We start from the raw sequence: 72,089 nt of genomic DNA on the forward strand, positions 1-72,089 counted from the left end.
GACAGGAATGAACGACGACTGCAGAGGTGTATACGGTCGAATAGATGTGCAGCTCCGGATTATCTGACCTGACCGGTCACATAAACCAAGGAGCTGCCAATAGTGTCTTCTCAAAAACAGTTTAGCGAATGTTGCTGTGTATGGGTCTCTACATCAGACATCTGGATCATGCACCCATGCTGACTGCTGTTCATCGGCGTCGAAGGATGGAATTTGCATGCCAGTACTGCCACACGACATCCAGTGGTTGGCGACAGGTTGCCTTTTCAGATGACTCACTTATAGTACTTCACGGGACAGGTGGCCATTGGCGTGTATGGCTTGAAACGTCTGAAAACAAAGAGTCCAGGATGGAGCACTATGATCTGGGGACTGCATTGGTGGCATTCGTTGGGTGGTCCCATCATTCAAGATGGCACAAAGGATCACTAAAAGTTTGCATCTATCTTTGGGGACCATATCCATTCCTACATGCTGTTCGTTTTTTCCGTGAGATGATTGCATCTAGCCAGCCATTGTGGCCGAGCGGTTCTAGGTGCTTCAGTCCAGAAGCGCGCTGCTGCTACGGTCGCAGGTACGACCTCTGCCTCAGGCATGGATGTGTTGTGATGTCCTTAGGTTAGTTAGGTTTAAGTAGTTCTAAGTGTAGGGGAATGATGACCTCAGATTTTAAGTCCCATAGTGCTCAGAGCCATTTGAACCGTTTGATCGCGTCTCCTAGCACAACAATGCATCATGTCACAGAGATTGCAGTGTAGGTACACGGTTCGAAGAGCATCAGGATGAGTTTACCGTACTCAGCAACGCTCTGCAACATAGTGCCTTTAAATGAATTTCCATTTCGTTGTAAACAGACTGTTACCGTGGTTTACCATACTAGCCCATGGGAAACAGCAGTTCACTAGGAAATATTACTGAAAACAAAACAAAAGCCGAATCCTGAAACAAATGTGTAGCTTTTTATTTCCAACAAGTAAGGTTGAAAACGCTGAGTAAAACATCACGATATCGCAATATGGTTTGAGCGAACTTAGAACGCATTGTCAAATGAATATAGATGGCATCTGGAAACTACGCGTGGAGGGAAACGGAAGACATCAGAAGATCGAACACGAATAAATAGGCAGCACTTGAAATACAGGACACTAAAGATAAAGGATGAGATGAACAGGTACCCAGAAGAACAGCTGAAAAAAGTAAATGTCTATGAAGTCCTTATGAAAAGAACGAGCCCTGGAATGATCAGCTCTAAACTGATGTGGTTACACAGATCGTAACATTTACCACAACTACTAAGAAGAGTGCGTGAAACAATTATGCAGGGTTGGAAGTATTGTAACAAGACATGACGGGATGGATGACAGCTTCGACAGGGTAACTAGATCATGATTATTAAATAATAATAAAAAAGATTATCATGTTAGCTTTATCAGGGCAGTTGAGTAACACAGTAACGTATTGTGAACTGAGTGTTTCAGCCACTGTAAGGTGTCCTGTCGTGTGAAGGAGAGGGTCAGTTACTAAAAGGCCAGATCAGAAGTTTGATATTAAGTCTACGACTGGCCCAACGGAGTCGCTTTTTTGACGCTTCTTCACTGTGAAGTCGACTGCCGCGTCGAGTTGGATACGCTGGTACTCGTCAGATCACCGAAGTTAAGCGCAGTCGGGCGTGGCCAGTAGTTGGCTGGATGACGGTCCGAGTAGGCCGCCTGCTGTTGTCAATCTTCCATTTGACTCTTCGTCGGAGGGGACAGGAGAGGTGGTGGTGTAAAGTCCGTGAATACCAGTCTTTGTGCCAATGTCGTGGATTAAATTCCAAACCCCTCCGCAGCGTCTCGTTAAATGGGGGCATGCAACGCTATTGATGGTCATCCGCATGTCGGATGGGGGCCTTAAGCTCGGCGGCCCCTATGGTGCTTTAGAGTAGGGTATGTGACGGCACTGTGTTTCATGCTCTCCTTACTTTCATCATCTCCAACACGAAGACATTACATTAAACAAGCATAAATAAAGTCATCTACACTTAATAAATACAGATCCACGCGAAGCTCTCATACTTCGCGAAGGAAAGGTGCTTGCGGACGCAGACGATAGGAATACCTTTCCAACCGTGCGACAGAACCTGCCCTACAGCATGCCGTACGACTTTTCTTAACTTTCATTGAGAAAGTTTTGATTGCAAGAAACACAAGGACGAATGCATGCCACGGTATACGTAGCGAGACCTCCGCTATGTAACCAGAAATGGCTTGAAGCGTACAGGAATACAGTGTTTATGGCTCAGGTACGTTAACGCAGTTACAACAGAAAATCTCGAGAACTCACGATAGGACGTTCTGTGTAGTTCATGGACTTACCATGGCCACGTGTCTCGCTACTACCGTTATTCCACAGTCGTACCTACCCTTCCGAATATACCCAGATGAAAGTTCCGAGAGACCTCCGATATTCGAGCATCAGAAAATTGTTCTGATGTGTCAACAATTTTCCACCTACATTCCCGCAAATTATTCAACGACTTCTCTACATTGACAGTTGTAACAATCACCAACAGGACCATATGAAGTAAAGCACTTCGATGTTCAAATCAGTCTTCGGGTTGATGACTGCTTTAATTTATCAATCACGATGGATGTTCCGGGCATATTGAATCCACAACCCAAGATCCAGTCGCGTGCTACAAAGTGTGACATATTGAACGACCATACGCAGTCGCGGATAAACTTGAAAATTGCCGCGTGATCTTCTTTCCTTCTCGGCGTATTACTTCAGACGAGTTTGCAGAAAAGCTTCTGTAAAGTTCAGTACGTGAGAGATATGTACCGGCAGAATTGCAACTGTGAGAGAGGGTCATTAGTCGTCGCTGGATGGCTCAGTCGATAAAAGCATTGCCTGCGGCAGACGAAGTTCTGTGTTTGTTTTCCGATACGGCAGATCTACCAGCACGTTTCGTGAGTACACATGTATGTCATTTAGGTCTAAGAGCAATAGTCGATTTTAGGGTTTGGAAAACTTCTGATGAGCAGTAAACATCGGCCTGCCAAGTGGCTACAATCAAATCTGAAATGCGAAGTTTAAAGCACGGTCGATCACTTGCTACTGTAAATGGCAATCTGTCGGCTGTGGTTTATAAGAATATTCCGGCAACACATTTCTCCATTGTCTGGCGCAAAAGTGTTAACTACATACTGATCCGTTCATAATCTTTATTTATCGTTTACAGTATAGACAAACAATGCAGTGGACAACGTCAGAATCTCTCACTCTCCACTTAGACATAAAGTATTGACTGCGCAAAAGAGAGCAATGAGAATAATTAGTGGTGTTCACCCCAAGGACATCATGTAGGCACCTTTTTCAAGGAGTTAGGTATTTTAACTGTACCATCAGAGTACATATATTCGCTAATGAAATTCGTTACAAATAACCCATCTCAATTCGCGAAGAACAGTGATGTTCATACGTACAACACTAAAGGGAAAAAAGACCTTTCCTATCCGTTATGGAAGCTGTCAGTTGCTCAAAAAGGAGTACATCATTCAGCAACAAAAATCTTTGATCACTTGTCCAACAACATAAAGTGTCTGGTAGGTAGCAGATCAAGTTTTAAATCTAGCTTAAAATCATTTCTTTTGGACAACTCCCTCTACTCCATGGACGAGTTTCTGTCTCAGAAATGGTAAAACAAATGTACCTCTGATTGTAGTTGTAAGTGTAGGACTAAAAATTTCAATAATATTAATATTAGCACTATTCATGTGTGTATATATATATCTTGTAATCTGACTTGTTCCACATCATATCGATAAAATAATCGGGAAAATTATCTACGGAACGTAACTAACTAACTAATAGGCTTTTTCAGACGAAGCTGTTCTCTATAGGAAAGTAATAACGCCAGAAGACTAACGATACGTAGACCAGCTGAGGATCGATGATTACTGCACGGACTGACAGATGACCTCGAACGTAAATAAGTGTAAGATATTGTACGTGAATACGCCAAGGGAACCATTACTGTTCGGTTTCGCAATTGTTGAAGAATCGCTGAGAACAGTAACAACCGTAAAATATCTAGGAGCAACGGTCTTGAGCGACCTAAGATAGAGTGACCACATAAAGCGAACTGTAGCAGAAAGCAGATGCCAGGGTGAGATTCACAGGAAGAATGTTAAGGAAGTATAATTCTTCCACAAAGTAACTGGCTTGCAAAACATTTGATAGACAGCCGGCCGTTGTGGCTGAGCGGTTCTAGGCACTTCAGTCCGGAACCGTGCTGCTGCTACGGTCGCAGGTTCGAATCCTGCGTCGGGCATGAATGTGTGTGATGTCCTTAGGTTAGTGAGGTTTAAGTAGTTCTAAGTCTACGGGACTGATGACCTCAGATGTTAAGTCCCATAGTGCTTAGAGCCATTTGAACCACTAGATAGACAGATTCTAGAGTATTGTTCATCAGTATGGAATCCTCACTCAGTAGGATTAACAGAAGAGATAGAGAAGATCCCACAGGAGCCGCTCGTTTCGTCAGGGCGTCTCTTAGTAAACGCTAGAATAGCGATAGTAAAGGCCCAGTACCGACATTGTGGGGCGGCAGCTCTGGTCGAATACGTCTCAATCTTATCATTAATTAGAAAACTTCGCAAACTAGTATGTTACGAGCCCCCCAAAAGACTATCTTCAATAAGCGCACGATAAGACCCCAAGTACTGAGAAATTAGAGCTCACACGGAAGTTTATCGACAGTCTTCTCCCTCTGTATCATTCGCAAATGGAACGGAGATGGGGGTAATGACAGCCTTACCAGAAATACGCTCCGCCACACACCGCTAGGTGACTTCCAGAGTATAGATGTATATGTACATAAAGGTAAGCTGAGTTCAATAATTACTCACTGTTCCAGTGTACTGCCATGCAACGAAGAAGTGTATTGATACCTGCACATTTTAGTAAAAGTGTTTGTATTTTTACATTAATACATTTAAAAATTTCTCAATTTTCAGAGCCTAAAGCTGCATACAAGCTACGAGCCTAGAAAATGCCAAGGAATTCTAAAAGCTATAAGGTAAGTTCAACACAGGACACTTTTCAATTGCTTGCATGATGGCTAGCCTACATATGTGGCTAGTGGCCTGACAGTTTGTGTAGACTATTCCAGACAGTAAAATCAACACGTTTCGCAGAGTCCACAGCTGGAACAGGCAAACCGCAGGAAGTTGAGGGATGACACGACAGAAGGACGAAGACCCTTGTAAGATGGTTATTTTTTATTATGTTGCTGGATCTGTTAATATTTGCAAAGAAAAATGATATATTTGAAGAATTGTAGTCAGAGTAACAGTCGTTAGGCAACAGTTTCGGTGTCTGCGATGGCAGCACCGTCGAACCGTAGAATCTTTGACTGTCAGTAATAGGTAGCTGCGGTGGGCAGCAGGCGCTGATTCGCTGAATGTACAGTGTAATGTATGGACGCACCTTTGGAACTGTGTGAGTTGCAGTTTTATTACGAGGAGGAATGATGACTCAGAACAATGGTTGGACAGCATACGGACATAAAAAGAAGAAGGTATTATTTTTATTTAGACTTATATTGTTGGTCCACTTCACCTTCGTCACAGTCGAGTTTTTGATAATTGTTCTATTGATTGATTTTCTGAGTTAATCTACTGCACCACGAATGTTATTAGTTTAAATGAATTTTCGTATTAGAGCCTATAATTATTTTCTTTGATAGGTTCCTTCCTAACTGACATTTCTGAACTTAAAAGTTGAGTCATATGTTTCATTGCCATTCTGTGTCAAGATTATGAACCCAATTTCCCTGGACCAACTGTAGTTAGCTTTTAGCAGTAATTTTTGGTTTTGCGGAGTCTTGCTGTGTTGCTGTTTCTACTAGTACTTTATTTTGCAAGTGAGTTTCACAATACGTGATAGTTTCGTTTTCTTTGCGCAATGTAAGGTCTGTGTTTTACCAGACCGTACGTCAGTGCAGAAATTTTCGTGTGTTTCAGGTTACATGCTTATACAGGTCGACATTACAGCTTTTAATACAGTTACTTTTTTTCCAAGCAGTTCTCAGTGACTGAGTCTACTGAACGTGAAATCATTGATTTGTTTATTTATTTGCTTATGAACAGAACAGTTTTCACACACAGGATTCTTTTCAGTTTTATGTAAGTGATGTGGCTTTGAGCTCAGTAGCATATTTAGGTTGTCAGTTCACATTCCCAGCTTTGTATTTATGGTAACACACACACACACGAGTAAATGTTACTAACTCGCACTCTCCACCAAGAAAAACTTTTTATTTATTTAGGCTTGCAGGAACATTGACCACAAAGGCAGCAACAGTTATAATTGTACAGAGCTCCTATAAAACTTCGAGTTAAGCTGAAACGACGGAGTAAACTTAGCTTTGTGCGTAGTAAAATAAACTAAGGAGATCGCATTAGGCTCAAGTCCATTCTTACGATGGTTTCACATGTTGTATCTTATTGAAGATAGTTTGAGTCTGTAGAAACACATAAACAAACATACACCGTCTGAAAAGGCCTCGAAGGACCAACGATACTGACTGATCGCCGTGTCATCCTCATGCTTTACGCATCAGCTGATGCGGATATGGTGGTTCCCGTGGTCAGCACACCGCTCTCTTGGCCGCTGTCATTATTGATGACTGGTGCCGCTAATTCTCAATCAAGTAGCTCCTCAGTTTCCCTCGCAAGGGCTGGGTGCACCGACAGCGCTTAGCTTAGTGAGCTGACGGGAATCGGTGTTACCACTGCGGCAAGACCGTTGGCCTACAGGTTCTTAATTTAAAAAATATGCAAACAAACAGTAACCTCAGTTTTCATGTACCAATTTTAAGTTCATCGTTCAAAAGCCATGTTTATATCTTTATATCACTTTTTAAAGTATTCTGCTATTTTATTTTATTTATTTATTTATTTATTTTTTACACTGAATCTTTAGGGTAAGGATGCAACCCATGAAGGTGGGGAAAAATTCCTTACAACCAGTTTCCTGCACAGTACTTCTTCTAGTAGCTTGTACTTCGTGTATGCCAGTATTACATGATTCAGATCGGCAAAGTCAGTTTCATCCAGGTCACAAAGTCCAGAAACCACAAATTTTATTCGGTGTAAATACTTGGGTAACATCTGTGTCCCAGCCTCATATGAATTATGGTCTCCACACGGCATTTACATACCTTCACGTAGTTGAACCACGGTCGAGGAGACACAATTGAGGGATTGAGGGGATGGCCGCTACGTGTTACGTTGCTGAGGTACATGCTATTTGCGATTTCAGTGATGGCAAGCAGAGTTCTTTATCACAGGTTTAAAAACAGTATGAGCAACTTGTGTTAGATGAAATTGTCCTTCAGTAGTGCTCCTCTTCGCGAGATTGCCGACTATTTCGTAAATTTGTAATGTTTCGGTAAGGTGAAGTTCAACATCCGTAAAATATTTTATAAAATGCATTTTAACCATCATCTGTTTATTTGTTCCATTAGTCATCTACCGGTTTCGGTTATTACCAATCATCCAGGATGTCTATCAACATCAACATTAAAAATTTAAGAAACTACAATGGATACAAAAATAGCAAAATTCAACAATTATATGGTGATTGTTCGTCTTGCTTTTCCTGTGATGTCTTGACATGAGATATACCGTCAGAAATTGAAGACAAATTATGTCAGGTGTTTCTACATATTTACTGGATAGTTTCGTTATTGTTCACATTCAAAGGAGTACTGGATGCTTTTAACTAATTTATTGTTATCCTGTAAGTATACAAATGGTATTTTAGACCCATTTAATTATTGAGTTTTGTTATTTTTGTATGCACTGTACTTTCATTTTTTTTAAATGTTGATGTTGATAAACGTCCTGGATGATGGTTAATAATCGAAACCAGTAGATGACTAATGTGAGAAATAAGCAACTCATGGTTGAAATGTGTTTTATAAAATGTTTCGTAAATTTCCATGATGTCCTTATGTCCATAGGTAGTGGATGTCTATGTAATTCTTCCTTACTACCACAGTCTGCAGACCCATATTCACGATTGGATGCTTTGTGAAAAACATATGATGATGAGTACACGATTTTATATTGTGTAAATTATGCCATTGTAAAAGCTGTGGGAGTTTGTTAATATTACGACCTGTTACATATATAAAACATAGTTTATGTGTTTATTCTGTAATCTCCTCCTGAACCTTGGATTTATTTCTGCCACATTTGACACAGAAACAGCAGGCCTCATGGATATCAGCAATATAAGAGTAGAAATATGGGCAAAAACGTGTTTGACCAGCCCCTGACGAATAGGCTGCCCTGCACAAGAGGCATGTGTGTGGGAACAGTGTGGGTCTGCCAAATCAACCTGCTTTCCAGGGCAGCTCATATGTCATATTGCCTGGAAAGCGGTGTGCTGACCACATGACTCTCCATATCATCGTCCAGTGACGCCTGTGGTCTGAAGATGACACGGCAGCCAGCCTTTGGGCCTTCAAGGCCTGTTCGGGAGGAGTTGAGTTTTTTAGTTCATATGTCAAGGCCAAGATGGTGTGTTGTGTTAGAGTAGTATTGGCCAGCTTTATCTACCTGCATTGCACTTGGTCTGTATATCAAGGGCAAGTAAATGGTTTTTGAGCCACTAACATGTAGCCTGCTCTGCATGACAGACATGTTTTTGGGGTAGTATTGGCCTGATTTATTGAACTGTATTAACAGTATTGCAAGGTTTGCATGTGACAGTGAGCATGGGAGGGGACAGGTTGAGATGGACAGAGGTAGGGATGGACAGGGAGAGGGAAGGGAGGAAATGAACAGAAAGAGGTGAGGAGAAGGAGATGCACTGGGCAGGTGGAAGGTGTAGAGGGTAGTGGGCAGATGAAAAAGGAAGAGGTTGAGATGGGAGTAGAGAGGAAGGAAACTGTGGTCAGATGGAGGTGGCAGAAGATACGGTCAACGAGAGGGGTGGAGGATATGGACAAAAGGAGGGGGAGGAGGAGATAAAGAGATAGAGAGTCTGGGGAGGGGGAGAGAGGCAGGTAGAGGGGGAGGAACAGGCGGACACAGAGAGGGGGACAGGTAGTATGTTCAATATATGTATCGAATGCATATGTGGGCAAAGCCAAGGGAAAAAGATTAGTTATTAAATAAATTACATAACATATTTGCCGGCCGCGTTGGTCTCGCGGTTCTAGGCGCTCAGTCCGGAACCGTGCGACTGCTACGGTCGCAGGTTCGAATCCTGCCTCGGGCATGGATGTGTGTGATGTCCTTAGGTTAGTTAGGTTTAAGTAGTTCTAAGTTCTAGGGGACTGATGACCTAAGATGTTAAGTCCCATTGTGCTCAGAACCATTTGAACCATAACATATTTACTTTTCAGATCTCCAGACGAATGGAGTGCAGAGATCTTGGATTTTGGTTCCGCCTTATTCTTATTAAATCCTATCCGACATATTCACCGACAATGACTGCAACACCCTGCATTCTTATCTTGTGGACGAGTACTTTTTGAATGCTATGTTTCTCTGCATTGTAATTTCTTGGAAGATATGCTAAAGTGATGTACCAAGAACTAATGAAAAAATCTTTTTAGCATAATATTGACCATCTGCAATCATCTGACAACTTCAGTTACTCTTTTTTTTCGTTATTTCCTATTTGTTACTTTCTTCTATTCACGCTGTTCTCAATTTCCTAGCCGGCCGTAGTGGCCGAGCGGTTCTAGGTGCTACAGTCTGGAACCGCGCGACCGCTACGGTCGCAGGTTCGAATCCTGCCTCGGGCATGGATGTAAGTGATGTCCTTAGGTTAGTTAGGTTTAAGTAATTCTATGTTCTACGGGACTGACGACCTCAGATGTTAAGTCCCATAGTGCTCAGAGCCATTTGAACCATTTTATTGCAATTTCCTATATTTCTGCCTTGAAAAGTGAAATTATGCCTTCAGTATGTAAACACGAGAAGTACAGAGCAGGCAATCCAGGGTCATCTCTGAATTCCAAAATAACACTACGAAAATGTGGAATGTGACTGATTCTGCTGCTACTAACTTGGGACAAGCACTGACAGGGAACCGTCTCCAATATGTGTATCGGTCGTGCTCTCTGTCCGTTTTAACCTTGGGCAACAGGCTGCCTCTTTCACAGGTTTCGCCGTTTTAAAGTCAATCTTTTGCTCCTTCGCTGCCGTTTAGGTCTTCAACCTGACCCAGGCAAACGGGCCTGCTGAAACAAGTTGTTTTTATGAGGTATTACCCCACTATCACTCCTTCTTTGTCGTGGCTTGTGACAGACAATCATGGAGACTTTAGGACCCAGGTTGGTGGAATTTAAACAAATGTATTACGATCTGTTAATGTATTAAAATGTTTTATGTATTTTGTTCTAATCAAACAAATTATTATTACTATTATACTAATTTATTTAATAAGTTTTATTGTTCTCTTCATCTTCATCAATCTTAAAATTTGTTGGCAGCTATGCACATGGATCTATTAGAAGCAGGTTTCTTCAGTCTGCATAATTAGAAACTATTGTATATATGTAACTTGTTTTAAAAATGCCAGTCGTGGACTTCCTAAAAAAAAATGGCTCTGAGCACTATGGGACTTAACATCTGAGGTCATCAGTCCCCTAATATATTTACAAGAACAGTTGCGTAGCATTACTTGAGCAGTCTACTCGAGTCTTCTTCGCTACGTAGTTCTCCTAAATGGCCTTCCTCACTAGTTCTTTGCAGGGCTTCCGGGTTGGTGGTTTTATCTGCCCAGGTTATCTTTAACAGCCGTCTCGACGCTATACCTTAACAGTTTCAAGATATCTCATTTGATTTTTGCGTCTTGTCCATGTTTCATAACCGTAATGGGGTACGCTCCAAATGCAACCCTTAACCACCTTTTTCTCCAGTCCAGCGTTCGTGTTTTTTGAGTAAAGCATTTTTCTTTTATTCCTGAACATTTCTTTTGTTCTTTCATTGTTTGTTTTATGTCTCCTGTGCTTTTTCTGTCTTCAGTTATTCTACTTTTCTAATTTTTGTATGATTTTGGTTGTTTTATTTCATTTACTCTAATTTTTATGCTTATTTCTTATGGTTTCTAGTCATACACGAATATTTCTTTTTTTGTTAACGTCCGTTTTGTACGCATTCCTTAGTATTATAGCCATAACATTTAAAGCTCTTTCGAGACTTCTTGCATCTGGAGTTGTCACAGCTACGTCGTTCGCAAACTTGAACATATGAATTGTTTCTCCATTTATTCTGATGCCGGTACAGTATTGTTTGCACTCGTTTATTGAATGGTCTATGAAGATGTTGAACAGGCGTTCGGACAGATTAAATATTTGTCTGGCCACCCCAATATTACTAAAATCGAAGGCTTCTATGGTACTTGAAGCTATAGTTGACAGGGAGGGGGAGGGGGAGACACTAACAAGCTACGGAACTAAATGTCACTCCCTACCAGAAGCGAGCCTTGGATCTGCACCTGGGTCACTGCAGGTATTTGCGAGCAATTGCCAAGAAAGGTTTGTTCACAAAATCAGTATTATAGTTGAAACATTAGGAGCTGTATAAACGGAAGTTGCAAGGGTGAAATACAGGGAGCAAACGTTATTTACAATTTATACAAAATCCAGGTGGCAGTTACAAGACTCGAATGGCATGAAAGGGAAGCAGGAGTTCAGATGGGAATGAGGCAGGGTTGTAGCCTATTCCAGGTGTTATTCAATTTATACGGTGAGCAAGCAGTAAAGGAAACAAAAAATGTGAAGCAGGAATCGAAGTTCAGGGAGAAAAAATAAAAGCAGAAATTTGGCGATGACATTGTAATTCTGTCAGAGAGAACATAGGACTTGGAAGAACAGTTGAACGAAATGGACAGTGTCTTGAAAGAAGGATAAAAGAGAAACAGAAACGACAGCAAAACAAGGGTAATGTAATACAGTCGAATTAGAGCAGGCCGTTCAGAGAAACCAGATTAGGAACCGAGATATTAAAACCAGTACATAAATTTTGGTATTTGGGCAGCAAAATAACTGAAGGTTGCCGAATTACAGAGGATATGCAGACTGCAGACTGGCAACAGCAAGAAAAGCAGAAAAAGAGAAATTTTTGTACATCTAGAGACATAAATTTAAAATACATGAATTTACGTATCTTTTCTGAAGATACGTGTCTGAAGTGTAGGCTTGTACAGAAGTGAAATGTAACCAATGAGCGGTTGAGGCAAAGAAGGGAGGGAGGAAGATTTATTTTATCGTCCCGTCAACGTCGAGGTCATTAGAGATGAAGCACAAGCTCGTATTGCGTCAAGAACGAGGAAGGAAATCGGCCGTGCCCTTTGAATGGAAACGTCTGTTCATTTGCCAGGAGCGATTTCGGGAAATCACGGAAAACCAAACTCTGGATGCCCACATGCGGGTTTGAACCGTCGTCCTCCAAATGCGAGCCCAGTGTGCGAACCCCTGCGCCACCTCGCTCGGTGGTTGACATGATAAGCGAATAGAAGCTTTTGAAACGTGGTGCCACACAATAATGCTGAAGATTAGATGGGTAGTTCTTGTAAGCGATGAGGAGGTAGTGAACTGGGGAGAACAGAAATTGTGTCGCAATTAGACAACAAGAAGTGAACAGAAATAATTCAGAAGCCAAGATCGCTTAAATGCTGTTTACTGGATAACCAGTTTCAACACACTGAAGGTGCCATCATCGGATCTGAATGTAGCTTAACATTTATAAACCATTTGGATATACCGATACATGAGGCAGACCAGCTGATATAAAATCATTGTCACAAAAAGTAAAAAACAACTGCTGTCATGGTCATTCTTTTCCATCAGATATGTAAAACCGAAGTCACAAGATAAAACTATTTGGTACATGACCAAATAGTTTTATCTAGTGCGTTGAAACCTGTTATTGAGTAAACAGCATTCAAGCGATCTTGGCTTTTGAATTATTTCTACAACAGAGCGATCACCCCACTACACACTATGTGTTCACTGCAGTAGAAGTGAACAGTTGACAGGAACATTCTGAGCCATCAAAGGATCACCAGTGTTGTACTGGATGGAAGTAAAATTGTAGAGATGAATACAGTAAAAAGGTTCAAAAGGGTGTAGATTGAAGTACGTATTCGGAGATGAAGAGACTTGGACGGGATGGATCAAAACAACAACAGTTAAGAAATCTCTGTTGATCCATTTTGGATACGGCGCAGCGGCCGGTCAAATATTTACCGAGAAAAATCGACAAACAGCGGTATGTTTTGGAACTTTATTCAGACAATCAGTTTCGGCATCTCTTTAATGCCTCTTCAGGCCCCTATGCACTCCATGTATCGAAACTTAGATATATCGACACTTGCATAACTGGAGCCATGAGTATTTAGATTCCATGAGTTCGTTTTTGGAGCATTTATTTTGGCTACTTGACAACAGATCAAGTCTTCGAAGCAAACACTCTAAAAACAAATACACGGAATCCAGATATTGATGGCTCCAGTTTTGGAAATATCGATACGTCTCATTGTCTATACATGGAGTGCCTAGGGGCCTGAAGAACGAGATGCCGATAATGGTTATCTGAATAAAATATCTTCTCAAAACATACGGCTGTTTGACGATTTTCCTCGGTAAACAATAACAACAGGTGGCAGGCGGACAATGGATGTGACTATGCGACGTGGACCCATCAGCACTCACCGGTTTCTAACGCAGCTCCAGTGCACCTGCGCTCAGCGAAACACCCTGGCGCTCGAACCGCTTTTAAAGTTAATTGCTCCTTCACTTTGCGGAGCTACGAGCTCGCCTTGATGGAGGAAAAATGCGGGAGCAACGTTCCGGACGAAACTGGTCGACACATCCGGTGTCGAGCCGGAGGGATGAGGAGGTGGACGTCAGTCGCCGTTCGGAGCCAGCCCTAGCCGGGTAATTAGCATCGAGTTCATTAGCGGACGGCGACAAAAGCGGCTGCGACCGCGTTGGCGCTGGGTTCCTTCCCAGACGGGGACAATGCCGCGGCGCAGGCCGGGTCCAGACCGGCGCGAGTGCTGCGTGGACGCACCGCATTGTTCGCGCCGACGCACACACACACACACACACACACACACACACGCACAGACACACACACACCCTGGTGCACATTTGCGGCGCGGGAAATAAAATAAGCAACTCGCCAACAAAAAGGAAACGCGCCGCTGTCGGCCCATAAATGTTTATGCGGAGACGTAAAGATAGAGGGAGAATCTAGAGGCTCGCAGGCGGCAGGCGGCAGGCGGCTAGACCCGGGCGGTCCCCGCTGCCCGCCGCGGAGGACAACGACCTGCGCCGCGCTGCGCCGCGTGCGTGCGCGCGCGCCGAACAATGCCTGACCAGCGCAACGGAGGAAGCCTTGCGCCACGTCTAACGCACATCCGCCCGCCGCCCGCCGCCCAGCCAGTCACGGCCAACGTGTCCGTCAACCCCTCTCTCGTCCTGACTGCTTTCGGCAGCCAGAGATACCGTCGAGGTCGTCTTCAAGGTCACTCGTTGACTAAAAGTGTTGTCAAGCGAGTCCGTTTTGAAAACGAAACAATGGCGTTGTTACTGTGGTCCGAAGACTGGTTCGATGTACTTCTCCGCGCTACTCCATCCTGTGCAGGTCTCTTCATCTCTAAACAACTGCTACGACCCACGTCTGTTTTTGTATCTGGTGTCCGCTCTTTCGAAAATGACCGAAAGGACAGACACCATATACGTATATAAGGCCGCGCGGAGTGGCCGCGCGGTTAGAGGCGCCGTGTCACGAACAGCGCGGCCCCTCTCGCTGGAGGTTCGAGTGCTCCCTCGGGGAGGGTTGTGCGTGTTGTCCTTAGCGTAAGTTAGCTTAAGGGGGGTAGGACGTCAAACGGGACGACTTGGAGCAGGAGAGACACCACAGGAGTTTTTAATTTCCACTGTCTATAATTTTAAAAATAAATTCATAAAACTTTGTCAGAATGACCAGAAAGGATTCAGGATTTACACTTATAGAGGTGGAAGTTCAAAAATTTATGAAAATAATTTATTTTTTTACATTTGTATTTCACCTTTTTTTCACTTACCATTGGCTGCATTTGTTGCTATAGGTACACTTTTCTTCATAAGTAAGGGAGATTCTTCGATTAATGTTGCACAGCATACAAACCATACTTACAGGTGTATGAAACTCTAGAATTTTCCAAATCTATTAAAAACTGTGGTAAAAATTGAGATAATTAACTATAAAATTTGAGTTTTTTCTAAACGTGAAGTTTAAAATGTAACAGCACATTCATTTTTTCATAAATTAAATAATTTCTAGAGTTTCATACATCTGTAAGTATGGTTTGAATGCTATGCAAAATTCATCGAAGAATCTCTCTTGCTTATGATGAAACGTGTACCTATAGCAACAAACGCAGCCAATAGAAGTTAAAAAATGATGAACTTTCACATGTAAAAAAAATTATTTTGTTATGTTTTCGGACTTCCACTGCTATGATTGTGAATCCTGAATCCTTCATGGACATGCTGACAAAGTTTTATGAATTTATTCGTAAAAGTATAGACAGTGGAAATTAAAATGTCCTTTGGTGTCTCTCCTGCTCCAAGACGGCCCGTTTGACGTCCTATCCCTCGTAAGTAGAGTGTAAGCCTAGGGACCGATTACCTCAGCAGTTTGGTTCATTAGGAATTCACACACATTTGAACGTTTTGAACATAATTAAAGCTAGGCTGGCCAATGATCCCTCCAGTGTACACGCACACTTCGCTAGAACTCTTACGGGAATCGGCGAAACGACCCGAGTAATGAGGATAAAGGGTGGGAGGGGGGGCACTACGTCAGTAGTGTGTGGATAAGTTATAATTTGGGGCTGACGGGAGACGCGCTATGGTAGATTGAGCAGTTGCGCTGACCGCTGTGTCTGGATGGTTTAGTGGTCAGGAAATGTGCCTAGTGGGCACGAAACCTGGGTTCGAATCCTAGTCCGGCACACATTTTCAGCTCTCCCGAGTGATGTGTATCAACACCCACTAGCAGCTAAATGCCATTAATTCCTTTGCATCCACATCCATTTCAACCTACTTACTGTACTCGTACGTCTACCTCTGCAATAATTCCCCACTCCCCCTCCCCCCCCCCCCCCCCGCCGCCCCTCCCACACACACACACACACGCTTCCCTGCAATACTAAACTGACGATTCCTTGATGTCTCAGAATATGTCCTATCAACCGAACCCGTTCTTTAATCTCTTTACGCCACAAATTTCATTTCTCTCCTTTCCATTCAGTACCTCCTCATTAGTTAAGTGATCTATCCGTATAACCTTTAGCATTCTTCTGTAACAGTATTTCACTTCCTTCTATTCTTAGAGCTTTTCGTACATGATGGTCTACAGCTGTTAAATAATTTGGAAAAACCGTATTTGTGCCATCAGCTGTACAATTTTTTGTTTATTCTCTACCGGTTTCGATTGTTACAATCATCGCCTTGAAACCGGTAGAAAATAAATATAAAATTGTGCAGCTTATGGGACAAACAGATTTTTTTCCAAATGCTTTTGCTCTCTTCTTTTCTGTATTGCTTATCGTCCACGTCTGACTTCCGTACAGGGCTACACTCCAGAAAAATGCTTTCAGAAGCATGCACAAAAGAAATTTTATTTCCGTAACCGGTTTCAGGCACGTAGCCACCTTCTTCACAAGGTTGTAAATTTTGGGAGTGTCAGAAATGAGATGCATGCAGTATATTTCCGTGGTCATGTGGTTCATAGTGCACTGTCTCGTTTTTGACAATCGCAAATAATGTGATAATTATAACCGTCCGAAGAGGGACACTAGGTGCCTGAAACCAGTTAAGGAATTAATTCTTGCAGATCGGTAAAATACTGAACTTAAATTTATACTCGATGTTAACAAACTTCTCTTCTTCAGAAAAGCATTTCTTGCAGGCCGTTGTGGCCGAGCGGTTCTAGGCGCTTCAGTCCGGAACCACGCTGCTGCTACGGTCGCAGGTTCGAATCCTGCGTTGGGCATGAATGTGTGTGATGTCCTTAGGTTAGTGGGGTTTAAGTAGTTCTAAGTCTAGGGGACTGATGACCTCAGATGTTAAGTCCCATAGTGCTTAGAGCCATTTGAACCAAAAGCATTTATTGCCATTGTCAGTCTACATTTTACATCATATCTACTTCGGCACGTGTGTATTTTACTGCCCAAATAGCAATACTGCGCGTGTGTATGTTTGTGCACGTGTATTAAGTATGATCCCACTCACTTTGTTAGGTTTCCCAATGTCGTCCCTCAGAAAGTGGACTTTTAAACTTTCTCTTCAATGTTTACATAACTCGAAAACAAGATGGCGGAAAGTTGCATGTGTTATGGACAGGAGTTTTGAGTGGTGCTTTTGTCTCAGTCTTTGAATAACGAATCTGACACTGTGTGTGTGTGTGTGTGTGTGTGTGTGTGTGTGTGTATGCGTATGTGTGTGTGACAGAGAGAGAGAGAGAGAGAAAGAGGGGGGGGGGGGGGGAAGGAAGATTGTGCGGGACAGTGTGTGAAAAGATTTTATATTATTTTTAAATTGTCTGTCTCTCTCTCTCTGTGTGTGTGTGTGTGTGTGCCCATACGTGTACGTGGTTTTATGGGTTTGTGTCGTATAGCAGTTCTTTGATGGCAGAGCAAAGAATTTCATTCGTTTCTTACTTCCTTTCCTCCTAATAAGGCTTTCTGTATTTGGTAGTTTTCCTCAAGTATTAATATTTGTGGGGACTGTTGCTGCATTAAAGAATGTAGTTACGACCGTGTGGTGCACCGACACAACCAAAATTTGTTCTTATAGTTGATACAATTTCACTGTATATCGTTAGTTTCACGAATAACTGCATGTTCCTCTCATTTGAGGAAGAATATGGTAAAGAAAAGAGAATCTCTTTCGGTATTCACTTTCAGATTTTTTGTAAAATTCAGTTACTGATTTTCTCCGCAGACAAGACAACCTGCAGTGCTGTTTAAAAACGCATCAATGAAATCGGTGAATGGTTGGTTTTTGCGCTAGCTGTTGTGGGAGAGAGTGTTGTACCTAGAGCATCGTGTATCTAGGTACGGATGATGTTTTTTCTCTTTGCTTCAATCTAGTGACTGAATTTAGAATCACATGAAGGAATGCACATTAGACACCGCCATAGACATTTTCCGCCATTCTCTTCATTTTTCGTTCTTGTGAGACATGAGGTTGAGTTTTGTGCAACATATGTAAATATTTCGAGTTCTGTACATTTAAATGCTGGGCAAAAGCTATCTGGAATATATTGTTAACTGTTCGGTTTCACAGTTTTATGGTAATAAAATTCTGTATGTTTTTAGTATAACGTGTAGACGGCTAAGCTATAGTTCATTGGTACTGCACCGTCGTGCACCTTGAAACAGAGGGCCTTTTACCATGGGACGTGAAATACCTGCAAATTAACTAAGTTTCGTTAGTGCAACAATGTTACATTTGCACAAAATGGACATCTCTGTTAGGTTCCAATAAATTCAGTTTCAAAATTTATTTAACCCGTAACTGGTTTTTGATAAGGCTTTTGATAATGCTTCTGATATGGAATCAGAATGATAGTAAACTGCTACTCGGCGTGTATGTGGTTTCTTTATCCGCTGCGTAATACCAACTTCTTTAGTTTTGAAGATGCTGAAATATTTTCTTTTTCTTGGATAATACTAATTTTTCGCAGTATTCACATTCGCTTTAATATCTATCTGTGATTTACTGTCGAAGTTCAAAGAGCTGTAACTTGTACACATTTAAGAGTGTCCGACACCCCGCCATTTCTTTGAGCATTGTCTGTCCTCCTAAGCGACTGTCAGTCTCCAAAATTCCCTGTACTGGGATTTGCCCACATCCGGTCCTTTGCTGACGCACCTGGCTCACCTGAAGCGCCCACAGCGGTCTGCCCGACCTTGGGGCCGCACAGCTTCACAAACAGATTCACAAATTCATATTGCCTTGCACCAATTCTAGGCAGCCGATTAGCTCTCCTACACACCCGTAATGTTACATAGGCAACACACAAGTCGTATGAATGCCGCTGAGTGCCTACGCCCTGTGACCTCTAACGGCCATAAACAAATGGTTCAAATAGCTCTGAGCACTATGGGACTTAACTTCTGAGGTCATCAGTCCCCTAGAACTTAGAACTACTTTAACCTAACTAACCTAAGGACATCACACACATCCATGCCCGAGGCAGGATTCGAACCTGCGACCATAACGGTAGCGCGGTTCCGGACTGTAGCGCCTAGAACCGCTCGGCCACTTCGGCCGGCCATGAGATAGCGACTGAGATGATTAAGAGGAGTGTTTGAAATGACTGCTTACCACACGGTGGAGTGTATCGTCACATGACAACAGCGCGACATTGTCGTAAGCGCCGAGTGTTAATCCATGAGAGACGTTACTGTCCTCCAGCTAAAAATAATGAACAGGCAAACTGTCAGCTGGCTCAAGGACGCAAGTACTAAGATAGGAGTTATATAGCGGTTGCTGTTGGTCTCGAAAATTGGGACTGGGGTGGCTGCCCCCTGAGATTTTATAGCCTCGGAATGACCGCACTATACTCCAATGAGTTCCTAACCTCAAAAAATAGGTCTAGTACCAGTTGGTGGGAAGGGTAGTGACCGAGGACTGCCTGCTCAAGCATAGAAAACCGAGAAGATCTTCTGTTTCACATCTTGCTTTGGCCCCAACTTTCCAAACATTGTCGTCTTGGTGTTACTGCAGCTCTTACAAGCAGAAGAGCTTTTTGAACTTTTGTCTGTATTTTACACTTGCCACGATTTCGAGCAAATACTTAAATACTCTCAAAATCATCACATCCGAAATTAAATTCGCGAGAACTGTTCAAGTTCGTCAGGAATCGGTCTGTTACTGTCTCTTTTACTCTCTGCATTACGAATAAGGTATTAATTTGCGCTTAAAATTTTGGGGACTTCAAAATAAAATTTTTGGCTCCGTGATAAGCTCCCTGGCAAGTCAGTAAATCAGCAAGGTTCCGGAATCATGCATTATTTTGGGTTTACTTTTCTGTTAGTGACCTTTCCTGAACGTACACGTACACGACCCGAGATGTGACGAGGATCACTGTATTACACTGACGGCAGGGATATTGGTTTTATGATTACAGTCCCCTTCCAGAAGTTTAATACAATAATGTGTTAAGGAAACGATGATTCAGTTTGATTTTTTAGTGGTCTTTAAAAATATAGGTCTCTCGAACCACAAGCATTTAAACTAGTACAAACTGTTTTTAATGTAAGGATTTTTCTCCAGGAAACAACTCAGTTCAGTAATATCTGATTGGAGAGTTAAATAATGCAGTAGTTATACATGAATTATTATAATTTATTATTATATGATGGTTGTTTTGCTCTTCTGTCTGCCCTACTTCATTCTTTCGGATGTTTACATTCCTTTTTGTCTGAGATCACTCTTCCTATAGTCCCTTTATTGATCTTCGTTTGGCGGAAGGGGTGGCCAAGCGGTTCTAGGCGCTACAGTCCGGAACCGCGCGACCCCTACGGTCGCAGGTTCGAATCCTGCCTCGGGCATGGATGTGTGTGATGTCCTTAGATTAGTTAGGTTTAAGTAGTTCTAAGTTCTAGGGGACTGCTGACCTCAGAAGTTAAGTCCCATAGTGCTCAGAGCCATTTGAACCATTTTTTGATCTTCGTTTTCAGCCTGGTTTGTTTGTCTTGCACTATTCTGGTTTTCTCTGTTTCGTTTTTATGTCATTTACTGTAACTTGGAGTTCTCTTATAACTAGTTTGTTTGTTTATTTCTTGTTTTGGGTGCAAAAACAACTGGGGTCATATGCGCCTAAGTCAAAACTATAGAACTCGAAGACAGAGAGGAGTTAAAAAAACGACTATACGTCAATACCAGCTGACATAATAGAAACTAAAAACAGGCACGTGGAAAAAGGGCTAAAAAGACACCATACAGAAACGGAGGTCCAAAACTAAAAATTAAATGGCCTCCTTAATATTTATGATCTATTTAATGTTTTGCTCTTACTATTCCACAAGTTTTCTATTATTCTCTTACTAATTCTGTTTTCTGGTCTTCTCATCAGAAGGCCAAAGAATGAGATGCGTTTCTTAATGGTTCTATTTTTTTGTATATGTTTCACTTGAAGATATTTGAGTATACACTGACGAAAAAAATTGCAACACCAAAAAGTGATTAATATAGAGTAATGAAATTTCCACATTTGTCTAGTTAAGATATCTAAGTGATTAACGTGTGAAAATCACAGGTTAAAGTAAGCGCAAGATTAGCCATGGTAATTGTGAAATGCTGGTACCTTAATAAGCAGTGTAACCACCAGAACGTTGAATGAAAGCATGCAAACGTGCATGCATTCTGTTGTACAGGTGCTGGTTGTCAGTTTTTGAGATGGATTTCGATGCGTGTTGCACTTGGTCGGTCAAAACATGGACTGTTGATGCTGTTTCTGGATGACGCTGGAGTTATCGTCCGATGATGCCCCATATGTGCCCGATTGGAGACACATCCGGTGATCACGCAGACCAACGCTACACATTGGCACTCTGCAGAGCACGTTGGCTTACAACAGCCGTATGTAGGCGTATGTTATCCTTTTGGGAAACTACGCCTGGAATGATGATAAATGACAAAATGGTTCAAATGCCTCTGAGCACTATGGGACGTAACTGCTGAGGTCATCAGTCACCTAGAACTTAGAACTACTGAAACCTAACTAACCTAAGGACGTCACACACATCCATGCCCGAGCCAGGATTCGAACCTCGACCGTAGCGGTCGCGCGGTTCCAGACTGTAGCGCCTAGAACCGCTCGGCCACCTGGCCGGCGATAAATGACAGCACAGCAGGTCGAATCACCAGATTAACGTACAAATTTTCAGTCAGGGCGCGTGAGGTGACCTCGAGAGTGCTCCTGATATCACACGAATTCGCATCCCAGACCATAGCTCCAAGTGTAGGTCCAATGTATCTAGCACACACACAAGTCGGTTGCAGGCCCTCAACTGGCGTTCTTCTAACCGCCCTACGACCACCTCCGCTCCGAGGCAGAAACATCTTTTGTCAGAGAACACAACAGACCTCCATCCTGACATCCAGTGAGCTGTTGCTTGACACCACCGGAATCGCAAATGGTGATGGTTTGGGGTCACTGGAATGCATGCTGCAGGGCGTCTGGCTCGGAACTGTCCTCGAAGTAACCGATTTGTAACTGTTTGTTGTGTATCTGCGGCGCCAGAGCCATACGTCGAACATGATGGTCTTCCCTCTCGGTAGTGCCACGTGGCCGACCGGAGCCCGGCCTCTTTTGCGACAGCTGAAAGGCGGCTACACTGAGTCACAGCGCCAGAGATTGTGCCAAAGATTATTATCCCGCCGCCTCCACTGGTGCAGTAGTAGTTCAGAGGTTGCCGTGGGCAGTACTTGTTGAGAGGACGTCGAGAGCGGTACTAGTTCAGAGGATGTTGAGTGCAGTTGTTGTTCTGTTGGGCGAGAAAGTAGATGCTGTTCGGTTAGTGTAATGTATAGATGTTGCAATGATCACAGTGTACTTTTCGTCAATATATATTGAGGTACCAAAAAAAATATTTCACATTTCTTTAATGACAATGCCTCTTGGTCACAGGTTCAGTCAACAAAGCATCCGGCTCGTGTTCATGTATTAGACTTGTAATTCTGGTTTCTATAGTGAACGCATTATTGTGGCCAAGATAGATACGAAGCCCACACCTACTACAGTAGTACAAGTTTATATGCCAACTAGCTCTGCAGATGACGAAGAAATTGAAGAAATGTATGATGAAATAAAAGAAATTATTCAGATTGTGAAGGGAGGCGAAAATTTAATAGTCATGGGTGACTGGAATTCGAGTGTAGGAAAAGGGAGAGAAGGAAACATAGTAGGTGAATATGGACTGGGGGACAGAAATGAAAGAGGAAGCCGCCTGGTAGAATTTTGCACAGAGCACAACATAATCATAACTAACACTTGGTTTAAGAATCATGAAAGAAGGTTGTATACATGGAAGAACCCTGGAGATACTAAAAGGTATCAGATAGATTATATAATGGTAAGACAGAGATTTAGGAACCAGGTTTTAAATTGTAAGACATTTCCAGGGGAAGATGCGGACTCTGACCACAATCTATTGGTTATGACCTGTAGATTAAAACTGAAGAAACTGCAAAAAGGTGGGAATTTAAGGAGATGGGGCCTGGATAAACTAAAAGAACCAGAGGTTGTACAGAGATTCAGGGAGAGCATAAGGGAGCAATTGACAGGAATGGGGGAAATAAATACAGTAGAAGAAGAATGGGTAGCTTTGAGGGATGGAGTAGTGAAGGCAGCAGAGGATCAAGTAGGTAAAACGACGAGGGCTAATAGAAATCCTTGGGTAACAGAAGAAATATTGAATTTAATTGATGAAAGGAGAAAATATAAAAATGCAGTAAGTGAAACAGGCAAAAAGGAATACAAACGTCTCAAAAATGAGATCGACAGGAAGTGCAAAATGGCTAAGCAGGGATGGCTAGAGGACAAATGTAAGGATGTAGAGGCCTATCTCACTAGGGGTAAGATAGATACCGCCTACAGGAAAATTAAAGAGACCTTTGGAGATAAGAGAACGACTTGTATGAATATCAAGAGCTCAGATGGAAACCCAGTTCTAAGCAAAGAAGGGAAAGCAGAAAGGTGGAAGGAGTATATAGAGGGTCTATACAAGGGCGATGTACTTGAGGACAATATTATGGAAATGGAAGAGGATGTAGATGAAGATGATATGGGAGATACGATACTGCGTGAAGAGTTTGACAGAGCACTGAAAGACCTGAGTCGAAACAAGGCCCCCGGAGTAGACAATATTCCATTGGAACTACTGACGGCCGTGGGAGAGCCAGTCCTGACAAAACTCTACCATCTGGTGAGCAAGATGTATGAAACAGGCGAAATACCCTCAGACTTCAAGAAGAATATAATAATTCCAATCCCAAAGAAAGCAGGTGTTGACAGATGTGAAAATTACCGAACCATCAGCTTAATAAGTCACAGCTGCAAAATACTAACACGAATTCTTTACAGACGAATGGAAAAACTAGTAGAAGCCAACCTCGGGGAAGATCAGTTTGGATTCCGTAGAAACACTGGAACACGTGAGGCAATACTGACCTTACGACTTATCTTAGAAGAAAGATTAAGGAAAGGCAAACCTACGTTTCTAGCATTTGTAGACTTAGAGAAAGCTTTTGACAATGTTGACTGGAATACTCTCTTTCAAATTCTAAAGGTGGCAGGGGTAAAATACAGGGAGCGAAAGGCTATTTACAATTTGTACAGAAACCAGATGGCAGTTATAAGAGTCGAGGGACATGAAAGGGAAGCAGTGGTTGGGAAGGGAGTAAGACAGGGTTGTAGCCTGTCCCCGATGTTGTTCAATCTATATATTGAGCAAGCAGTAAAGGAAACAAAAGAAAAATTCGGAGTAGGTATTAAAATTCATGGAGAAGAAATAAAAACTTTGAGGTTCGCCGATGACATTGTAATTCTGTCAGAGACAGCAAAGGACTTGGAAGAACAGTTGAATGGAATGGACAGTGTCTTGAAAGGAGGATATAAGATGAACATCAACAAAAGCAAAACAAGGATAATGGAATGTAGTCTAATTAAGTCGGGTGATGCTGAGGGAATTAGATTAGGAAATGAGGCACTTAAAGTAGTAAAGGAGTTTTGCTACTTGGGGAGCAAAATAACTGATGATGGTCGAAGTAGAGAGGATATAAAATGTAGGCTGGCAATGGCAAGGAAAGCGTTTCTGAAGAAGAGAAATTTGTTAACATCCAGTATTGATTTAAGTGTCAGGAAGTCATTTCTGAAAGTATTCGTATGGAGTGTAGCCATGTATGGAAGTGAAACATGGACGATAAATAGTTTGGACAAGAAGAGAATAGAAGCTTTCGAAATGTGGTGCTACAGAAGAATGCTGAAGATTAGATGGGTAGATCACATAACTAATGAGGAAGTATTGAATAGGATTGGGGAGAAGAGAAGTTTGTGGCACAACTTGACCAGAAGAAGGGATCGGTTGGTAGGACATGTTCTGAGGCATCAAGGGATCACCAATTTAGTATTGGAGGGCAGCGTGGAGGGTAAAAATCGTAGGGGGAGACCAAGAGATGAATACACTAAGCAGATTCAGAAGGATGTAGGTTGCAGTAGGTACTGGGAGATGAAAAAGCTTGCACAGGATAGAGTAGCATGGAGAGCTGCATCAAACCAGTCTCAGGACTGAAGACCACAACAACAACAATGTGCAGTTGTAGTATTTCTGGTTTTTCAATTAGTTCATTGTAAATGGTGTTTAAAATATCTTGTCGTATTGAGGAAGAACCGTGCCAGATACATGTACGTTGAGTCACACTACCACACACAGAACAGTTACACTTCTGCTTTGTTGTTTCGTAGCTTTTATAGTTGCAGGGGACTTAATTAATCAATTATGTTAACGGAAATTTCTTGTCATTCTTTATTTTTATTTTATGCAGTCAGATTGCGTGCTAATACCACTCAGGGCCAACTGGTTACGAGACTTCGTAACCGGACACACAGCTACTAAAGTTATTGCATTTATTCATTATTGCACTTTAATTAAGCCCCCATGCACAGTACCTTCCCATGATGACCGCTCCCAGAAATCATGTACAGTGGCTGTATTCCTGCCAACTAATTCTGCAATGTCGCAGAAGGAACATCCAGCTTCTCGTAGCTCTTTTATACCACCTCTTTCAAACTCAGTGATCTGCTGACAACGGCGTCTTTGTCGCCTTAAAGGTATTGTTGACTAATATCAAGTACTAGCGCCATTCATATGCGGTACAGGTGCTAACTTTCGTTTATGTCACGCAGCTCCGTCTTGGTGCTATGACTTTTTTCCAACAGTGCATGCAGAAGTATTTAAATTATTTTTAAACCTAGCAATAGGATAATTTCAGACAAAGGTTGAATCGTTGTGGTTGGATAATGTGAGAGGCTTGAATAGAGCTGGAAGTTTCGTATTTGAGAATAGGTTTAATGTGGGAAGATGGGTGGTAGGAAGGAGGTCTGGTCATGGTTATGAGAAGAAAAGAGTGGAGCACTGTGAGAAGGCAAGAGGGAGACGTGTATGGGGGATGATTAGGTGTTGTTTGGATCTGGCAGCAGGATTAATGTCGGGGAGGTTTTCATTTTCTGAGAGAGGGTGTCTGTTGAATTTGCGATGGGAGAAGATATGGTGAGGGCGCAGGTGCAAACCGGTTGTTGCAGTCGAGTCTGTAGGATGTATAGGATAGACAAAGACTTTAAATGTGTGTGAGGAGGAAGAGGATGAGGATGAGCTGCTAAGGGATTCTTGTAGCCGAGGGTGTAGAATGTGTGGCAAGAACGTCTCAGCTTACGTCTCAGCTTGCTGTGCGGCGGAGTCAGCGATGTTACCGTGGGGAGTACGCCTACAAGATAAAGAAAGAAGGTTCTTCTGTACAAGAGGCTAGGTTGAAGGTTGCGTGCTGGGCGGCCACCTGGATATTGGAACGATTGGGGGGGAGGGGGGGGACAAGTGAGAAACAGCCGCGTTCCTGCCGACTCCTCTCAGTTGTGCCACCGTCTCCTTCTAACCACGCGAACACATACTCGCGCGCTTTGACCATGAACCTTAGTGATGGTGTTGGCCTTCTCTACATATTCATCCTTTACTGCGACAAGTTTTTCTTAACGTTGGATGACTTTGCGGAGAAGTCTGCAATTTGGTTGTACAGGAACGTTCCACCTCGAAAATTGCGTCGTCGTCATTGTGAAGATGACTAGCACGCAGTAGTTTCTTCATCAGAAGGAAGAGGAAGATGTTATTGGATGGCATTTCAGGAGATTACGCGGAGAGAGACAAAATTTTATGGAACAAAGAACCAGCATGTGTGGCTGTGACCTGCTTACAATGAACTGGGACGTTGCAGTGCAGCACATGCTGCTTCCGCCCCTCCTGTATGTAATGACCGAAACATAAAACTTGAATACGAGCATGACTGTTATTGCGTTAGATCATGATTAATACGTTGCCCAGATATTATTCATCGGCAATCTAACACAGGCCTTGCATTTCCGGGGCATCGCTCTTACCACACAGTTATAAACTGCCAATGGGTATCATTAATGTGTGCGTCCGCTCCAAATTAAAAGGCTCTTTTTGTGAAGTCGAAAATTTTTCCAGTACCGTTCGTCTTGTCGTGGAATAGGTAGTGAGATGTTACCAGAGCCGAAAAGTCTTCATGTGTTTAGTAAAGTGTAAATCCAGTGATTTGGGAGAAAGGAAGCTTCTTCGTCATACCACGCTAAAACATATGTAGTACTGAAAATTCAACCTCCGTTTGGAAGGCTCCATACAGTGCACCTCTATTTACGGTCATTACGTGGCGTTATAACGTGACCAACCGAATAACATGAAGATATGACTCATACCAACGCAGAATCTGTTCTGCAGCAGGACTCATAAACTTCTTTCGGCGTGCGCAAAAATAGAAAAAAGAGTCAACCGAGAGTTTCTGCATACAACATATAAGCAATTGCTATTTCTCTTCACATTTTTATTTGTGAAGGTAACTTAAGGATTCATTTGTGAGGCGTAGGGTCAGTTCTTGAGAGAGGGTATTCCGAGAAGTGCAAATCATTTGCCTTGCAGAAAGATAAGTTCAAAGAAAGGTGTCTCAGAAGTTGGGAGATGGGAATGGGGAGTTTTTAATTTTACATATTGTAAAACTAAGGCTCCTCTCCTTCAAAGAACACGGTCCTTTCTCAAATAAACAGTAACAACTTTCTTTTTTGCTGTGTCGATCCAGATTTAAGTCCCCTGCAGTTTGTCACTGGTGAATCACAAACTTTGCTCAGGGGATTGTGCTCACATATGCTTATACCGCCTTATATCTCGATGTGGCGCGCCCGTGAGCCTGGACCGTTGTAAGTTTTGTATTGGGTATTTGGGATGGTCGGGTCCTTAATACTTTATGTTTTGATTTATAATTTTCCAGATGTACCTGAAGATGAGAAACATGTCCTGAAACGGGTTGTGATTTCCTTTTTAGAAACAAATAACTTTTACAACTCTTGCGGATTTTGTCGCTGATAAATTTAAAAACAACGAATTACGGTAAAAAATCTCTCATTTATACTTCATGCGTTGCACAGCAAACTACGGTCATCTTCTTCTACTTTGTCTTTTCTGACTATCTATAAAAGGTATTATGCAAAGGCTAGTGCCCATTGTTTTCAAATTGTTTTCAATTTTCAAAGTCTTTTAGCTAATGCCTGTTAGGCTCCATTATCCAAACGCCGAACAGCAGAAAATACAGGGTCTGTCTCTGATGGTAACAGTAGCTCACAGGAATGGTTGAGAAGAACATAATTCTTAAGAAAATGATGAGAAACTTCGGTATGAAACAGCAGTGTCAAAATTTATACGTTAAAGTAATTGCCAACAAGTAGCGGCCAGTCATTTGGAGGGTGATCTTACATCCGTAAAAGTTGTTCAAAATTCGTCATCCCAGCGTCGTACAGTTCCCTCACAACTAACTGTGGCGTCGTCCACACATTACCCCTGGCAGCAGTTACTCTTTACTCTTTGCTAGTACGCGTAGACACACTGCATATGACACCAGGAGGCAAAAAACGTCAAGCAGTGTCAAAATAGTTCTGGATAAGGAATTCGACTACTTTTTGTGGTTAGGTACGACGGAGAAATGGAGGAACTCGTTTCAATGGTGGCGAGCTTCATTGTATACCTCTTCTGTTAATTCGAATTGAAGTAAATACTGCCGGCCGGAGTGGCAGACCGGTTCTAGGCGCTACAGTCTGGAACCGCGCGACCACTACGGTCGCAGGTTCGAATCCTGCCTAGGGCATGGATGTGTGTGATCTCCTTAGGTTAGTTAGGTTTAAGTAGTTCTAAGTTCTAGGGGACTTATGACCTGAGAAGTTGAGTCCCATAGTGCTCGGAGCCATTTGAACCATTTGAAGCAAATATTGACGGACGAAGTGATCGTTCAATACCCTTTCCCGTATGTTCACTGCGTTTCTTTTCAAAACTTTTGTGCATCTTGCCGTATGTCGCTGTTTCGACTGTTAAATAGCTCAACAATAGCAAAACCAGTTTTATAAGTAACCCTAACTTACAGGCTCTAGTAACTTTCAAACAACGTTTTTGGCTACTGCTATTTCAGGTGCAGTTAATGAAGTGCGTCCTTACCCTCTTTACGGTTATTCGACCCGACGATTGATTGCTCTTTCCTCATAATCACTTTTAAGTCCTTTGTAAAAAAAAGCCTCACTAAGTTTTAGTACCTCGACGACCTAGAGAGCACGCACAAGCTTGAACAAAACAAGCATGGGGACGCAGAGTGGTCACGTCTTTTCGAAGAAAACCAACCTAAAATTTAGCATGACTGATGTAAGGAAATCACAGTATTCCTGAGTCTGCATTACCGGACAAAGTCCCGCTGCACCCAAACGTTATTCTAGCGTCATAACTATCACTCCGCTTCGGCCGGTACAATACCTGTCTCATCTTCTTACACTTCCTCTGATAGTAGTTGCAGAGTTCCTAACTCATTTTGCCAAATTCTGGCGATAATTGCGTTCACTGTGTGTCCTGTGTATGGCTACTTGTTTCGACACTACATTTCTGTGTGACCATTAATTCCACACACACACACACACACACACACACACACACACACACACACACACACACACACACACACAAATCAGCACTTACAGTGTTAATTTTTTGTAATCAAAACATGTTACAGAGTTACTACAATACCGTTTCACAAGGAGTTTGTTTCTGTCACAGGTGTTACATTTTATGTGGGTTACGTGATTTATGAAATTGTCAGTTTCAACATTTATTTTACTATTATTGACTGCTGAGTCATTGATTATGTTAATATTCTTTTTTTGTAGGTTTTGAGTAGAGTCGATCAGGAAATGAACATATTTACGGAAATTACTGCAGTTACAGTTATCATACACAGGAGAAACATTTAAAGAACTTAACTGATTCGCTACAGGCATTGAGACGACAAAAGTAATGGAATAACTCCTAATATCATATCCGATCTCCTTTTGCCCGGCACAGTGCAGTAACTCGACGTAGCATGGACTTGAAAGTCGTTGGAAGTCCTTTGTAGATATAATGAGCCACACTCTCTCTATAGCCGTTCACAATTGTGAAAGTACTGCGGGTGCAGGATTTTACGCACGAACTGACTTCTCGATTATGTCCAATAAAAGTTCTATGGAATTTATGTCGGATCATCCGAGTGGCCAAATCATTCACTGGAACTGTCCAAAATGTTCTTCAAATCAATCGCTAACGATTGTGGCCTTGTGACAAGTCGCATTGTCATCCATAAAAATTCCACAGTTGTTTGGGAACACAAAGTCCATGAATGGCTGAAAATGGTTTATATGTAGCCGAACATAGCCATTTCTAGTCAATGATAGGTTCAGTTGGACAAGAGGACCTATTCCATTCCACAAACACCATTATGGAGCCATCGCCAGCTTGCAGTGGGCCTCGTTGACAACTTAGTCCACGGCTTCGGGGGTTCTGTGCCACACTCGAACCCTACCATTAGCTCTTAGCAAATGAAATTTTCGATCCGTCTAGGGTCACGAGCCGAGTAGAGGCGGTGCAGGCGAGGCCGCGCTGTCAAGAAAGGCACTGGCGTTGGTCGTCTGCTGCCATAACTCGCTAACACCAAATTTCGCCGCACTGTCCTAACAGATACTATCGTCGTACGTCCCACATACATTTCTGCGGCTACTTCACGAAGTGTGCTTGTCTGTTAGTACTGACAGCTCTACGCAAGCGCCGCTGCTCTCGGTCGTTAAGTGACTGCGTTGTCTGTGGTGAGACGTAACGCCTGGAATCTTGTATTCTCGGCGCGCTCTTGACACTGTGGATCTCGGAATACGGAATTCCCTGCCGATTGCCGAAATGGAGTGTCTCAATCGTCCAGCACCAACTACCTTTCCGGATTCAAAGTCTGTCCTCTTTTTGCGGTCATAATCACGTCAGAAACCTTTTCACATGAATCATCTAAATACAAACGACAGCTTCGCCAATGCACTGCCCTTTTACAACTTGTGTACGTGTTATGGTATATGCGTGTACCAATGTCCTGTGACTTTTGCCACCTCAGTGTAGTGTGCCATTGAGAATTTTCTCCCTTGCTTTCCGTGATGCACAAAGCTTTCCAGTTCTTCCTTTAAATCCTTAGAATGTGATTTTTGGAAGGGGTGGAGTATCTTAAGATCTTCTATGTACATAACAATAAAAAAATCACATTACTGTCTCATTTATTGTTTTTTTTCTCCATTGTTTTCTAGGCCTCCTTCATTCAGCAGTCATGCTTTGTACATTTTGACATGTGTCTTTAGGCTTCGCTCAATTTTATTTTGATAACTCGCTTATGTGGTTTGATTCTTAGGATGTATAATTTCCCCGCTGCTGTAACTCCATAATTGTTCATCTACATTATGAAAATATACACTCCTGGAAATTGAAATAAGAACACTGTGAATTCATTGTCCCAGGAAGGGGAAGTTTTATTGACACATTCCTGGGGTCAGATACAACACATGATCACACTGACAGAACCACAGGCACATAGACACAGGCAACAGAGCATGCACAATGTCGGCACTAGTACAGTGTATATCCACCTTTCGCAGCAATGCAGGCTGCTATTCTCCCATGGAGACGATCGTAGAGATGCTGGATGTAGTCCTGTGGAACGGCTTGCCATGCCATTTCCACCTGGCGCCTCAGTTGGACCAGCGTTCGTGCTGGACGTGCAGACCGCGTGAGACAACGCTTCATCCAGTCCCAAACATGCTCAATGGGGGACAGATCCGGAGATCTTGCTGGCCAGGGTAGTTGACTTACACCTTCTAGAGCACGTTGGGTGGCACGGGATACATGCGGACGTGCATTGTCCTGTTGGAACAGCAAGTTCCCTTGCCGGTCTAGGAATGGTAGAACGATGGGTTCGATGACGGTTTGGATGTACCGTGCACTATTCAGTGTCCCCTCGACGATCACCAGTGGTGTACGGCCAGTGTAGGAGATCGCTCCCCACACCATGATGCCGGGTGTTGGCCCTGTGTGCCTCGGTCGTATGCAGTCCTGATTGTGGCGCTAACCTGCACGGCGCCAAACACGCATACGAGCATCATTGGTACCAAGGCAGAAGCGACTCTCATCGCTGAAGACGACACGTCTCCATTCGTCCCTCCATTCACGCCTGTCGCGACACCACTGGAGGCGGGCTGCACGATGTTGGGGCGTGAGCGGAAGACGGCCTAACGGTGTGCGGGACCGTAGCCCAGCTTCATGGAGACGGTTGCGAATGGTCCTCGCCGATACCCCAGGAGCAACAGTGTCCCTAATTTGCTGGGAAGTGGCGGTGCGGTCCCCTACGGCACTGCGTAGGATCCTACGGTCTTGGCGTGCATCCGTGCGTCGCTGCGGTCCGGTCCCAGGTCGACGGGCACGTGCACCTTCCGCCGACCACTGGCGACAACATCGATGTACTGTGGAGACCTCACGCCCCACGTGTTAAGCAATTCGGCGGTACGTCCACCCGGCCTCCCGCATGCCCACTATACGCCCTCGCTCAAAGTCCGACAACTGCACATACGGTTCCCGTCCACGCTGTCGCGGCATGCTACCAGTGTTAAAGACTGCGATGGAGCTCCGTATGCCACGGCAAACTGGCTGACACTGACGGCGGCGGTGCACAAATGCTGCGCAGCTAGCGCCATTCGACGGCCAACACCGCGGTTCCTGGTGTGTCCGCTGTGCCGTGCGTGTGATCATTGCTTGTACAGCCCTCTCGCAGTGTCCGGAGCAAGTATGGTGGGCCTGACACACCGGTGTCAATGTGTTCTTTTTTCCATTTCCAGGAGTGTATAATCAGAATATACACATGTCATTGTTTTTTGTTGAGTTTCAATACCATCTATGCTTCCGTATTTCTACTACTTCATAAAATTTCACACAGTGATTTGTATTCTTGGCAGGTAAACATTAAGATGCGTCTGTACTTACGTGAAAGCAGTAGTTGCACATAAAGCCCCTTCGTATAGCTATGCAGCTTTTGGATACGCCTCATCATTCTTGACAATTTTAATTATTATAATTTTTATGGTACTTTCAATGGCTATTGAGAGTTGAGTGCTTCTTTATTGTTATTCACAACGTCTCTGAGCTGTGATTGCCCTCCATAGTAAGTTGTTTATCTCTTCTTCTACGTCTGTAAACAGATGTCTAGTGTTTTTCAATATGTGTTGCTATTGCTGATTTTGTGAATACGTTATGTGTGTAACAGCTGATGTGTTCTAGGTATTTAATTTGAATGTTCCTAGTACTCTGTCCTATGTAGTAGCTTGAACAGCTGTTACTTGTGATTTTGTATATCCCCGAGGCTGAGAACTGAGCTATTTTATTGTTTAAGGCGTGAACTAATTTCTATTGTAGTTTGTTGTCTGTAGAGGAAGCAATTTTCACTTTATGTGACTTACGTAGTTTTACTATTGTTTTGAGAAATGTTATCAGTACAAGGTATCTGGCCATACATTTGACTGTATTATTAGTTCCTTCTAAAGAGCCATGAATTTCTTTCTTTTTTGTTATTTGTTTCTGCATTTTGTCTGTGATTGAACTGGGGAAGTCATTAGCCACTGGAATTTGCTTAGTGATGTCTCAATTTTTCTTCCTGTTCTCTTTGTGCAATGTAATTTTGTTTGCTCTGTGTACCACTATTTCGCATTTAACTTTCTTGTGTACATCTGAGTGACATGATGTGGCAGGAATTATGCTGCTGGATGTTGACATTTTTCTGTATATCTCCAAATTGAGTCTGTTGCTTTGATTTTATATGCACCAATATAGAAAATTAATGCCATTTTTTTGGTATTCAGCTGTGAAATTTATTTTCTTGTGTACATTATCAAATACTAGGCGTGAAAAATTATGTAACTGATGCAGTTTTTCATAGTTTAAATTATGACTCGGTCTATTGTTGGAGTCCAACCTGTTTAGTTGCGAATACGGCAATCTTTCATTGAAAATGCAACCTTAGTGCAATGTTACACCCGTTATAACTAAAGCAGAAAGTATGCCTTCTGGACACAACAGCTGCACGTTGCTGGACCTCAGTACCAGAAACGGCGCGGCCAGTTGAATGATCTTGAGTATAGGCTTTTTCGTCTTGTTGTGCCATGTGGGGAAGGGGGGCGGGAGGGAAGGGTGGACGCACACACTCGCTTTAAAGCCTTGGTGTTTACGTTAAAAAATGATTCATCGGTCAAATACTCTATAGGCAGGTCAGGGAATAATTAATACGGCAAAACGAATGAAAAAATTCCATGGTATTAATAATGCTGACAAACACAAAAGTTTGTGTTTATGTGAACTAAATGCTTGTTGATATTGATCAGAAATCAGTGAATGGTGACCTCACACTAGCACGGATTCAAATTAAAGTTAACAGCCAAGTAATAAATTAGTAGAGTGCTCCAGTACAACATAAAAGTGTAACACAAGTGTGCATGGGTCGTTTCTCAAAGCATTAACTATCAAAACCTATGAGCAGACTACGGAAGTTCGGAAGCACTGCTCCTTCACTAACGCGATATGACGTATATGCTTTACTTAACACAAAAGTAGTATGTTAAATTTATAAGAATAAATGTTGCCAGGTTAAATGCAGCTAATGTCTGCCCTTATTCACTGCTACCTTAAAATTATTAGATAGTTTGCCCAATTTAGTAATTTTACTAATGGCCATTTACACAGTCAGTATACTAACTATTAAATAAACTTAAAATTTAAATTTTCAGTATCTCGGCATAATTAAGAAAGGAACTGGAGAACTGATGCTGTCTTCTTACTACGTGTATTTGCCGAGGACACGGAGTAATGGCACATTCGCATAATCATACTGTTATAAAATCGGCTGTAACATTTCATAGATGTAAAAGATATGAAATGTGACTTTTTGTGGCGCTTACTGACATCTTCAGCTTTCTTGTCATACGTCATACAGTACGAAAGATTACATTGTTTATTACTTTTTTGTCTCTTATTGGAATATTCATAGTTATAAACATTCGTGAATTTCGTAGTTATAATCATATAAATGTGATCTAAATTGTAATGAAGGTGTGGTGTCCTTGGTTTTACTGTAGCATTTTTATAAGCTGTGGAACTTAACTATTAAAATCAGAACCCAGTTGTTGCCATTATAGTCCTTTCAAGTCGCTCCAGATCGTCGTCCCCTTCCCATGGGGTGATAAGCAGCCACTCTAGCGAGTGACTGCCTTTGTGTGGATTTCTACATAACTGCAGTCGTGGTAGAAACTTGGCAGTAGTGAAACGTGGATGTTCAGTTTACGTGTGTAGTCGAGTGCAATGTGATGTGCACAGACATTGTCCATGAGAACGCCTTTTTCGATTTTTCTTTTCAAAGTGACAATAGTATCATGAAGGCTTTGGAAAACTTGCGTCCCTGTGAAAGGCAGTGTTCAGAAATATCACATCTTGTAATGGCAGCTTCCGCATTTTATGAAATTTTTGAACAGTCTTGCGACATGATAGATCTCTCTATGCATAAACATGAACGTAAGCAGCCCGAAGGAAGTCCACTGCAGGCAGGGTTAAGTAAGTCATCAGAATATATGAAAGAAAAAGTAGTTCGCTACTGTCTAGGATGTTAGCCTAATGGCTGCATTTCCTTTTCTGTCGCTAGGCGTGCGAGTCAAACTATCTTTATTACTCTACGGATAAGAGCGTCTGAGATGCCGAACGTTACCAAGTCCTACTTACTCCAGCAACGCGAACCTCTAATATCATAATTTCCTTAACGTTACTAATTGATGGATGGACCTACTACAGAAGATGAATGATGATGGTTACGAGACCCGTAAATGATTTGGAGGTTAGCGATGGACATCAAGCTCTGATTAAAGAAGGAGGAGGCAGGAAATCGCAAGGTTCTTTGCAAAGTAGTCGTTTTAGCATTCGCCTTTAATTATTTAGGGAACAGAAGAAAATCTAAACTGGATCCCTTACACCTGGATCGAGTGCTTAAACTATCGGGAAGTGCTATATTTCTGTGTTTCACCTACGGAGTGCTCTTGTACCCACGATTCGGTAAACACTAGGTCGTGAAACTGTAACTGATAATCGCGTTCCACAAAATGCTGGGTGGTAACTTTTCTCAGATTATAGTTGCACGCACTCGCACGAAGTTGTGAAACAATGAAAGCTTTGGTTACCAAAGACATCCAGAATCGCCGAAACATTGTTACTTGCCTCATTCGTTGTGTGTCTAAGTATCAAGGCAAACGCGTAAATAGTAAAGGAAATTTGAAAAGGAATTCGGCGCAGAACAAAGACTGCAAGGCAGTAAACTGAAAGGACCACACACGCCTTTCTCTACTCACACCTGATGCAAGTGTGAGATTAAGTTAGCTTCTGCTGTAGTTACGCCGCAAGAACTGGAATTAATGACAGAGAAACATGGGCTGCAGGTAATTAGCTGCCAAAGACGTGTTTGGATAGACTGTGGACAAAAGTGGTGCTTAGGAGTAAGAAAAGCACAAGAATAAGATTTCAAAAGGCCGCAGCATTCGTTATCAACAGCTTATATCATTCCTATCAGCCGTTATTTACAAGGTATAGGAGGCGTTTACATTGTTTATGGCGCTACGGAAGAACAGCCGAAGTACTCAGACTATATTTGTTCCTGTCACTGGAACAGATGACACTTGAGATACCTACAGCAATGCGATGGCACTGATTTTATCAGACTCTAAAGCCATGTTACTTACACACTGAGAGCTGTGTTCTCAAAATAGCTATAGCACGGAATCGGCGTTAAAATTATTTGATCTGTTCACAATTTTAACTTTCCCTAAAAGAAATTCTACACAACTAATAATATACAACCACGTCAACGAACAACAGAGGCAGTAGATGAAGCCACTTTGGCTTCAGTAGTGTGAAAAGGATTCGCGTTATCATTGTAACTGTCCTGTGTCTACTGGCTAATGTACCCACAACTTTATAATGCTATGTCAGACCACGTCTAGCTCAAGCCGCAGTACAGAGAAATCACCCACTTCTTCGATTCAGTCTGATGTTCACTAGCGATCAAATGTACGAGTAGCTCTTAGTGGCCAATCAGCACGTACCTCTTCCCTCATAGAAAGTAGTACACTAGTGTAAAATATGATATCTCGCTTGCCAAACAACAGGACCTCTTCTTCCTATCCACTCCTCACCAAATGAAGCACGCAGATGCAGCTGAATCACATTACTAAAGTGGCCTTAACCACTGTCTTGAGTATCTGCTGTCATTGAGGGATCTCAAAAAAAACTAGCATTTAATGACAGAATGAAGGCTTTCACGACCGGATGACATTGTTGCTGGGAAACGTTTCGGAGTATAAGGTCGTGCTCCACAAAACTCTTCTGTTCGTAATAGTATATATGTGGCTCTCAGACGCCTGATCCGTGGGTCGGCAAGACGGAGGAGCAACGCCTCTGCAGATGTTCAACGCAGTTCTGGACGAAACTTTAGAAACAGAAGAGTTTCGTAGATCACGACCCGCTCCCCCGAAAGCTTTACCATTACAAAACTAGCATTTCTTTCAAATATTACCGACTTCCAAGCATTCCTATGGCAATAGAAAGAACTAAGCATTTCCAGCTCGTACATTCTTGACTACTGTAACTTGTTTTTGATGTAATATACTATTCCTCAAAGCTTTTAGAGATTTTTCCAACCACCACATTCGAAGCGTTCGTTTAAAACACTGTTATGTAAAGGAAAGCATCTCCGTTGAGTAACTGAGTTTACGATCTCTCATTCTTATCATTGGTGCGTGGCAGCGCCACCTATTGAGGTGATTCTGTACTAGGCTTCAGTACTCGCACACGACGTCGTGGTGCATTATGCTTACTACCCGGGCCCCCCATCTTATTCTATTACTCGCTCCTGTGAACGGGAACGCGTTATGCAGATCTTGGTGTCACTCGCGTCCATCTAGAAAAGTTAAGACCTTATTATAAGGCTTCGGCAGTATGATTGCATTTCTGACAAGGGAACCTCCCCATCGCAACCCCTCAGATTTAGTTATAAGTTGGTACAGTGGATAGGCCTTGAAAAACTGAACACAGATCAATCGAGAAAACAGGAAGAAGTTGTGTGGAACTATGAAAAAATAAGCAAAATATACAAACTGAGTAGTCCATTTGCAAGATACGCAACATCAAGGATTGTATGAGCTCAGGAGCGCCGTGGTCCCGTGGTTAGCGTGAGCAGCTGCGGAACGAGACGTCCTTGGTTCAAGTTTTCCCTCGAGTGAGAAGTTCAACTTTTTATTTTCGGACAATTATTATCTGTCCGTACAAGTTAGGTGGGTCGACAACATATTCCTGTCATGTGACGCACATGCCGTCACCAGTGTCGTATGGAACATGTCAGACGTGTTTTCCTGTGAAGGAATCGGTTGACCTATGACCTTGCGATGTTTTCGGTTTCCATTGGAGAGGCACGTCCTTTCGTCTACTAATCGCACGCTTTTGCGGTGCGGTCGCAAAACACAGACACTAAACTTATTACAGTGAACAGAGACGTCAATGAACGAACGGACAGATCATAACTTTGCAAAAATAGAGAAAGGAAATTTTTCAGTCGAGGGAAGACTTGAACCAAGGACCTCTTGTTCCACAGCTGCTCACGCTAACCACGGGACCACGGCGCTCCTGAGCTCATTTAATCCTTGATGTTGCTTATCTTGCAAATGGACTACTCAGTTTATATATTTTGCTTATTTTTCCATAGTTCCACACAACCTCTTCCTGTTCCCGAATTGGTCTGTGTTCAGTTTTTCAAGGCCTATCCACTGTGCCAACTTATAACTAAATCTGAGGGGGGGTGCGATGGGGAGGTTCCCTTGTGAGTGTCCGATCACTGGTGAATTTTTATCTGATTTTACTATTTTATATTTCTAGTTTTTACTGAGTTTAACGAAGGCGATGGTGGCCTGATATCTTCGACGATGCCCTTTGGCTACACTGACTAAAGGATCCTTATAAGAAATACCAAATTATGGTATTTGCACTTTCATATTTGATCTGTTTATACATGCTTTTAGGTTATCGAAGTCTGCGCAACGAGATCGCGATTCTTAAATACATGTATTTGTTCTCTGTTTTCTATGTAGATAACCTGAAGATGCCTAAGTAAGCCGAAACGCGTAGTTGAAAAATAAAAAACTAAAATTGCAACCAAGACTGTTTTTAACCAATAACTGTGAGGAAATTTGAAATAACTGAATAGAACATCGGCTTTGTGTTATAAATTACGCCTTACATTAACTATAGATAGGTCTAAATATCAGATAATCCAAGCGTAGAAGAACTATCTGATAATTTTGAGTATACGGTGTGCCTCTAGATCCAGACATTAATTAAATACCTAGAGCGATATTATTTGGACTGAATACAAGAAGTCTACTGGGGGAATGGGGGAGTGGGGGCCGAGATGACTGTGAGAAGTGAGTGGGGAGGAGGTAACTAGTAGACTTCGGATAATGAAAAATTGTAGCAAAGCGTAATATAGCTACAAAGTAGACTGTACGCAAGACTCTTATGGCGTTGGTATGTGGAAAACTTTCCTGTTGTGAACATGCGTGGTTGATCTTAATCAATTCTGCTGCTTGCATTGCATATCTTGTGGATGGACTTTGAGAATGAGGTAAGGGACACTTTTGTGCTCACAGAGGCATACGATTAGTTCTCTTGTGCTCCATCTCTATACACCGAAGGAAATGTCGTGACTGACTGACTGATTCACATACTCATTAGCGCACAGCTCAAACCACTAAGGACAGAAGCGCGAAACTTTGAGAGTGTGTTGATCTTATCTTATAGGAAACGTTAAAGAAGGAATTTTCCAAAATTACGTCCCTAATGGGGTGAAATATGCGATAAAAGGATTTTGGAAAATGCGTCGCTATGAAGGCATCTTCGAAGATGGAATTACGAAAATTTGTATTTGGTTTGTTAGTCAGAAGTATACGAATGTGTGTTTCAGCATATTTGGAAATTTAACCTCAATGGAGGTGAAATAGTAGGTAAAATTCTTTTTTAAATAAATCCTCATTAAAGATCTAACAAAACATTTTTAAAGCTTTATTTATGAAAACTGGTATTTCATTTCTCTCTTGAAAATAAAAAAATTCGGGTTTTAATGTTTTTGGAAATTCAACTCCTAAGTGAGTAAAATAGGATGTGACAATTTTTAAGAAAATATTTCATGATATTAAAACATTTTTAAACCTAAATTGAAGAAAATTTATCTTTGTCTTCTAAAGAAATGTGTGTTAGGGGATGAAAGTTTCTATGGAAATGTCTTCAAGAACTGAAACGGCAGGTTTAACAAAGGTCACGACTGCAGCAACCACAATCGCTCTTTAGTCACAAGGAAAGGTCACAGGGAAAGATCATGCCTCTATGGCTTTAATTAGCATGGAAAGTTTAGAAGATGTTGAAGTTCGTGCAAAACATAAAATTTCGATTAAAGAAAAAGAAAATCTGTGCAGGCTATATAGTGCATTCGAGCGAAGCAGCGGGCGCTAACTTAGCTCATACATATTATGAAGCCCTTTGCTTTGTTTGTTTATCTCTTTGTGAAGGCTAATCTGAGGAACTATACAATTTATTGCCGCTGCGACAGACAAATAATCCCGCCATAGAATGCTAGTCGTGCAGTTCGGAGCTGGTCACTAGTTGTGTAATAAATACAGATGTTGATACTACAAATTTAAATCTCACCAAGATAAATTTATACTCAGTTTCTTCTTTTTAAATAGATGACAGAGATTTACAGAAATACGACATTATTCAGGATGGAATACAAATACAGAATTTGAGAGACAATTCTCGGTGTTCATTGTGAGACTAAGCTAATGTAGATGCAATAATCTTTAGCGGATCTCTCAGTAGAGTTGACTTTCGATTTGTCTTCCGAATTTTCTGAGATCCTCTTTGTAGCTCTCTAAGGAGGAAAGAATTCATTATTTTGTTTGACACCAACAGTGTGTGATCTTTGTAGCTGGTAACGTCTACCATAGCCCATACTATACTAAATGAAACGTGACATTATTCCTCGAAATAACATAAAGGTTAAACATTAATGTCAAAATTTAGTGCATGAAGATATTTTTTATTCGATCAGTATGTCAAACAGGTAGCATAGATATATTTCTGTCAAAGATAAAAATCATCAGTATAAATTTCATTTCTGCAGACGCTTCTTTGGTAGCACCAAAGACTACGTATCTGCAAAGGAGAAATCCACATCTACGCGAAAAATTATCAACAAAGAAAACTTTATAAAGTTGGATTGCTTTGCACACTTCCATCGATTAACGTAACAAGGAATCATTTTGTGGGATAATCTAACGTTAAGAAATAAATTATTAATTGCGCAGAAAGGTGTTGTGTCGTTCTTGTCTGTGTCCATCCTCTGTTGCAAAGGTTTCAAAACTTTTCCTCTGACGAAACACTTACAGAATCCCGATACTCGGAGGGAACACATTCTCCTTGTTTATTCTGAAAGTTAACAAAATTGTAACAAATGAAAATAACTTATTCTATTCAGTGATTACTTGAATTTTAAAACATAACCTGTGACACAAAATCATAATAAAATTAAAAAATAGTACTGTTGAAATGTCGAACAAAAACCCCAGCTTGTTAATAGTTTTTCGCGGAGCACTTACGCACTTTCCGTGGAACACCATTGTTCCGTGGAGTATATTTTGTGAAACCGTACTTTAGAGTCTCATGGGCACCTGTTAAAAAAACTGCGCATAGTAACAGCAGCCTGGCAATACATTTAGTCTCTTTTGAAGCTTGATGTGAAGAACCACGCACAATTTGATAATATAGTAACATTCATAAACGTAATACCAAGAACAAAAATTACCTCTACTGCAAAAAAGTTAACCTTACTCTTTCACATAAAAGAACAAAACATGCAGCCAAAAATTCTTTTGATAGCGACCCTCGTGAATTAAAAGTGTTTGTAGGTAATGAATGATTTAAAAGCACATCAAATAATTTATGCTCGACAACTTCTTCCTCTATATACATTAATTTCGGAACAGATAATGCCAGAATGTCGTTGGGCTACATTTCACAGATTTTGTTGTAGATAAGGTTAAGTAAAAGCCCAATAATGTAAATGACCTGCATGTAGGCATATTTTCACTTAGGAGATGTACTATGTTCATTAACCTGCTAACATCGTAGCGAATTGTTGCAAATGTGATCTATGCAACACAAAAGATTAGTAATTGACCTACTCGTTACGAATGACGCTGGATGGGAGGAAAATGGACTGATACAAAACTGAACGCTAAAAGGAAATCATAAAAGCACAGGAAATCAGTGAGAATGCGGAAAGAGAATCGTCAACAAACTTATTTACGAGCTTCGTTACGAAATTGGTCCTAAAGGCTCGAGACATACTTTTTACACTGACACACAGTTAATTAATTCATCATCCTGCCAGTTCTATAATTCTTCATCGGTCTCATCGTTTTTTAGACTCATATGACTTCTTCAATTACTTGCGTTACTTGTTAGTTCTCAGCTCTCACTCTTGCTGATCCTACACCCCAAATTGTTACTGCTTACTGCTCCCTGCACTACCAAAACACTTAATGATGTTTTTTGTATTTATATCCCACTTTCTCCGATGAAAAGAGAAATATTTGTAAATTATACGTTTATAAGGTCTATCATTACAGTATTAGTTGCGATTTCCAATATCGTTAAAGGGTTTTAGTGAAAACAGAACTAACTAGACTTAGCGTCTTGTTCTAGCTCCAATAAAAATGTGGTATCTATTAAACTGAGTGAAAAAATGAAAATACGAAGTATCTGTCTTTTCTTTAGTTCAATGGCGGAACTATAAATCTATATTTTCATTTCTCCACTCAGTTTAAAACCTAGTACACGTTTACTGGAGCTAGAACGCATAGGTCCACTTCTTTTTGTTTTCACTGAAAGCTTTTAAACATATCAGGAATTATCTTAAACAGAAACGGTTTCCTTCAGGGTATGTAGCAATGGAATAAGATTTTGAAATTTTTGTCTATAGCGCGGTACTTATTTTAAAAGGAAACTCTTCTCGTTTCCATGATCACTAGATTTTGCGTTTGTACTGTGATGAGGACGACGGAGGAAGCTTTAACGGACTGCTACCGTCACTTCTGCAGTCATCCCTCACTGTTGGGTGTGCCTATCAGTGTCGAGTGGTAACGACTATACAAATTAATAAGTGGAAGCAACGTTTAGTTGTTTTTTCTTGTTTTTCGTTGAGGTATTCTTTTTTCATTTTCATTTATTTATTTATTTTGTAAGTTGCTTTGCTGAATGTTATAGAACAAGGTACGTAAGTTTCGTTGAACGCTCCACGGATTTCTAGGGTTTTGCGGAAAACAGTTTAAGAAATTCTGGTCTATAGAAATAAACTCTGAAATCAATTAAATTTGTTTTCCTTTAAATAGCTTAATCTGCTTGTAAGTGCTTGACCTTCTGTCTTTATCTGTGCCTAGAACAACTCGAAAATCAGCTATTTCAGATTTAGAAGAAATGTACATTTTGCGAATAACTGTCTTCTGTTTCATACAGCTGCCGAACGTAACAGTATCTGTTCCTTCAAACATGCGTGCATGTCTGAAGGACGTCGTATAGTTCACCGTAAAACACAGACACTGCAAAACAGTATTTCCGATTTAGATCACCAACGGAGATCAAACGACGGGGCAAGAGTTTGTAAGTGGATATAAAAGCAGGACGTTAGTTACAAATGATTAATCCAGCTTACACATGTAATACACATATAACCCAGTAAATGAATTTCATCAGTATTAATTTTGAGCTTCCACACCTTTTATCAATTGTTTAATGATCCTACGTGTACCTGGAGCTTCTATCTCCAAAATTAAGTAGTTCTAAATACAGGGTGAGTACGAGGAAAGTTACATCATCTGAGGGGTGATAATATTCCTGATTCTAACAAGAAATTCCAAATGAACGTTTGCCCTTTTCTTAACCACCTTACGGCTGTTTGAAAATCAAAGGCATCGGTACATCGGTATCGTTTCCTACTTCACCAGTACTCACATTTGAATACAACCAAATCGACATTAGGCTACGTAGTGTTGTCTTTACTGGCCACTTCAATGCACACTTGTGCGTGGTGGGGCGACGAAGACCAACTCATCGATCCAGTTGTTTTAGATTACCGACTCAACGCAGCGCGGTATCTTGACTTGCTTCAAAATGTGTTAACAGAATACGTGAAAGATAATGTTTTGGCAACACGACGTCTTAATATGTACTTTCAGCACGACGGAGCTCCTGCATATCCTGGACGATCAGTGATACAGTAGGTCTCTGAAACGTTTCCTCTGCGTTGGATCGGCCGCCGTGGAGTCATTTCTTGACCACCGAGGTCACCCGATTTCACTCCACTAGATTCCTGTTTGTGGTGTTAGCTTGATCTATGTACACAAGGGCAGAGTGGACACAAAGGAGGAACTTCACGCTCGTATTTTATATGCCTGTGCTCGAGTAAAGGACCCTACGAATGCGCCCAGATTAGCAACAGAGCAGCTGTCTGAAAGAGCTGCAAAATGCATTGCATTTGCGGTGGGCTCTTTGAACATCGTTTGTAAGGAAATATACAAAATCAAACAAAACATTAGTTAACGTTTCATTTATCATCACCTGCAGTTGCTCTGTTCCCCGTTGTTTTGTAGTTTCCTCGGAACGTGTTAAAAACTGGAGATATGTTCTTATGACTTTTTGTTTAGAATGACTATCACCCCTCAAAGAATGTACCTTTCCTCCTGATTCGCCCTGTACGATCGTATCGTTAGCGCTTTGCGAACTCTTCCTAATTCCCGACTTACGTACATTATTTATGCGTAATTTGTAAAACATGAGGACTCCAACCTAGTCTTTCAGGACCCCTGCAATGATATTCTTAATCATACTATCGTCTTTACATCTTCTTAGAAGCGAGACACAATGTGTATCACGAGTCGTGGAATATCTCATCTCAAACTAAATAGTCGTGCCAGGCCTCGACTAAATGTATCTCGACCTTTTTTTTCTTTAAAGAGAAAATCTGCTCTATAGCTGTTACTTGAGTTCTCCACCTGTAACATATACCTATACAAATGTAGGTATTGGTAGATGACGATGTGTTTTGAGCAGAATCCAAGTTCCCCAGTATCAATAATAACAATTATTTGTAAAAACACTTCATAAAGTTCCCCACAAGCCTCCGATATCAAACGAAGTGTTAGTTTTGAGAGGAGGACGGGTCTCCATGTATTTGAACTGGTTCCTGAGCAGTTTTTCTAGGATGTGCTGAAGTAGGTTAGGAATAGGGCATACTTACAAATTATGATGAGGAAAGTGATCATAATATACCGCAGTTCTTTTAACTACAGAGGCGATTATTACAGGTACCTGGAAACTTTTTGGTCTTAAACAGCTTTGTGACAGCAGCATGTGTCCAAACGTTACTTGAAAGCATTTCAACACTCAAAAGACGCACACTTTCAGCAATGGATTTCAGTTTTCAGCTGACGTTTCTTCTCGGTGGAAATACATGCAGAGTCAAACCTCTGGGTTATTGAGACATCTGTCTTTGTCAGTCAGTGGTGAATTGGGTAGTATCTTTCTATGCGGGGACTAAAAAGAATTTGCGTCGATCGCATGGGGAAATTTTAATGAAACGAGCAGCCACTGAACTACAGTTGAGTTCTGGATCTCAGCTGCCTGTTGCGTTACATTAATGTAAAAGAAGCGTTTAATATAATAATTCAAGCGATGTGTTACAATTTATGTGCTGAAATATAAAATTAAGAAACATTTGTCAATCGAGAAACATTCAAGCGGCCGCGCCCGTGGAAACAGAACAGCCAACTGTCGCAGTACCCTTGTAGTTGCGGCGACAGGCGCTAGATGTCAGGACCCATCGCAAAGCTCGCTCTAAGCGGCATAGCAGTCGCAGTTCTTCTTTCGATTACGTTCACATGCTCTACTCCTCGTGAACGATTGAGAAACGAACCGTTTTGTACGTAAAGTACGGCACTGTGCAAATGCAGTAGCGTAGTAGATTCAAACTGGTTTGATTTCAATTTCTTTTTTTAAATTTCTTATTTTTTATTTTTTTATTTTACGGCATTTTATTTTATTTTTTTATGACCCGTTTACAAGCAAAAGTCAAATTTATTAAGATTGTTATCTCATTGGCAAGAGAATATTTTTTGCTGTTGGTGTATACATTTCTCTACGTGAAAGGTAAAGCACAAGAACACACAATTTTTCAATCCCTCCAGAACCCAGGCAATACTTACAGAAAGAACAACCTGCAGCTTTCGCCTCTATGGCTTCTACCTCACCGTTTATAACCGTCCTATCCAGTTAATTAATACAATAAAATATCTTGCACTAACCTTCAATCGGCAGCTGACTTGGAAACTTCACGTACACCTCCCGACATGAAACCCACGACACACTAAAACTGCTAGCTGGTCGAACTATGGGATTACAACACTTCAGTATCCTCCATAACTGCAAAACCTGAATCCGACTCTATCCTTTCCTCTAAAGTTTTTGCACGGATTTCTTCTCCGCCCGTTCTATTAGTCCCCACGACTCCCTGAACGTCATACACACTGCTTTGCTTTCCGCATCCCTTTACTTTTACACACTTACATCCTCTACCACCTCTTCTTTTTTTCTTCTCTTGATACCACCGCTTTTTCCACCCGCCAGACAGCTTTTCACTTTCGGTCTTTCCACTATCCATCCCAACACATACCTTCAGCTCCAGTTACTAGCTGTGTTCCTCTATACTGTTTACCCACAGACTCAACCCTACACCTCCCCATGCCATTTTTACCAGTGCAAGTCCTTCAGCTTTTTAGTGAAAGTGCAGTGCTCCTTTTTAATGAACGTTATCACGTTTTTCAAAGATTTTTAAACACCTTTCTTTTCATTTTATCCTTCAATTATAGAGTTTTTTTATTTTCACTTAAAAAGATGGTTCAAATGGCTCTGGGCACTATGGACTTAACATCTGAGGTCATCAGTCCTCTATAACTTAGAATTACTTAAACCTAACTAACCTAAGTACAACACACACATCCATGCCCGAGGCAGGATTCGAACCTGCGACCGTAGCAGTCGCGTGGTTCCAGACTGAAGCGCCTAGAACCGCTCGGCCAGTCCACTTAAAAAGAAAACGAAGAAAAACAACGATGTAATTTTATAGAAACAACAGGAAACACTCGTCATCTTATATGTTTTAAAAGTTTCTAAATTTGCATATTTTAATCTTGTGTTTCTTCATCTTTGTTAAACCTTTTAGCTGAAGGGTGGGATTTTGTACCCCTGACTGCCGCTCACCCATCCCCCTCTCCCTCGCCACAATAAAGAAAAAGAAAACATTTTTGAGATTCGTTTTCCTCAAAAGAATAATTGATGTGGAAATTAAATTAACACTTCATAATAAATGAACAATATTTGAAATCACCAACAACTGTTTCCGGCGACGGTACAGTCAGCGAGTTTATGCATAAACTAATGTGTAGACGTTAATAAGTATAGGGTTGTTGGCTTTGAAGAGACTCAAACCAAATCCCAGAAATTGTTGACCTTACTTTAAGTATAATAGTAATACATTCGCCAAATCGCATAATGCAACTGAACTTGATTTCTATTCGTTACGTAAAAGAAATCCGAAATGTTGAATTTCCACTCTGATTGAAATTCGACGTATTTACATTTGGTTACACTGAAAATAAACTCTCTCTCTTTTCAAATAATTCATCGGATATGTACTTTCGAACAGGAATGTCGCGTTTTGAATGTTAACACAGTTCTCACAACAGAAGCGTGAACTAAGTTTTGTAATATCTGTTAACGTCACGGAACTGTCAGCGATGTCTGTTCAGACAACGAGAAATATAAACTTTCAATATGTACCACAAAACCGCAGTGATGGTAGCTGCAAATGAAAACATGCAGATAACATTTACTTCTCGATTTCCACCGATATAATTTTTTTGTCGACATTTCTTTTTCACAAAATATATTGTACTGGAACTGTCACACCCTGATACTAAGCTCACTCACAGGAGACATTTCGCCTCTCCGCAACTAATCAAGAATGAAATGGGTCCTTTATGGACTACGTTGACCTAAAAATCCTCCGCGTGGGAATGCAGAGACACATCCTACTGAGATTGACGGGTGCATACAGAACCACCTCTGCTGAAGCTCTTTTCAGTATATCAGTTAAAATGTCGTTTAGACTTAGTAATCAGAAAGAAGAAAATGCAATACTGGATAAAAAGAGGAGACTCAAAAAAGTGATAGACGTATTAGGACGAAGAGCAAAACCCCCAAGGAAAAAAATCACTGTGCGCATTATGCAAGGTGGTAGGATATTGGTACAATAGGTAGCGCGACTACCACATTTTTCTGAATGTGGTAGAAAAATCATCAAATGTTAATTCTTCCGCAGGGATACGATATATTTTCTAAGGGTAAAGACGTTACCTCCCGTATCTGTAGGCCGCTGTACAGGGGGCCAGTAGTGGTAGCCAATTCTGGCTGTCAGAAGTGGACGCCACAATTTTACCGGCCAGTAAGCCTATACACGAAGACACAGTGTTACGTGTTTCTTCGTCAAAAATATGGCATGTGACAGTGACAGTGAGTTTGAGGAGGCTTGACGAAGTGGCGGGTGAAATTGTTGTAACTTTAAGTGAGGGGCTAAGAACCATTTTAAATCAACATAGAGTGTGGGTAGAAGACTGGGCAGGTCGAAGAGAAACCCTTGGAGCATCATCCACTTTGTTTCGTGAACTTTCAGTGGAAGATCCTTTAGAATAAAAGAGACAACTGAGAATGACTGTTGAACAATTTAATAAGCTTTTGAGCGTAATTGAGCCACAGATAGCCAAGAGAGATACTGTTACGAGAAATGCAATAACTCCCAAACAGAAACTAAAGGTTACGCTACGGTATTTAGCAAGTGGTGATAGTTATCAGTCTCTGGCAGTGTTATTTCGCATACCAGCCACCACAATTTCAAGATTCATTCCTGAAGTTCTTCAGGCAATCAGAAGTGGATTACGACACTACTGAAAGGTGAGTTTTACTGGTTGATTATTGTGTAATTTGATAAAAGTAGACGTGTAGAAATCGTCTAGACATACCTTATATTAATTATGTAATTATTTAACTGATTATTTTAACACTGTTATTTAGAAACAAAACATCTTCATCCATAACCTGCTATTACAAAACTGTGTCCGCCTCCGTAGCTTAGTCGACAGCGTTGCTGACTACCAGGCAGGGGGCCCGGGTTAGAATCTCGGCAGGGGACTGGGTGTTGTGTATTTGTCATAATCATTGACATGTAAGTCACCGAAATGGCTTCAACTAAAGAGACTTGCACTAGGCAATAAAATGCCACACGATCATTTCATTATGAAACTTTGACAAGGCAAGTTAAAAGTTCTTCTCTTTTTTCTCAGGTATTATAATTGACCCAAATTTTTCTACAAATGAAACATTACCTTATATAAACTTTAACTCAGTTTTATTTCTGGAGAAGTCATTGAAGTTTTCTGTATATCATATCATCAACTGTAAATACGTCTGAGTTCAAACTGGTAAGGTCTTCTTTTTCTTCTGACACATGAGAAGATGTACTTCCGTATGGTGATGCAGAAGTAATTGGTGAATATGGTGGCAAATATTTTAGCTTTTCTTTGGTGATAAGGCTCTGGAACTTTTTTTGCGAGATTGCAGAGCTTCTGGCAGGAAGTGTTCTCAATTGGCCAAACAAGTCATACTCGTCCACTACTTTTTTTTGTAGACGATGGCCTCTCCATAGCAATTTTTTGTAATTTATTAATTGCACTTTCAACTTTGGAAAGTTCTGAAACGCGTCTTTTCTTTGAAACTGGCGTCGCAAATTGGTTCTCTTGGGCCGACGTTCCTGTTGTTCTTACTGTGCTTTTAGCAATGTTGTCATCATCCATGTCTTGAGTATTTTCTTCCTCATTTTCTTGACTTTCAGTAAGGAGACTAACGGCTTCCTGTTGTCCATCATCACATTCTTCAGTGGGACTTTTCTGAAAGATAAAAATGCGACATTATAGAAATTTTGTAATGATTTGTCTATTTGAATAGTGTATTGTTTGGTTTTTATATAGACTAACAAATCAATAAATTATATTTTAATGTTTGTTTATTTATTTTGTTTTTTTGTTGAAGGTATCTCAAACTTTGGATGAGTGGAGACAAATACAAAACAGTTTTGAGATCAAATGGAATTTTCCATCCTGTTATGGTGCATTGGATGGTAATCATACTTCCATCAAACGACCACCTGGAAGTTGTGCAGTATTTTACAACTACAAAGGGGGTTACAGCATAACACAGTTGGCTTTGGTTGACGCCGATTGTAAATTCATTTATGTAGATGTTGGCACAAATGGAAGGGCTAATGATGGAAGTGTCTTTAGGCTGTCTAGTTTGAAAACAGCCATTGACAACGACAGCCTGAATTTGCCTCAGGATTACATAATTGTAGCAGATGACGCATTTCCCATGACTACAAATTTAATTAAACCATTCTCAAGAAGAAACTTGTCCTTAGAAGAACGCATATTCAACTACCGGTTATCAAGAGCACGTAGAGTTGCTGAGAATGCTTTCGGCGTACTAGCAGGTAGATTTAGAGTATTTCGAAAAGAGATTGAAGTTAATTTATCCACAGTTGATCTAATAGTGCAAGCTGCATGCAAAATTCACAACTGGTTACGTGCAGCATCGCCAGGTACGTACTTGAAATGGGATAGGCTGATTATGAAGACGCAGAAACAGGAGTGCTGCATCCAGGGCTATGGCGCGCACCTGGAACTGAGCTGCCATCCATAAGTAGCGTTCATACAGCAAACGCCTACTCAAAGCAGGCATCAGAAAGGAGGAGTAATGTGGCTGCTTACTTCAACAACGAAGGACAAGTTCCTTGGCAAATGACCGCCATCGGAATGTAAATATGATGCAAGATGATTAGTAACTCGAACTTCAGATTGTATCTGCTTTTGTTCAGCGATTTAGCTTTTCTACTCTGACAAAATTAGAATTTTAACAATCTCTAATACACAGTTCAGAAACTTGTAATACTATTTTTGTAAATAATCAATAAAATTAGTTATATTATTATTATTATTATTATTATTATTATTATTATTATTATTATTATTTCTTTCTTTTCTCAGACATTATGTCTGGTCAAAAATGGAAAGTGACGCTGACCTTGATCAAGCGTGACTTCCTTTTATCTGTACGGTATATGTTACATTGCATTTAGGAACTTTCGGGTAATTGAACATGTATCAACAATTACAGATTTCTGTAGTTGTATATATAAGTTTGGATGTAGCTGTATTGCATTGATGTACTGGTGGATATTGTGTGGTATGACTCCTGTAGTTGATAGTATAATCTGTATAATGTCAACTTTATCCTGATGCCACATGTCCTTGACTTCCTCAGCCAGTTGGATGTATTTTTCAATTTTTTTCTCCTGTTTTCTTCTGTATATTTGTTGTATTGGGTATGGATATTTCGATTAGTTGTGTTAATTTCTTCTTTTTATTGGTGAGTATGATGTCAGGTTTGTTATGTGGTGTTGTTTTATCTGTTATAATGGTTCTGTTCCAGTAGAATTTGTATTCATCATTCTCCAGTAAATTTTGTGGTGCATACTTGTATGTGGGAACATGTTGTTTTATAAGTTTATGTTGTAAGGCAAGCTGTTGATGTATTATTTTTGCTACATTGTCATGCCTTCTGGGGTATTCTGCATTTGCTAGTATTGTACACCCACTTGTGATGTGATCTACAGTTTCTATTTGTTGTTTGCAAAGTCTGCATTTATCTGTTGTGGTATTGGGATCTTTAATAATATGCTTACTGTAATATCTGCTGTTTATTGTTTGATCATGTATTGCAATCATGAATCCTTCCGTCTCACTGTATATATTGCCTTTTCTTAGCCATGTGTTGGATGTGTCTTGATCGATGTGTGGCTGTGTTAGATGATATGGGTGCTTGCCATGTAGTGTTTTCTTTTTCCAATTTACTTTCTTCGTATCTGTTGATGTTATGTGATCTAAAGGGTTGTAGAAGTGGTTATGAAATTGCAGTGGTGTAGTCGATGTATTTATATGAGTGATTGCTTTGTGTTTTTTGCTAGTTTCTGCTCGTTCTAGAAAGAATTTTCTTAAATTGTCTACCTGTCCATAATGTAGGTTTTTTATGTCGATAAATCCCCTTCCTCCTTCCTTTCTGCTTAATGTGAATCTTTCAGTTGCTGAATGTATGTGATGTATTCTATATTTGTGGCATTGTGATCGTGTAAGTGTATTGAGTGCTTCTAGGTCTGTGTTACTCCATTTCACTACTCCAAATGAGTAGGTCAATATTGGTATAGTATAAGTATTTATAGCTTTTGTCTTGTTTCTTGTTGTCAATTCTGTTTTCAGTATTTTTGTTAGTCTTTTTTCTTTTAGTTGTGCTTTAATATTTGTATTATCTATTCCTATTTTTTGTCTGTATCCATGTATAGCAAATGTGTGATTTTGTGTGGGTATGATCCAGTAATATTGTATCCATGAAATGGAAATGTCGTGTGGCTAGGGCCTCCCGTCGGGTAGACCGTTCGCCTGGGGCAGGTCTTTCGATTTGACGCCACTGCGGCGACCTGCGCGTCGATGGGGATGAAATGATAATGATTAGGACAACACAACACGCAGTTCCTGAGCGGAGAAAATCTCCGACCCAGCCGGGAATCGAACCCGGGCCCTTAGGATTGACAGTCTGTCAAGCTGACCACTCAGCTACCGGGGGCTCACTATTGTATCCATGATTTGTATTATTTAGCATGTTGGATAGTGGGTTCAGAGCAAGGCAGAACCAGAAAGGACTTAATGAATCTCCTTGGTATATTCCACGCTTAATCTGTATTGGCTGTGATGTGATATTATTTGTATTTGTTTGGATATTAAGTTTGGTTTTCCAATTTTTCATTACTATGTTTAGGAACTGTATTAATTTAGGATCTACTTTGTATATTTCCAATATCTGCAGTAACCATGAGTGGGGTACACTATCAAAAGCTTTTTGGTAATCAATGTATGCATAGCGCAGTGACCTTTGTTTGGTTTTAGCTTGAAATGTCACCTCTGCATCTATTATCAGTTGCTCTTTACATCCTCGTGCTCCTTTGCAACAGCCTTTTTGTTCTTCATTTATAATTTTGTTCTGTGTTGTATGTGTCATTAATTTATGTGTAATGACTGAAGTTAATATTTTGTATATTGTTGGTAGGCAGGTTATGGGGCGATATTTAGCTGGGTTTGCTGTGTCTGCTTGATGTTTAGGTTTCAGATAAGTTATTCCTTGTGTAAGTGTATCAGGGAATGTTTATTGGTCTGCAATGTAACTGTTAAATAATTTAGTTGGATGTGAATGTGTTGAGGTGAACTTCTTTAGCCAGAAATTTGCTATTTTATCTTTTCCAGGGGCTTTCCAATTAGCTTGGGTGACTTCACGTTGCAAAATTATCACTTCAGGCATTTGTGGTATCATCTTGTATGTATCTGTTTCTGCTTGTATCCACCGTGCATGCCTGTTATGTTGTACCGGGTTTGACCATATGTTGCTCCAGAAGTGTTCCATGTCTGTTATGTTTGGTGAATTGTCTATTTTAATGTGTGTGTTATCTATTGTCTGGCAAAATTTCTTTTGGTTTGTGTTGAATGTTTGGTTTTGTTTCCTTCTATTTTCACTTTTTTTGTATCTTCTAAGTCGTTTGGCCAATGCTTGTAATTTCTGCTTCTTTTCATCTAATTGCTCTTGTTGTGAGATTTTACCTAACCTTTTTCGTTTTTTTTCTGACATTTCATTTCCTATAAATTGTGTTAGCTGTCCGATCTCTTTTCTCAGTTTTTCTATTCTGATCTGTAGCCTGTGTTTCCATGCTGGTTTTGTGGGTTTCTTCTGTGTGTTGGTTGGTTCTGATCTCTGCCTAGTGTGTATATTTAGTGTAGTGAGTGCTGCTATATAAACCAGTAGTTGTAACTCTTCCATAGTTGTGTTTTCATTTATTTTGTTGTGTATGATTGTGTTGATAGTTTTTATTGTTGTTTCGACTTGTGGGTTATTTGGCGGTCTGTGCAAGAATGGTCTAATGTCTGTATTTGTGTCTTTGTATTCTATACATGTCAGCTGAAATTTTTCTTCTATATCTAACATGTGTGTTACTTCGAGTTCTATTTGTGCTTGTTCTGGTGGCTGTCTTAAGATTTTGTTTTCCTCTGATTGTTTAATTGATGCGTGTTGTTCTTTGTTTGTTTGCTCTGGGATGTTTGAGTCCATTACTGTATTTTCTTCTTCTTCTGATTGCACATTATTTTGTTCCAGTATTTGTTGTACTTATTGTTTGATGTTTTCTAATTCTGACTGGGGTATCCTGTTATTTTTTATTATTACACGGATCTGATCAGCTAGTCGTTGTTCTGTAAAATTTTTAATTCAGGGTATGTGATAATAAGTGTTGTGTATACTTGTGATCTGTATCCAGTTGTGTTGGTTCCTAGGTTTGTTGCTTGGTAATAACAGGACATGAGGTGTCGATTAACTTCATCTGACCATCTCATCCTCTGTCTTTGTTTTCCTTCTAGGGTGGTTGCAGGAAGCGTATCCTGCAAAACACCTCCATTTGGATTTAAATCATTTTCCAGTTGGCTAACAGTGTCGTTACCATTGTGGGTGGGCATAGGGTTCAAACGTCGTCCCCGACCATGACGGCGCTTGTCCGAGGCTTCTTTAGTTCTGTCCTGAACCAACTAATCACACTAAAGGGGGGGGGGGGGGGTTAGCCCTATTAGTGGTTTGTTCTTTTCGTCGCCTTTTACGACTGGCAGAACATACCGGAGGCCTATTCTTTTCCCGGGCGTCCACGGGGTTTATTATTATTATTATTATTATTTATTTATTTTATGGCCTTCATTGGACCACTCTAGTCAAAAGTTATATTATTTAAAAAATTGTTCATTTTGCCATTAAAATTTTTGGATACATTGTAAAATACAATTAAACATTTCCATGTATTAACAATTCTAAAAAGGCAATTTTTAGTTATCTGTATATTTAGTAATTTTCAGGCCATGTACATAGAATAGAATACGTTAACTTACCAAATTTGATAGAGTGTCACGAGTTACGACGACGCTGTTTAGAAACGTGTCAGCTGTCCTGAACCATCGTAGCTTCGGCGTATGAACATTATCAGCCCCAGCACCGCTTCTTTTAGACGAGATAACGTTTAGTAACTCACTTCTGTATGTTGTCATGATAGCCTTTATTCGAGCTCTCAAAAATGCAACATCGGGAACAACTACATCCTGACTTTCAAGGTCTTCTTTCAGTTTCAAAATACTACTTTCCCTTTTTGTTGTGTTGGAGTTATCTTCAAGGCGTATATTCCACAGTAGTTCATAGTTCCGGAAAGTTTCTAAACATGTTTCAATATTATCCGCACGCCACTTCACGATCTTCTTAGTACCAGTATCTTTGTTTGCACCTGAACAAGACATATCAAGTCACTACACCACAGCACAGCACGACAACCACTTGATCTGAGCTCAAAAACAACGGCACAGCTCCTCAAACGACAGCGGAATCAGCTCCGGTGGCGGCCACTGCACTTAAGAACCGTCCAATAATGACCGCCATGAATGAAATATATTATTTGCCAACCTACGATTATAGAGATATTTTGTGTACTTAGATGTGACAGTATTTCTTTATACAGAGCCTTCCCAAAAGCTTTCGAAAACACAGTAATAACACTGTCCTGTAATTTTCTACATTGTGTCTTTCTCCCTTTTTTATGAAGTACTTTTACCCACATACGTTATTTGTTCCTGGAAATCGATGGTGGTGGTGGTAAGTTCCTATGGGACCAAACTGCTGACGTCATCGGTCCCTAGGCTTACACACTACTTAGTCTGACTTAAAACTAACCTACACTATGGACAACACACACACCCATACCCGAGAGAGGACTCGAACCTCCGACGGGGGCAGCCGCGCAGACCATTACAAGACGCCTAGACCGCGCGGCTACCCCGCACGGCAAATTTTAGGTTAATTACAACAAAACACAGTGTATGCTGTTTGTGTCGAAACTGTAACTGTGTTATGCTATTATCTTTGAGCGGTAAAAGTTTCAGTAAAACCGAATATTTTCAATTCTTGTAAATGAAGGTACATGAAAAGTTTTCTTGGAAGCGTCAAAATCATGGTTATTCGTAGAGTCTGAATGCTGCTGTCTTCTCTAGAAGAATAACGTCCACTGCCACTTCCAGTGTAAAGTTAAACTCGACTCCAATGCTTATTTTTCCCTGCATTATCTCATATTATGTCATATCATATTTTGAGGCACGTCTGTTAATACACGAAGAACATCCTCGACCCATGATAGGGCTCTCAGAACGATCTGGGGTGTCGGTTCGCAAATTTAATCCAGGCTACTATTTGACGTCTGGGAACACCCACCCTATGTTCCTTGTACATTTACTTCCTCGTCGGTTTGTGGTTGAAAATGTGGATACATTAGAAATTGCAGGAGTCACTTAGCGAAAGGAAGGCAGTTTAGTGTTCACAGCGTTACATACTGTGACTTGTGAATATCCAAGCAGGCATTAAGTGATGGCTCACAGGAGAAGAAACTCGCGTTGGGCAGATAACACGAACAGCCTTCAAACATGAGCAGCTATAGCACCATTGCAATGAAATTATAGATTTTTGCCAATAGATGAATTTCTATACCTGATGTTAATAAGAAGAACCGCAAGCGTATTTAAGGTACATTTATTACGTCTCCACCGGTTTCGTTCAACACCATGACAGAAAATTCGACATCAGTCTTCCTAACAAATTCTCACAGAAGTGTGACGATATCATGACTCAAGAATTCTAATCGTCTTGCTTGACGTTAAAGGCACCTTCCGGAACATAGCGAGGATACAAACACTTCGTCCGGCACAAGCTCAGTCAGCAGTTAGGCGGTATGCTGTGCACACTAGAGATAAAATGTCTTTGCCCATCTTTACCGTGATAACTCATAGCAGATTCTAAATAAAAACCAGAGAAAACCAAGATAGGAAAATTCTCAAGAAAAAATTTAGGTTAACAGTGTTAAAAAGAAGTTTAGATGAGAAAGAAGACACGAAATTTTTTGAGTCATCAGTCTGGAGACTTTTTTGATGCGGACCGTTGCCCCTTCCTCGCCTGTGCCAACCTCTTCATCCAGAGTAGCACTTGCAGCCTCAGTTATTTGCTGGATGTATTCCAGTTTCTTTCTTCCTTGCATTTTTTACTCTCTACGCCTCCTTCCAGTACCATGCAAGTTATTCACTGATGTCTTAACAGATGTCGTGTCATCCTGCCCTTCTTTTTCAGTGTTTTTTTATATACGTGGAGGTATGTTCCGCCTATGCAACTAATTGAAGGCAGTTTATTGCCATACGCGTTTGGCTTCTTTTATTTGTGAAGTATCTTCAGTGGCCTCTAATACATGCTTTTTTTATACGTTCAATAAACGTATTGTGTGGTAGATACAATATGTTGCTATGTTACATTTTTTCGTGTTTCGCTCGTGTTTTTAGGTTCCAATCAACTTTTTTAGCACAAATTTTGTAATGTGAAATTATCGTTAGGTGTTACTTACGATTTTTTGCGCTGTTAACTCATGCGTGTGGTCCTGGAGATTATTAATTAGTTTCCATGCTCCAACTGGCCGATTTCTGGCGTTTTTTCACCCACATTTGTCACATCGCATGTATCACTTGTACTTTCCATTTTGTGATGAACATATGTGTGTTTTCTGTGCGTAGTGTTGCCAACTGTTGTGTGTTTATCTGTAATCTTTTGTTTGTGTTGTGTGTGGTTTGATATTTTTCATTTGCCTTCTGCGTCTTACCATAGAATATTGCTCAGATTCCTAGGGTAGATAATTTACGACTAACAGGGGTTATTGAATTTGTACGACTCACGGGAAACTGTCGTGGAAATGTTGAAAAAACTAATTTGACAGACTTGCACATACAAGCAAATTATATCGCAAAAGCTTGCTTATATAATTTTGGAACTAGTAAAACTGGTATAGAGATTCGTTCAGCCCCCTATGTATCACTCCCGTAGGGACCGTGAACACACGATCAGAATAATTACAGAGACATTCATGCATTCTTCCCGCTCTCTATACGCAATTGGACTGGGAAGAGATCTCAACATGCAGCACTACGCTAAGTACCTTTTGCCACGGCACTTTAGTCGTTTGAAGATTATGTACAAGGTGATTATTATTAAAGTTCCAATTTTGGCTTCCAGGTGCAAATCTGGAGCTGTGAATGCAAGTGAGAAGTATAGAAATGTTTCCATAAGTAATGGATTAGGAAGGGGACGTGGACAAAGAAGGTAAAACAAGTGAGAAAGGCATAATGTTGATGTTATGAACCACTGCTTACGCAGTTTGTTAAATGTGAGCACTGGAGATGTCGACGAGAAGCTGTACAGCACCAGTTCGCAGGTGGTGGCCAAAATTGGAACTAATTTTTTTTTCAGGGTAAATTGGTTCCGTACTATCTACCGAGTTTCGCTGCCATAAGATAATTGGAACCCGCGCTGGACTTCTATGAGTAGCTGCAAGTTAATTGTAACCAACTGATACAAGGGTCGTCCAGTAAATAAGTTTTCCTGTTTTATTTCTCTGCCAAATAGACTGTGCCCATGACATTTGAGAGCTGTCGAATTCCACTGATATGTATTGACAACGCTCACTTCTAGATCTTGTCACAAGAGGTTTTTATATATTCCCCGAACTCAAACGTACGAGAACGGGACCAGACCTGGTACAATACTCATTTTGAAAAACTTATCACTTTATCCAAAAATGCTTGGAAAAACATGGCGACTATGTAGAAAAGTAACAGAAGCATTGTACGATGTCGTTAAAATTATTTCATAATGATGAATCGAATGTAACGCTTGCACACGAAGCTGTAACTTACTTACTGCAGAAGTATATTAAAGTCTAATTATATTGCTGTCTTCGTCGTCCAGATGAAAATGGATCACCAAAATAAAAAGACATATGAGATTAAAGAGTTACATGCTTCGATCATACCCTGAAGGGCCAAAGAAACTAGTACACCTGCCTAATATCTGTAGGGCCCCGCAAGCACACAGAAGTGTCGCAACACGACGTGACATGGACTCGACAAATGCCTCAAGTAGAGCTGGAGGGAACTGACACCTTGAATCCCGCAGGGCTCTCCATAAATCCGCAAGAGTACGAGACGATGGAGATCTCTTATGAACAGCACGTTGCAAGGCGTCCCAGATAATAACGTTCTAGTGTGGATGTGCTTAACTGTTTTTGAAGATGTAAGTTTGTTAGTAGTTTTTAAATGACGACTGATCAAACTTAATGTTGTATACTTCCCAAGACCAAGTATATTGTGGTTTGTATGTTTGATGCATCTTTTACTAGCATGTAAGTACCTTTTATCCATTGATTGTATTTTTAACTTTAGTGGTTTGCGCAACGTGAGATAATCTTCATGGCTTGTTGTTCCCTGCAAGAAAAGCATTCTTGTTTATATGTTTTCTGTGTGGTTTTATTGGTTACTTTACACATTCGTCGTTTTTCCGTGTCAATTAGCTATTTGTTGTTCACTTTTTCATTCTCTTAAATATGACCACTATTTTCGACGTATTTCACGGTATACCCGTTCTTCGAGGGTACGGAGAGCATACCTATGTTCGTTCAATCTAGCATTTGCCTGTTCCAACTTATCGAAAACGAGAATGGGTTCTAGGAATGTAGCGATATTTCATAGTTACCCCTGGTAGTTGTAAAGGTACACATTGATAGTACGTTTTTCCATCACGCTCCAGTTCCAACCATTTGATTTCATACCTACATAGAAAAAAAAAATCCCCTGTTTCGGTGATCTTAACAAAAATCCTTATGTACGTTCCTAGGAAACTATCACTTTCACTATCTCATTCAGAGAACAAGTCAAATGGAAACTCTTTTTCAGAAATTTCACACATATGTGAAGGACTCGTCAACATCAGAGTTAGCAGTGCCTTCGGACCCGCTAACGTAAAAAGTGAATAGAGTAACTGTTAAAAACGTTTCATTAATGAGCAGCTCATTTCATCATTTATTTGGTATCTGCTAGTAATCGTGGTCGCATTAGTGAAAGAACAGTTACATGCCGACAAAAAAACCTCCAATTTTTTTATTTCATTGTAACGAGTGTCCCATTCGGTGCACGGTGTAAAGCACGTAACTCTTTAGTCTCAAATATCTTTTTATTTTGGTGATCTATTTCCATGCAGACGACAAAAACAGCAATATAATTAGGCTTTAATATATTCCTGCAATTTAATGGAGTCTGCTGCTGGTAAAATGAAGAATCTGAGTCATACTTGTTCCAAAGAAACTAATTTCAGACGCATCCATGTACTTCTTGCAGTGCTCTCCCTAAATGTGGATGGTAGGGAGAGAATTTGAACATCACTCTTCCGTTAACCAATGCGCTATTTCCTTCCATGCTTCATGCTCTTTACACAAATAACTGTTGAAAATTCGTTACTGCACACACAGCTTATGTACTGTAGAAAGGAACCATCACAACAAAGAGAAACTGCAAGATATTTCCATTATAAATGTTAAGGTTTTCGGTAATTAGAGTCCTTGAGACATTATGTTAAAGATACGCTTTTTTACATTCCCTCTAGACCTTCCTCAAATACCGGTTTAGGAGACCCACATTCGCTTTTCTTTCATAATCATTCGCTAGTGGTGGCTTAAATTACAAAGAAATACAACTCGAAGACATTTAAGTGGTCTGTGGAATTCCCGTATCATAAAATGTACCCTACTATAGCTTGCACAGCATTGTTCGTGATTTAGCATACAGTTCGTAACTTACTGCTTATTCTCCAGTTGCCTCGCAGAACATTATCGTCCTTTGTTGTGTCCATCAGAGGTGAAGCCAACAGAAGAGCAATAATTTCTGTATAAGTGCTCCATATTTCAATACTTCTGAGTTAATGCTTGTACGTGGGGGGTTTTTCTTTTTATACTTCTCTGGGGACCGTATCTTAATTAATTTTGTATTGTATTTTTTCCTGTTACTTAGTGTCATTTTCTAAAGCTAGTGAAAACCCTTTAATATTGACACATTGCCTGTTGGATTCTGTCTCGGGTTCTTCGGCCGACGTATGTTTGACGATTTTTCTGACGTTCGCCAGCACGATTGGCTGGCATTGTGCAAAGTGCTCTCTCTCTCTCTCTCTCTCTCTCTCTCTCACACACACACACTCACACACACACACAGGCGCGCGCGCACACACTCACACATACATACACAAATAGAGAGAGAGAAACGTATTTATAACTTCTTTTGCTCTTGTCTAGTTTTAGTTTTACGTAGACCGTCCGCAGCTTATATTCTTAGTAAATTCAGCTTATACAGTCGTTTTATATTTGACTATTCCTTTAAGGCTATCCAGTTCTCCTTACATTCCTTTCAGTTGGTCTCAGAATGCCTTACTTCTTTACAGGTGTGCATAATTGTTCCATATATGTTCACATTTTCTGTGTATGTTCTATGACTCCAGTTGGTGATAAATGCTGAATTTGTCGGTTTTGTTATAACGCGTTAATGCCATGTCTTCGAATTCTTGTACTTTTGTGTATTAATTATAACATAATGCATACAATAAATTAATCCATTTGGAGCTTCAGCTGGTGATACCCCGCACTGTTTACATAAATGTGATGGCCGCATAATGAAACTGCTTGTACTGGTTCCTGACGGCTGTCAGTCAAGGAGTGTCCCATTTTTTGCCAGTAATTGCACTATTGTTTATCAGTGTCTTGGGCAGGTTATCTTGTTCTGTGTTCTTCGCATAATTTTAAACAAAACGCCGCGTAAAATGAGAGCCGGTAACAAGAAGTTAATTTATATCCGTCTTCTTCTTGATGTTTGGTTACTAATCGTAATAAAACTGATAATAAGCTAGAAACACTCAATTTCCGTGCCATGAATTAGAAAGTACAGAAAACACTCTTGGTGTAAAAGAACGGATCAGCAGGAAACTGACGAATGTCTGCTTATCAAAAATTTACATGTAGTGTCTAATAATACCACCACTTGCAAAGTAGGTTAGAAATCAGATTAATAATGTTGCTCACGCAGCATATGTTCGCTTTATCGGGCAACAACAAAGTTATTGACTGTGGATGGCACTTCTTGAATGGATTCCCACTTAGATTTCGTCGAAGTTGTTATGGCTCATCTTGTTGATTCTAGGGTGATTCCACTTTGACTGCTAGAAGGTCCAGATCTGTATTTTAGCAATATTTGAAGACCTTAATGATCAAACAATCCCAGATCAGAACAGTGGTATGGTAGAAATAATTTTTGACTTGGTGTTCACGATCCACATTTTTATTAAACTTCTTGTAAATTCACATATACTACTTCTTAAATGTCACATCATCAAGAAAACAGTTTTCTATCAATCTTCATATATTTAATTTCCACTTTAAGCAAACACAGGACTTGACTATTGTTTTACAAAGCGAAATAACAACTTAACTTCTGCAAAGTGAAACAAAGACTGCTCTGTGCGCATTCGCGCCAAAACGGTTACAAGTAAGTCAAAGATTATGACAGTCTCACAGAAATGAATACATACAAGAACCACATCACTGTAATATATCGATACATCGGAGTACCCATATATTAATAAAACCAAATGTGAATATTGTCACAAAAATATGTCTGTTACTTCGCAGAAAAGTAGTACGATATTACTGGTATTGAGAACTGGGGTTAGAGTACCGTAATGGTCACGTAAATAAAGAACCATTACAAGACCAAAAAATGTCGGTGGCATAATGCAGCACATAACTGTGTGTGGCTAAAATTAGTTTCTTGGGAGCAATTGTGACCTATTTTATTCATTTTACTGGCAGCAGACTACTCTGAATTGCAAAAACATACACACTAACAAAAGAAAAAGACAAGAAACACGCCATGAAGGGATTACCAGAAAGGGACAGAAACCGGCAGATGTTATGTAAATGTGTAGAGAAACAAATGATTACAGATTCAGAAAAACTGGATGATTTATTCGAGAGAAAGAGCATCACAAACTGACACCCACCTATGTAGGGGAGAAATGATCATCATAATAAAATAAGAGAAATCAGAGCTCGAACGGAAAGATTCATGTGTTCCTTTTTCCCACGCGCCATTCGAGAGTGGAATGGTAGAGAAGTAGTATGAAAATGGTTCGGTGAACCCTCTGCCAGGCACTTAAGTGTGAATTGCAGAGTAACCATGTAGATGTAGAAAGAGAATAACGCGTTGCTCCACCTCTGGCCCTTAAGCCGCCGGCACACGGACCGTGCATCCGAACGTTGAGCGTTGAGCGTGCCGAGTTTCTGACGTCATAACGTGGAATAGCACGTTCGGGAGTCTTTCCGAACGTGCAGAGCAATATCTGGCATGTCAGATATTCTGAGCGTGCGTCTGAGCGTTGACCAATGAGATGGCACAACGCCACCTACGTCACACGCACGCCGTCTCCCTTCAGTACAGAGTTGTGAGGCGCCATATTGGCGTTATTTCAAGCCTATATGTATAAATACCGTTTCTGAGCTCCAGCAAATTGAGATTCCCTGGAAAAACCGTTGTTAGTTGTGTGATTCGTTCCAATAAATAACGAGAAACATCACATTCGTGGCAAAAGAATTATTGAAACTTGCGTATTATGAGAGTAGGCTATTTGAAGGCAGCGACACAATGTGTTATAATTAAATTTCAGTTAGTAACAGTTATCTACGATTAACGTTTTTAGTAGGGCGTAACACAATATGGCGAATTAAACAGGGGGCGTTGTTGGTTTAGCGTAATGAGTAGCGTGTCTGCACGATATTGAGCCTTTGATGGGGCGGTGGTTCGCGTCTTAACACTTCATAATTTTTTCCTAACATTCGCGCTTTTATTAGGTTCTGATACTTTATTATTAGTTTAATATAAGTATATGTTATAATATCTGATGTTATGTAAATATAAGTTCACCTTTTTTTGAGGGGTGACAGTTCGACTGGCTAAGGGGAGTTGGAATGCCGGAAAATGGAAAAAATTCACATTTTCAGTTTTTAACCTTATAACTTAATTTGAAATTTTCTGCTTAAAATGGTGCAAAATTTGTTAAGAAATTCCAATTGGAAGTATTTTTATTTAATTTTTCAAAATTACATGTGCGCCCAGCAAAGTTACCCATCTTGTGATTTGTACACATTTAAATCTTCGCATTTCCGAAAACATTACATATAGAAGGCTGTGGATTTCACTCTTCAGTTGTAGAATCTTTGATCCTTCCATAGGTACCATTGTTTTTACGACTAGCTGTGTTTATTGTTCAGTTTTTGATCTGTGAGTGTTTGTTTTGAGCCTCGAGTTTAGTTTGTCGCTCATTTGGAGTTTGTTATCTGTCTTGTTTTGACTTTCAGTGGTGAGTGCGTAGTTTCTACGATGCCTAGGAGTGCATCATTATTTAAAAAGCGAAAGTTTCGCGGTAATAGATTTACAAATAACGTTTGTTCAAGTGATTCTGCTTCAGCACCTGTTGATGCTGGTGAAAGTTCTGACGTTTGTACAGCTGAGATGTGTGAAGGAGACACGCCCACCAGTGCATCAAAAAAGAAGTTATCAAACTGTGCAAGTGAAATTACAGATGAAGCTTCTAATGAACAATATGTTTTAGTCGACTTTCCTGTTTTTACTGAGTTTATGAAGAAATGTTTGTGTTGTAATCTTTGTGGAGGTTCTTTTGATATGAACATAACAAAATCTATAGGACTTTCCTGCAAAATTGCTATAGTTTGTGCCAGTTGTGAAAATGAGACCTGTTTTTGGAGCTCTAAAACATGCAGTAGCAATTTGTTTGAGAGTAATATCAGGCTAATGTATGCAATGAGAGCAATTGGTAAAGGACATACTGCTGCTCAAACATTTTGTGCCATAATGAATCTTCCACCTCCACCTGCTAAAATTGACAATTACACTGAAGTGATAGGAGATGCTGTTCAGTCTGTAGCAGATTTATCAATGAAAGCTGCTGCCAGTGAAGCAAAATATATAAATGAAGGAAACCCAGATATCCCTGTTGCTTTTGATGGAACCTGGCAGAAAAGGGGTCACACATCCAAAAATGCTGTTGCTACTGTTACTAGTGTGGACAGCGGTAAAGTTTTGGACTATGAAGTGCTCACTAAACATTGTTACCATTGTGCATCTGGTAAGATAGAAGCAGCTCACATATGTAGCAAGAATTATGAAGGTACGAGTGGAGGCATGGAGGCTGCCGCTGCTGTGAAAATGTTTAGCAGATCAGAAAAAGAACGGGGAGTATTTTACACAAAATTCCTTGGAGATGGGGACTCCAAGGCATACAAAAGTGTTACAGAATCCATGCCATATGTCAATAAGACAATAACTAAACTAGAATGTGTCGGTCATGTTCAGAAACGAATGGGCACTCGTCTAAGGAAACTGAAACAGAATCTGAAGGACAAAATTTTGTCAGATGGTAAAACCATTAGAGGTCGCCTGTCAGATAAAATTATAAATGAATTACAACAATACTATGGTATGGCAATAAGAAATAATGCAAATAATTTGCAGGAAATGAGACAAGCTGTATGGGCCACATATTTACATCGATCATCAACTGATGATAATCCTCAACATTTTGCTTGTCCAGATGGTCCTCAGTCATGGTGCAATTATAGAAAATCTCAAGCTACTGGGGATCCTTATCACCATAAAAATTATATTCCATTGGCTGTTATGGAAGTAATTAAACCAATATATAGAGACTTGGGGCATCCTGATCTTCTGCGAAAATGTCTTCATGGTTGTACCCAGAATCAAAACGAGTCGTTCAACAACCTCATTTGGACTCGTGTACCTAAGAATGTATTTGTTGGGATAAAAACATTGAAATGGGGAGTCAGTGATGCTGTTATTTCATTCAATGATGGTCATATGGGTAGGCTAAAGGTCATGGCAAGGCTCGGCATTGCTCCTGGTATCAACACCATCAGAGGTCTTCAGCTTCTGGACAGCGTGCGAGTAAGGAAGGCTCAGTATGCAGCTGAATTTAATACAAAAAAAGCAAGGGCAGCAAGGAGAAGAAAGCTTCTAGGTGAAGAAGAAGAACTAGAAGATGACCCTGATTACTCTGCTGGACACTTTTGATAATAGAATAAAAGGTATTTGTGAATTTTCATAATAAATTACTTTAATCGCATTTTCTGGCATTTGACATTTTTAGTGTTACATGTACCTTTATCTCATAAACCACTCAACCAACAACATTCAAATTTTCAGAAATGCTGCAAAACAGTTCAAAGAGGCCACTGAACTAGAATCATGACAAGAACTGGCTTATTCTCTGAACTAGGGAAGTTTATGTTATACTTTTTCCAATAAAAAATGGCTTAATGGTAAAAAATTCATAAATACTATACCAACAAAAAGAAAACATTGGTTCTAGTTCAGTGGGCTCACAATATATGCTGAAAACCTCTGCCAGAATTTCAAAGTTCTGAAGATAATAGTTCCAAAGAAAAAGGTACACAAAGTTAGCAAATTTAACATTGGCGAGATAGGGCATTCCAACAGGACAGCTTGCGCTACTTGTATAAAGATATTTTGCTCCTTTATCTTTTATGCTTCGTCATTCACACGTTGCGAAGATTCTGCTACTAGGTAGGAACAGTGATCAAGTAAGACTGACCTTGGGGTTTTACTAAAATATGGGAATGATGAAATAATGTGTATCTTATGCTGAGAAGTATTCCAAATTTTTACAGCAATTTTTGTAATGGAACATTTGTAAGCCTGTGCCCTTATTGATTGGACATGGTACTTTCCTTTTCGTAGACCATGAAGGAAATGTGCATTTTAATAGGGCTAACGTGGGAATTTTACGCGTGTCCATTGCGTAAACAAAGTGATTTACGAACTAGAAACATCCCTCAATTGCCGCAGGAGTGCGTTGCGATCGCGTATACCACGTTGGGCCCCACGTACCGTATGCACAAGTCGCATCGTTCCTGAGCGTTCAGCAGCACGTTGAACTTAGGCACGCTCAACGTTGACGTTCGACAGCACGGTCCGTGTGCCGACGGCTTTATGCAAGCAGTTATTCGGCTTAGCACTGATTGATAGTTGTTGGATATCCTCCTGGGGGATATCCTGCAAATTCTGTCCTATTGGCGCCTTAAGTTATCAAAATCTGAAGCTGGTTGGAGGACCCTCCTCATAATGCTCAAAACGTTCTAGGTAAGAGAGAGAACCTATGACTTCTCTGGCCAAGGTAGGGTTTGACAAGGACGAAGACAAGTAGTGGAAACACTCTCCGTGTGCGGGCGGGTATTGTCTTGATGAAATGTAAGCCCAGGATGGCGTGCCATGAACGGCAACAAAACGGGGCGTAGAATACCGTTGTCGTACGGCTGTGCAGCAAAGGTGCCGCGGATGACAGCCGAATGGGTCCTGCTATGAAAATAAATGGCACCTCGGACCATCACCACTAGTTGTGGAGCCGTACGGCGACACAGTCAGGTTGGTCTCCCACAGCTGTCCAGGGCATCTCCAGACACGCCTTCGCTGGACATCGGGGCCTAGTACCTCACTGACTGGAATAAAATTGTCTTCAGTGATGTGTCCCGCTTCGAACTGATCCAAGATGACAGCGAAGGTGTGTTTGGAGATGCCCCAGACAACTGCGGGATACCAACCTGGAACTGGGACTGATGGTCTGGGATGCCTTTTTATTTCGTAGCACGACCCCGTTGGTTGCCATCCGCTGCAGCCTCCAGTCAGCGGTTCATCGATGATATTCTAGGCCCCGTTTTGTTGCCCTTAGTGGCAAGCCCTCCTGGGCTTACATTTCAGCAAGATAATACCCGCTCGCACACGGCGAGAGTTTCTACAACTTGTCTTCGTTCTTGTCAAACACTACTTTGGCCAGCAAGGTCTGAGAACGTTTGGAGCATTGTGGACAGGACGCTGCAACCATCTCGGGATTATGGCAGCCTAACGCGTTAGTTGCACAGAATTTGACACGCTATCATTGATTAGGACATTCCTTGTTGTCTGATGTGTACACGTCCGTTTCACTGCGCTGCAGTAGTAGAATGGGTTATTGTGACTGACTTATGTCAATCTCTCAATCTCATAGTAGCACATACACCAAACGTCTTTAATTATTCATTGTGTATACTGGGCTATTAAAAAATAGAGGATAACCAGTTGATCGTAGCAAGCGTCCGGTAAGGCTAGGTTTCCTAGTTATGGCTTTTAAAACAGTGATACTCACCGGAACGGTTTTCTTCTCGCAGGTAGCTGCTGTGTCAGAAGGCTTTCAAGAAGTCCACCTTCTCCTTGAACACACATCAGTGACTCATGGTCCAACAAACACGATCCCAAATTCCGGGCCGGCCGTTGTGGCCGAGCGGTTCTAGGTGCTTCAGTCCGGAACCGCGTTGCCGCTGCGGTCGCTAGTTCGAATTCTGCCTCGGGCATGGTTGTGTGTGATGTCCTTAGGTTAGTTAGGTTTAAGTAGTTCTAAGTTCTAGGGGATTGATGACCTCAGATGTTCAGTCCCATAGTGCTCAGAGCCATTTTGAACCAAATTCCGGGAGTACTGCCTATTTCCTCACAGTCTGCCATAATTCGATCGCGCAGGGATTCTATGTCTGATGCCAGAGACGAATATAACGATGTGTTTAAATGGCTCAAAAGCAGAAACCGACAGGGTTCAAATCAGGTGAGCGTAGACTCCAAGCAGTTGGGCGATTCCATCGTTCAGGGAACGTTCGATCCAAATACCGGCCAACTGTAGGACTGAAGTGGGCAGGAGCGCCATCATGCAAGAAGTGAGCATTCCGACGAGTGATCTGTTGACACTCTTCGGAAACATGTGAGATGAAACAACCTGGCAGATTGAAACTGTGTGCCGGATCGAGACTCGAACTCGGGACCTTTGCCTTTCGCGGCCAAGTGCTCTACCATCTGAGCTACCCAAGCACGACTCACGCCCCGTCCTCACAGCTTTACTTCTGCCAGCACCTCGCCTCCTACCTTCCAGACTTTACAGAAGCTCTCCTGCGAACCTTGCAGAACTAGCACTCCTGAAAGAAAGGATACTGCGGAGACATGGCTTAGCCACAGCCGGGGGATGTTTCCAGAATGAGATTTTCACTCTGCAGCGGAGTGTGCGCTGATATGAAACTTCCTGGCAGATTAAAACTGTGTGCCGGACCGAGACTCGAACTTGGGACCTTTGCCTTTCGCGGGCAAGTGCTCTACCAAGAAGTGTTCTGCGAGGAAGTTTCATATCAACGCACACTTCGGTGCAGAGTGAAAATCTCATTCTGGAAACATCCCCCAGGCTGTGGCTAAGCCATGTCTCCGCAATATCCTTTCTTTCAGGAGTGCTAGTTCTGCAAGGTACGCAGGAGAATTTCTGTATAGTTTGGAAGGTAGGAGGCGAGATGCTGGCAGAAGTAAGCTGTGAGGACGGGGCGTGAGTCGTGCTTGGGTAGCTAAGATGGTAGAGCAGTTGCCCGCGAAAGGCAAAGGTCCCGAATTCGAGTCTCGGTCCGGCACACAGTTTTAATCTGCCAGGAAGTTTCACATCAGCGCACACACCGCTGCAGAGTGGAAATCTTATTCTGGATGAGATGAGATGTTTCCCAGGAAGATTCTATACGTCTGCACCGTAAATATGTTTACATCTATATCTGTACTCCGTAAGCCTCCTTACGGTGTGTGGCAGAGGGTAGTTAGAGTACCAGTGCCACTGCCTGCTTTTCCCGTTCCAGCCGCGAATGATGATCGGAAAGAAAGATTGTTGGTAATCTTCCATATGGGCTAGAATATCTCTAATTTTACCTCAGGGTTTCTTGCTATATTTGTGGGAGGAAGCAATAGATTGGTTTACTCTTCCACGAAAGCACTCTCTCAGAACTCTAACAGTAAATTACATTGTGATGCAAAAAGCTCCTCCTGCACTGAGTATCTCAGTGACACTGTCGTGCTTACTAAATGAGCCTGTAACGAAACGTGCTGCTCTTCTTTGGATCTTATGCATTTTCTCTATCAGTCCTATTTAGTACAGATCGCAGACTGATGGGCAATATTGAAGTACGAGAGTTGCCCAGAAAGTAATACACCGCATTTTTTTCTCAGCCGAAAACAATGCTACACACGCGAAACTTTACATATGAATTATCCGAAGTCTCCTGAGTGAGCGCCCCAAGTTTCCGTCACTTTCGACAGATAGCGTAGCTGCAGGACAGTTTCAAAATAGCGTCTGTAGATGATGTACATTACGAGCAACGTGCCGTCATTGAATTTCTCGCTGCAGAGAAAGAAACTGTGGGTAATATTCACAAACACTTGTGCAAAGTCTATGGAGTATCTGCTGTCCTCAGAAGTGCAGTTAGTCGCAGAGCACTGTCATCAAAGGCGGCTCGGCGGAGCTCCACAATTTACAGTGGTCGGGCAGACCATCCATGGCTGTCACACGTGACACGTTGCAGCGAGCTGATGCTGTCATTCGCGATGACAGGCGCATTACGACCCGGCAGTTGGCGCTGCATCTGGAGGTGATTCACACAGTGAAGCACTGGCTCCGCCGCCAGGACAAGGATTGTTACCGACAGGGCATACACGCCCTCGTTTCGCGCTGGAGGAGCGCCATAGAACGGGAAAAATAGGATGTGTAGATAAAACATCATTCTTTCGTGTGTGTAATTCCGTTATGTTCAATAAAGAATTGTTGAAGAAGAAATATGGTGCAATATTTATGGGCAACTCTCATCTTATCTAACGAGTGTTCTGTAAATTACCACCTATCAGAGAGGTCATATTTCTTAGTAATTGATGGAAAGTCATCGAGTGAAACAGAAGTGATTCCTGGCGTTCGCAAAGGTAGTTTTATAGGCCCTTTGTTGTTCCTTATCTGTATAATCGATTTGGGATACAATCTGAGCAGCCTTCTTAGGTTGTTTGCAGATGACGCTGTCGTTTATCGACTAATAAAGTCAATAGAAGATCGAAACAAACTATAAAACAATTTAGGAAAGATGTCTACATGGTGCGAAAATCGGCAATTGATCCTAAATAACGAAAAGTGTGAGGCCATCCACAAGAGTGATGAAAGAATCCGTTAAACTTCGGTTACACGTAAATCAGTCAAATCTAAAGGCCGTAAATCCAACTAAATTCCTAGGTATTACAACTACAAACAACTTAAATTGGAAGGAACACATGGAAAATGTTGTGGGGAAGGCTAATCAAAGACTGCATCTTATGGGCAGGAAACTTAGAAAACGTAACAGATCTACTAAGGAGACTGCCTACACTGCGCTTGTCCGTCCTCTTTTAGAATGCGGCTGCGCGGTGTGGAATCCTTACGAGATAGGATTGACGGAGTACATTGAAAAAGTTTTGTACTATCGCAAAATGGGGGAGAGAGTGTCACTGAATTGATACGGGATTTGGGGTGGACATCATTAAAACAAAGACGTTTTTCGTTGCAGTGGAATCTTATCACGA

General features: G+C 41.1%; 1 protein-coding gene across 1 annotated transcript; it reads left to right on the forward strand.

The window, feature by feature from the left end:
* Nucleotides 1-14,383: 14,383 nt before the first annotated feature.
* LOC124606350 lies at nucleotides 14,384-51,225 on the forward strand. The gene is made up of 2 exons (XM_047138332.1): nucleotides 14,384-14,572; nucleotides 50,560-51,225. The coding sequence occupies exons 1-2, from the start codon at nucleotides 14,384-14,386 to the stop codon at nucleotides 51,223-51,225; spliced, it is 855 nt and encodes a 284-aa protein (XP_046994288.1).
* The last annotated feature ends 20,864 nt before the right edge of the window (nucleotides 51,226-72,089 follow it).

The sequence above is a fragment of the Schistocerca americana genome, chromosome 3, assembly GCF_021461395.2.
Source record: "Schistocerca americana isolate TAMUIC-IGC-003095 chromosome 3, iqSchAmer2.1, whole genome shotgun sequence".
In the NCBI taxonomy this organism is placed as follows: domain Eukaryota; kingdom Metazoa; phylum Arthropoda; class Insecta; order Orthoptera; family Acrididae; genus Schistocerca; species Schistocerca americana.

What these genes read in the sequence shown, in the direction of transcription:
- LOC124606350 (XM_047138332.1), top strand. Translation starts at nt 14,384, where the DNA reads ATGCCTGACCAGCGCAACGGAGGAAGCCTTGCGCCACGTCTAACGCAC. An exon ending in CTAAAAGTGTTGTCAAGCGA is followed by an intron (nt 14,573 to 50,559) that starts GTCCGTTTTGAA and finishes TTTTTGTTGAAG; the next exon opens with GTATCTCAAACTTTGGATGA.